General features: G+C 43.5%; 2 protein-coding genes across 4 annotated transcripts in view; one reads left to right on the forward strand and one right to left on the reverse strand.

Moving 5' to 3' along the window:
* Positions 1–226: 226 nt before the first annotated feature.
* Positions 227–30,497, reverse strand: EMSY (EMSY transcriptional repressor, BRCA2 interacting). Of its 3 annotated transcripts, none has more exons than XM_075266260.1 (19): positions 30,202–30,497; positions 28,069–28,168; positions 27,415–27,489; positions 27,145–27,320; positions 26,899–27,051; positions 26,042–26,301; positions 23,535–23,805; positions 22,617–22,868; positions 22,255–22,404; positions 20,921–21,091; positions 19,748–19,884; positions 19,375–19,548; positions 16,749–16,935; positions 15,653–15,817; positions 14,150–14,302; positions 8,489–8,718; positions 6,814–7,344; positions 5,612–6,145; positions 227–4,890 (listed from the first exon to the last, which is right to left on the reverse strand). In XM_075266260.1, the coding sequence occupies exons 1-19, from the start codon at positions 30,269–30,271 to the stop codon at positions 4,699–4,701; spliced, it is 3,981 nt and encodes a 1,326-aa protein (XP_075122361.1). In that variant the 5' UTR covers positions 30,272–30,497; the 3' UTR covers positions 227–4,698. The 3 variants fall into 3 exon arrangements, with proteins under 3 accessions (XP_075122361.1, XP_075122360.1, XP_075122362.1); XM_075266259.1 differs by having other exon boundaries at positions 16,728–16,935; XM_075266261.1 differs by lacking the exon at positions 14,150–14,302 and having other exon boundaries at positions 16,728–16,935.
* Positions 30,498–60,697: 30,200 nt separating this feature from the next.
* The window catches only part of THAP12 (THAP domain containing 12), a 15,737-nt gene continuing 4,345 nt past the window's right edge, over positions 60,698–72,089 (forward strand). Inside the window, exons 1-4 of the mRNA XM_075266265.1 lie at positions 60,698–60,920; positions 62,086–62,206; positions 64,408–64,512; positions 65,922–65,958. Of these exons, the coding sequence (XP_075122366.1) occupies positions 60,832–60,920; positions 62,086–62,206; positions 64,408–64,512; positions 65,922–65,958 (352 nt within the window). The 5' untranslated portion in view covers positions 60,698–60,831. The remainder of the gene's footprint in view (positions 60,921–62,085; positions 62,207–64,407; positions 64,513–65,921; positions 65,959–72,089) is intronic.

Consider the following 72,089-nt stretch of genomic DNA (forward strand, 5'->3'; position numbering starts at 1 on the left):
ACAAAAAAACCTTGAATCATCCCATTATATAATAAAAAGTTCTGTGCAATTCTCATAGAGGAGACTCGATTTCTCCTTTTTTTTTTCAATACCTCTGCTTGAATTAAAGGTGCAGAAACTTTCATTATACAATTACCAAAAAAAAAACAAAAAACAAAAGACAGACCCCCAAACAGACATAGAAAACACAACCAGCACTTTGGGTGACGGATCTTTAATAATCTGTCAGTCCGGTCTATAATCTGCGTCCACCATGGTTCTGCGGGTTCGGGATGTGATGGCGAATTCCGTCTCGATGAGGAAAACTTCCCAAAATTTTGTTTGCAGCAGATTTTGCAGCCAGGAGTAACCCCCTTTATCCAACAGGGAAGCACCGGAACGCAGGATCGGAGGATGGGGGGGGGCGAGACTGACCTATATACAAAGTCTATACAATACAAAGCTCAGCGAGTGATCAGGAAACAGTTATTTATAATTTCTGTACAAAAACAGCAGCAAAAACTGCAGTCCTTATATATAGTATATACACACGCGCCGCACGCTAAAAACGGAATTAAATAGTCGCACTTCCATCTTAGTTTTTTTTTTTTCGCTCATAAAAAGTCTGACAGTTCAGAGAAATTTCAGCAACCAGGAAACAAAAAAAATAAAAATTTTTTTTCAAAAAGTCCTTGAAATGGCCAACAGTGGGCGTCTATGTACAGGACCGTCCATGCACTCCCTCGCCCCGCCACTAGAGGGCTCCAAGTGCTGGGTTGTCAATGACATTCTGCAGCTGCAGCTGACCCTAGAGGGCAAAAGTTTCCGGCCAATCAGAGGAGCCGTCCACTACGTATTCCAGAAGGTTCCGCTCACAAACTCAGATCATCTCCATACACAGATAGCTAAGCGATTCCAATATGGCTGCCACAACTTGCCACCCAGCTTTTTTAGGAACCTGAAAGGCAAATGCACCCTTCTTTCTTAATGCCACTGCATAACAGCACAGTTTTGCCTTCCAAGGAGCCTTGGAAAGCTTGGTGGCGATGTCCACAGAGATACTTGTTTATAACACTTGGTCACCCAGCTTTACTAGGGAACTAAATGGCAATGGTCAAAACTCCCAGTAAAATAAGAAAGATGGGTGGTGACCACTGGCTTTCCTACTTGTTTTCCTAGTCACCCAGCTTTCCTAACATCTCGCATGACAAATCTGACTTTCAATGAGGAAGGCTAGGTGCCAAGTCATTGGAAAAGTTGGGTGCTTTCTGCTACTGCTACAGTGACCCATAGGTTTTCTTAATCATCCAGCTTTCCTAGTGCTCTGAATGGCAAATCTGCCCTTCCCTTTCAATGTCATCCCATATATAAATAGATTTGTAGTTCAGGAGCTCAGAAAAGTTAGGTGGCTGTCCATTTTTTCCTTTCCCCCATTCTCACCCAGCTTTCTCAAAGCTCTGAAATACAAATCGGCCTTTAACCAGATAACTATGTAGTTCAGGAGACTACAAAAGCTGAGTAGTCGTCTTAGTCACCCAGCTTTCCTTGAGCTCCTGCCATTCAAGGACATACAATAGGTAGTTCAGGAGCCTAGGAAGGTTAGGTGACTATCAATGTCATTTATTTTTTTTTTTAATGGGCACCCAGCTTTCCCAGTGTCTGCATTACCAATCTGCTTTGTGTCCCAAAATCATTCTATAGCAAGAGAGTCGAAAGTTCCGGTTCTAGAAAAGTTGGGTAACTAGCATTGACTTTCCTCTAGGAAAGCTGGGTTAACCAGCTTTCCAGAACAAAACAATAAAAGGGGTTTTAGGGTCGCACTAATACGGTCACAGGAGATCTCCAGCGATCAGCGATGATCAGAGGAGGAACCCACCAAGTGTTCAATTCCCTGCAGCGCCCCCACAGGAGAAATGCACCATTACACAGCTCTCATTAAAAACCAATCACACCTTGTACGGCGGCCATCTGACGTTCACGGCACGTAGAAAAATTTTTGTGCAAAAATTTGTGACTTTTTGCTGGTTCGTGCCGCCCCCACAACTTTCACAGACGGAGGTGGGACGCTAAATTTGTTATCATTTACACCAGTTTACGAAGGTAAATGATGCCTGAAATGTAGAAGACTGCGTAGATTTCGGGAGAAGGTGCGGCTGCGTTACGAAGAGGCGCAACAAATCCTCCAGTGGTGCCAAGGAAATGAAGACTTGCATCGTACGTGACGCCCATAGTGGGGGAGATTTACTAAGCGAAATGGGCCAGAATACGCACTCCAATTTTGCCACAAAATGGAGGTACACGCCATGGGGCACATTTACGTGTTTTAAACACTTTCGCGCCTCACTTTATAAGTGGGGGCGGATAAAATGCGACCAAAGGCTTAAAGTAAACCATCCAACATAAAGTTAGACAAAAGTGCCTATAAAGATTCGCCAAGTCCCTCCAACGTGAAGCGCCGCCATAAATATGGCGCATCGACTACGTTTAACCCGTCTAAATATTAGACAGAATTAGTAAATCTGCCCCATTGGGGTCCCCACATAGGAAATTTGGGCCCGGGAATAGATAAACACCACAAAAAGGGAGACATGAAGAAGAGTTGGAGCGAATTCCTGTCAGAAACAGTCGGGACAATTTCCGTACGCAATTTTTGCGAATCTACGGCCGGCTGCAAGAGGCAGAAGTCATTGTCATCAGGATTTTCAGGCAATAAACACACTTATGGAAAGTCTGGGAGTGAATAAGACATTGGCATGAAGAAACATGTTTGTTTTTTTTCTGATTTGATAGCAAAGGGTGGGGTACATTATTGCGAAAACATCTCCACCAAAAACAGCGCCACAACGGTCCACAGGTTGTGTGTGGTATTGCAATTCTACCTCAAGAAAGCGGAGGTGCAATACCAGACACGACCTAAGGATAAGTGTGGCACTGTTCGTGGAAGAGAGTCACCATGCCAGTAGCGTGAGGAGAGTCGATGAGGCGATAGTCTCCATTTTGATACCTGGCAAATCTGGCCACGCAAAATCCAAGCGTCATAACATAGGTGAGGTAGGCAACATGGCGCATATCATGCTCAAGTCACAAAAATGGGCATGACAGGTCCAAAAGGGATTAAGTAAAAGAGGCGGCCATGAGAAAATTTTCATGTGAGTCCTGGAAGCAAATGTCTAAAAAATTGGTTTTTGGGATGGCAGGTTACCACAGGACATAACCATGGTCATGTGACATAAAATACTGACGTTTTCTGGTATTTTTTTTTTAATCTAAAAACCACTTACTAGGCCTCATCTAAGAAACTGAGGCCTGCTTGCCCACAGCAACCAATCAGAGCCCAGCTTTCATTTCAAAATCTGCAGTGGAAGGATGAAAGCTGAGCTCTGATTGGTTCACTAGAGGAAAATGCTTCCCTATTGGTTGTTAAGGGCTGCTGTCTCTGAAGTAGTAGTTCAGGACTAGGCCCAAGTCTTTGCGTTTATATAAGAGGACGGCCATTTTAGTTTCGCATGTAAACAAATAGAAGGAACATTTCCATAGACCAATTTCTATGAAGTGGTGGCCTGTAGTCCATTGGTTTGTAGAACTGTGACTACAATTCCCAGCAAAAGGGAGTTGTAGTCACGTGACAAATTTAGACCCTTCGATTAAAATCCAATGACCTACTACGATATTATATAGGGAAAAATACCCGTAATCCGGCGTCCAATAATCCAGAAAAATCAGTTACAGACCGCGTTGTGTGACTTTGGCGGAGAAAACCTGACAATTTTAGCCCTTACGGCCGCCATGTTGCCCTGCCTCATGCACTAACACAAGCGAGCGGGGACGTTTCGTGGCTTGATGATGCCGCGACTACGATATTTTTTGCGCTTGGAGGTGCCGTCGCAGCTACATTAAAGTCAACCTCAACCACCCCCCATTAGTACGGGTGGCACAGTGCAACATGGCAAAATTCGGACATAGGAGAGGAATCACCGCCAAAATAGCGGCGTAGGCCCGGCCTAATGGTCAGATGTTCATAAAACTGCCACAAAACACTGAATTTGTCCAAAAAATTCACTAAAAATGGCAGAATAATATCGCAAATTACCGGAAATGGAAAAATCGTAGCATAAACCGCCAATTAAAAACGTACACTGCATATTTTTACCGCAGCGTATGAATGAGAAGGAAACATTGTGGATGGAAAATCTGCAGCATGGCCGCCTCGTGTGAACGTACCCTTATAATTCTAGATTATCAGATGCCGGATTAAAAGGGATTTTAAAAGATTTATATATTTTACACAGTAAATAGTCGCCATCAAAAGCGTATCGTTGGTCCCTGGTTATTCACTCCCAGCCTCCATATCTGTTGGGTTCAACCCCTGCCTGGACAGTGGGCAGCCATTTTGTTTTACAGGTTTCAATATATAAATAAAAAAATAAAAGAAAACTTCCAATCCTCTGAATGTGCAGATCCTGGAGCTAATCCATGATTACTCGGGCATCATCTTAGTGAATGATCCCCCCACTGGCATGAGGAAAAAAAAAAAAAATGTTAAAAACACACAAAACAAAAATACTGTGCTCATAGATTGTCCCGTCCCGGGTTATTATAGGAGTCGGGATCACGTCGTGATGAATGTGGCGTCTTCCAGCTTTTTAACGGTATTAACCGAAGCTCTCCGTCTGTAGAATCCGCCACTGAGGGCAGATGTCATCATACTTTCCATGGCTGCTATGAGTGCTCAATATTTAATGAGGGTTTACACTGTGTCCTGTCATCCGTGGTGATATCGCCATCATGTATGATCACCGTGTCTTCATCTCCAAGGCGCTGGCTGGTGAAGTTATTCATCTCCAGGAGGCCGCTGGGTTCTACCACCACATTAGAGCTGGAGTGACAGGGGATGGGATACTGAGGGATGGTCTGGAAGGGAACGCAACACAGCATTATAGTAGTTATATTCTTGTACATAGGAGGTAGTATTATAGTAGTTATATTCTTGTACATAGGAGTAGTATTATAGTAGTTATATTCTTGTACATAGGAGTAGTATTATAGTAGTTATATTCTTGTACATAGGAGTAGTATTAGAGTAGTTATATTCTTGTACATAGGAGTAGTATTATAGTAGTTATATTCTTATACATAGGAGTAGTATTATAGTAATTATATTCTTGTACATAGGAGCAGTATTATAGTAGTTATATTCTTGTACATAGGAGTAGTATTATAGTAGTTATATTCTTGTACATAGGAGCAGTATTATAGTAGTTATATTCTTGTACATAGGAGTAGTATTATAGTAGTTATATTCTTGTACATAGGAGGTAGTATTATAGTAGTTATATTCTTGTACATAGGAGTAGTATTATAGTAGTTATATTCTTGTACATAGGAGTAGTATTATAGTAGTTATATTCTTGTACATAGGAGCAGTATTATAGTAGTTATATTCTTGTACATAGGAGGTAGTATTATAGTAGTTATATTCTTGTACATAGGAGCAGTATTATAGCAGTTATATTCTTGTACATAGAAGGCAGTATAATAGTATACTTTTCAACAGAGACAATATAGCATTTAGTGGCAATGTAGTACAGATATTTTGCTCAGATTGTATACCACATATGTAGCAGAGATTTACCTGTATAATAATTTCAGAAGGCATTTCTTCCGTTCTCTTTGGAACTTGTGGAACATTCTGGATCTGAATAATTTGACTGGCAACTGGAACATCTACTTTCCGGGTAAGCGGAGGTGGCGGTGGTAATGGTACTGGTAGTGCTGCTGAAGAGGTTGCTGTAATGATGGGGGCTGGGAAGCATTTAGGAGGTGGTGGTACTGTTGTAGTCACTGCACTTTGTGAGGATAACCTCTGCACCTGTGGAGGTATGGCCGCCTCTGTTAACACTGGCATAGGTTTAATAATAGGTGCAACTTTACATGGGGGATCCACGATCATGGGTTCTACATTTGTATCTATATCGGCTTCCATCATGGACATCTTCAGTATATCTGCAACAGAAGCTTTGTCCGCCATTGACACACTGGGGAGAATACTTGCCATAGCAGGGGTGAGCTTCGGTAGACACTCGCTTATGGTTGCTTTTGAAACAGTGGGCGGCTGATGTCCCTCAAATGTGATTTTCGTAACAGCAGACCCCTGTGTTACAAGTGGCTGCGGAACCAGGAGAAAAGGAAGAGAATCAGGTGTGAGACCACAAAAAATAGAGACAAACAGGCTGACCCTACATAAAAACTAATAACGTTATAGCCAACGGAGTAGTGAGCGCAGCTCTGGAGTATAATACAGGATAAGTAATGTAATGTATGTACACAGTGACTGCACCAGCAGAATAGTGAGCGCAGCTCTGGAGTATAATACAGGATAAGTAATGTAATGTATGTACACAGTGACTGTACCAGCAGAATAGTGAGCGCAGCTCTGGAGTATAATACAGGATAAGTAATGTAATGTATGTACACAGTGACTGTACCAGCAGAATAGTGAGCGCAGCTCTGGAGTATAATACAGGATAAGTAATGTAATGTATGTACACAGTGACTGCACCAGCAGAATAGTGAGCGCAGCTCTGGAGTATAATACAGGATAAGTAATGTAATGTATGTACACAGTGACTGTACCAGCAGAATAGTGAGCGCAGCTCTGGAGTATAATACAGGATAAGTAATGTAATGTATGTACACAGTGACTGCACCAGCAGAATAGTGAGCGCAGCTCTGGAGTATAATACAGGATCAGTACAGGATAAGTAATGTATGTAGACAGTGACCACCAGGGAGCCACGAAACAGCTAAATCGATTTGCCCACTACTTCGGCTTACCTGGCTGATCGTCTGCTTCTCCGAGATTGGGATCTGCATTGGGGTCTGTGAGAGCTGCGACTGCATGTAGATCTTCTGCTGACCTGGGACCTGTTGTAGTTTCGGCAGCTGCTGGGTAGTTTTCACGGCTAACACCTGTACTACAGTCTGTTGTGGCTGTGATACCAGTGAGGGGATGTGCCTCTCCTTGACCAGCATGTGGCGCTGTGTGTGCTGTTGCATGTGCTCCTGCTGCAGGGGGGTGATTTTCTGCTGTCTGATCGATAGCTGGGCCGTTTGCTGAATTTTATGCTGAATCTGCTCTGGCTGGAGCTGGATGATCTGCTTCTGCTTGGTCTGCAGGGACTGGACTGTCTTTACTTGCAAGTGCGCCCCCTCCTGGTGCAAGTGGATTTGTTTCTGTTGCCTTTGCGCCAAGGCAGACCTGTAGAAGAGACCAGTCTGAGGGTCTAACGTGTCCATTTCTTCCACTTCACCCTCTTCCGTCACCGTCTCTTCTGTTCTTTTGAACGCAGTGTGACTGCTCAATGCCTGCAGGGGTAAAGTCAAAGTCACAAGGGATTAAGGGTAAAACAAATTCGAAATACTTAGTATATACACCAATATTGAGCTCTTTGCTACTTGTAAATTGACAATCACTCTGAAATTTCTGCTGAATCTGTCTTGGTCTCCCAAAGTATAGTGTCAGCTCACTGAGGTATCAAATTACAGCTCTCCATAGACGTCTATGGGGAGAGGATGAGAAGGAGGGACCAAGCGAGATAGGAGGAGAGCTCACAGCAAACTTACTATTAGCTGCAGCAGGTTCTCTCTCACCCCAAGTGCTTTATTTAAATCGGTAGAAGTCAGATATCTACAGCGTCCTATACGATCCTGCTGCTACTTCTAACTAAGGAGCAGTTCCTCCTAAACTGACAATCACTCTAAAATCTCTGCTGAATCAGTCTGTGTCTCCCAAGATGAAATGTCAGCTCACTGAGGTATTAAAATTACAGTCTCTCCATAGAAGTCTATAGAGTGGTGATAAGAAGGTACCAAGTGAGAAAAAAGGATTGACAGGCAAAACAGAAAACTTACTATTAACTGCAGCAGGTTCTCTCTCACCCCAAGTGCTTCCCTCCCCCATCAGAACTAATTATTCTCCATATAGTGTCCTATATGATCCTGCTGCTACTTCTGAGTAAGGAGAAGATCCTCCTTGACTATTCTTGCTCCTAAACTGACAATCACTCTAAAATCTCTGCTGAATCAGTCTGTCTCTCCCAAGATGAAAAGTCAGCTCACTGAGGTATCAGATTACAGTCTCTCCATAGAAGTCTACTGAGTGGTGAAAAGAAGGTACCAAGTGAGAAAAAAGGATTGACACAGACAAAACAGAAAACTTACTATTAGCTGCAGCAGGTTCTCTCTCACCCCAAGTGGTTTTTTTCCCCCCTATCAGTACTAATTATTCTTCATATAGTGTCCTTTATGATCCTGCTGCTGCTTCTGAGTAAGGAGCAGATTCTCCTTTAGCAGACGCGAACAATTAGGAAGCGAGAGGTAAACCCTATGGGTAGGACCGTTGGTTATGTATGCTACTCCCAAACGACGCATCTCCTGCACTTGTTCTAGTAGCCAAACCGATTTACAGCCCAGGCCACAATAATGGTAGGTGAAGCCCTGAGCACCATACCTGATGCATTATGTGAGTGATGGCTCCACTAGAGGAAGTGGGCAGCGACTTCACCACCACGGATGTCTGCGCTGCGCTCTGAGACTGGGAGACGTGCTGGAGCAGAGTGCGGGAGGACTGCGACGTCTGGAGCTGGTGGTGCTGTGACGGGTGGCTGACCTGGAGGAGAGACGTCAGAGGAACATCTCCAGAACTTACGGTGGTGGTGGAAGCCACGGGTCTGGTTTTACCTAAAAGGATGAGAAAACAAAAACAATGGTATAAAAGTTCTATACATCTCTCATTTCCATCTTTCCCTGCTCAGTCAGTACAGAGGAACCTCTCATTTACAAACCAATGTGGAAGACAAGTCTAAGTCTAAGGTTCCCCATTCAAGGGGGGGTCCTCCCCTGATTTTGCTCCAATCTGGGCCGCAGGGCAGTATTCCAATAGGACAACCACCCCAAACACCTTCAAGATGACCACTGCCCTGCTGAAGAAACTGGGGCCAAGTAAGTCTCCAGATCTAAACCCTATTGAGCACTTGTGAGGCGTCCTCAAACAGAAGGTGGAGTAGCGCAAGGTCTCCTAAACTCCACCAGCTGCGGGATGTCATCATGGAGGAGCAGAAGATGATACCAGGGGCAACCTGTGACGCTCTAGTGATCTCCAGGCCCAAGAGGGTTAAGGCAGTGCTGGAAAATAATGGTGGACACACGAAATAAGGACACCTGGGGCACAAGCTGTCCATTCTCACGCAGGGGTGTACTGACTTTTGTTGTCGCCAGGGGTTTAGACATTAATGGCTGAGTGTTGGGTGGTATTACACGGTTATACAAGCTGGACACAACACTGAACACTGTAACATTTGTAGATAAAAGCGCACCACAAACAAAAGGTTATCTGTCCTGCACCTTCTAGAGATCAACGGGTGCAGATCACATCATAAAATCATCAGAACTACAAGGAACAAAATCTGCTTTAGGCTGAGGCCCCACATTGCGGTAACGCAGATTTTTCTGTTGCAGATTTTGTTGCTACAAAAGGAATGGGGAATAACGGGGGCTGAATATTCTGTTCCGCAATTAGAATTGCTAAAATGTAACCCTCCCCTGTCCCCGCTCTCACATTACCCCACATGATATGATGTCATCTCAGGATAACTCTATATGTACAAGCTCCATCCACATGTTACAGGACAGGACTGGTGACGGCTCATACAGCTTTATGTTTGTGTAATGACAGTCACCTCTATTACAACATTGTCTGACCTCTGTATAAGCAATGCCGCCCCTGCTACCTCTTGTGTCACCCCCTCTACCTCATAGATTGTAAGCTCTTGTGAGCAGGGCCCTCAGTATATAGGAATCTCTTATTTCTCCCTTCTGATCAATCGGCTCCTGGCTTTGGCTCAAAAAACTGCAGCAAAAAAAAAGCTGCATTTCCGCAACAAGGTCCGAAGTTGAGGAAACATAGAAAAAAAAAAAAAAAAAAAAAAACCACACGCTACATTTTACTGGTTAATCCACACATTATGGAAAAAAAAAAAAAAAACCATTCATTTTTGCTGCAGAATTGTAGGAATTTTCCCTATATGGTTAGGGGGGGGGGGGGGGGGGAAATCCATAAAATAATTCTGCAGAATAAAAATTAGTTTTTTTTTTGCTGCATTTTGCCATGTTGGGCCTTAGCCCCACCATTACTGCGATACTGAAATCTTGATTTTTCAGATTGCATGGTACGTTGTAGATAAATAAAAAATAAATAAAAAAAATACAACTAAGGGCTCATTCACATCAGCGTTCATCTGTCCTTACTACAGGTTTCCGTTTTCTACATAAAACAGATGCAGGAGACGGAAGCCTGCAGGAGACTCTCACCCATTCATTTGAATGGGTGAGAGAGATGTCCGGCCGTGCGCGGCGGTGAGCGTTTTGCGCTCTCCGCCGCGAAACCGGGTTTTATAATCCGGACAGAGTCGGACATGCAGTACTCTGTGTCCGGATTAAAAAAAATCCGGTTTCGCGGCGGAGAGCCTAAAACGCTCACCGCCGCTCACGGCCGGACCCGGTCTGTGCTTTCCGTCTTCTGCCATGCAGAAGACGGAAAACATAGAACGGAGACATGAACGCAGGTGTGAACCTAGCGTTAGGCTAAGACCCCACTTTTGGGCATTGCGGAAACGGTGCGGGGAAAAAACACTGCATTTTACATTACCAGCATAATGAATGCAATTTTGTCCAATCCTAGCCCCACAGTGCGGAAAAAAAAAAGCTGCACTTTTGAAAACGCAGCATGTCAATTATAGTGGCGGAAACGCTGAGTTTTTCCGTCCATAGATTTCTATGGCGAGTGTGAAAACCGCAGCATGAGCAATGTGTTGCAGAAGCTCTGCAGAAACGCTGCGGAAAAGCATGAAAATCCGCAGACAAAAACTCACTGTTTTGCTTGGTTGAGGCTAAGAACCCACAGGCCGGAACCGCCACGCTAAAGCGTAGCGGGAACAACCACAGCGTGAATGTATTGCGGTTCTTCCCAGAGTTTTCCTCCGTGGACTTTGTTACAATTATATCTATGGAGAAGCCGCCGGCGTTTCCTTAGATATCAGACATGCTGCGATTTTCAAAACTGCGACTGTTTTGGAAATCACAGCGTGTCCGTGCTGCATTTTTTTCCGCAAAGTGGGCATGGGTTTCGCATGAATCCCAATCACTTTGCAAGCGCTGTGAAACACTGCGATTTTTCAGCGGAGTTTCCGGCCCATGGGGCTCCGGCCTAAATAGCGGAGGACCAGAAGTCCTTAGGATTTTAAACATAGCCTTTCAATCACCTTTATTGCACATGAGAAACTCGAGCAAAAACGCAATGGAAAACTCAACAGAAAAACTCATATGAATTTCCGCAGCACAAAACTGAAAAACGCGATGAAAAACTGAAGTACACGCGCGTTTTTTCCGTGACAGAAAACGCAGCGTTTTCTCTGTGGTCTTTTGCTGCGTTTCTGCCCAGTGGGGCCTTAGCCTTAAAAGGTATTTTCTGGGATAAAATACATTTTGTACACTAATCTAAAAACCTTTCCCCCCCACCTACTTTCTAAAAATGTATATTACCCGTATACCTGGGGCGGTTATGTGACCGGCCAACGCACATTTTCCGATTATCTGGTGATGTTCTGTTTCCCCGTTTTCGGAAACTGAACGCCACCAATTCCCCCCTCCAGCCCATCATACTTACCTGTCTTCCTGTACGGGCGGCTCCTCCTCTTCCTCCTCCTTTGACTCTGCCGGCACATAGGCCTTACGCTGTAGCCGGACGCTCCATCTCTACTGCGCAGATGTTGGAGGCAAGCGCCAACCAGGGCACACGCCGGCAGAGTCAAGGAACGGAGGGGTTTGCAGTTCCGGTTTGCAAGTTTTGGTCCAAACAAAACATATGAGAGTGGTTTGCCCAACACAAACTATAAAGGGGGCGTGGCCTAAATAATTGCAATTAATCATAACTGGGATAAATTTTTGATTTAGGTCATAATTGCCCAGCACTAGTAAGTGTTTTGCTTTTCTGCAGCGCCATCACTGGTGAATCTAGGAATTATATAATTTCATGTCCAGTGTATTATGGACGGGACAGGTCAGGTCCTCCAGAGCGAGAGACACTCTAAACTATCCCCCCCATTAACTCACTATATTAAATGGACTATCCCTTTAAGAAGAAAATCTGGGAAAAACACAGAAACCTCCATCTATTCCAAGAAGTTATGTAAATAGAAACACATTTACTTGTGATTCATTTAATTGCATTATTCCTCAGTTATGGTGCCGCACATGGGGGAGAAGCGACCACAGGAATGGGCTCGGTGTGAGGTCACTGCACTGCAGCCATAGGATTACTGGAACTGGGAAAGGTATATGGGAAGGGCCGAAACACCACAAATATACAGGGTATATACCGGGAACATTGTTATTACATTATACACAGATTTACCCCATGGATTCCTGGAATGAGAAAGTATATGAAGGATATGTCCAGCTCTACGTAGGTCTGGTGTTAGCCTGCTGGTGCAGTCTCTTATCCTGTACTATTACACTAAGGAATAGCAGAGCTGAGCGTGTTAGTAGTACTAAGGAATAGCCGAGCTGAGCTAGTCGTGTTAGTACAGGAGGAGTAGCTGGAGGGATGGTTGGGTGTAGTGCAGAGCTCTTTCATCTGTCCGGAGTAGCCGGGAATGGTGGGATCCCCTGTAGCAAAGCATGTTCTCCCATAGACTATAATGGGGTTCAATATTCAATCGAATAGTCGAATATTGAGCGGCTATTCCAAACGAATATCAAATCTGGAACATTTTACTGTTCGCTCATCTCTAGTCACTTTCTAATCTGACATTTCCTGTTCCTTATATTGGCTGATGCGTAATCTATGGGATAACCCTCAGTCATGTGACTGGCACAGACGAATGGGTGGCATGGAGACATGGAGGGCATCAGTGGCAGCAACTAGGTTTACTGATGGCACCGATGCAGTATACGGTATATACTATTACATCTACATGGCAATGGTATAGAGCGTAGGATGATCTGGGAACGCTGGGGTTGTAGTGTTCTATGTATACAGTATATACAGTAGTGTTATGCTTGGCACATGATGGGGGTTGTAGTGTTCTATGTATACGGTATATACAGTAGTGTTATGGTCGGCACATGATGGGGGTTGTAGTGTTCTATGTATACGGTATATACAGTAGTGTCATGGTCGGCACATGATGGGGGTTGTAGTGTTCTATGTATACGGTATATACAGTAGTGTTATGCTTGGCACATGATGGGGGTTGTAGTGTTCTATGTATACGGTATATACAGTAGTGTTATGGTCGGCACATGATGGCGGTTGTAGTTTTCTATGTATACGGTATATACAGTAGTGTTATGTTCGTCACATGATGGGGGTTGTAGTGTTCTATGTATACGGTATATACAGTAGTGTTATGGTCGGCACATGATGGGGGTTGTAGTGTTCTATGTATACGGTATATACAGTAGTGTCATGGTCGGCACATGATGGGGGTTGTAGTGTTCTATGTATACGGTATATACAGTAGTGTTATGGTCGGCACATGATGGGGGTTGTAGTGTTCTATGTATACGGTATATACAGTAGTGTTATGGTCGGCACATGATGGGGGTTGTAGTGTTCTATGTATACGGTATATACAGTAGTGTTATGGTCGGCACATGATGGGGGTTGTAGTGTTCTATGTATACGGTATATACAGTAGTGTTATGGTCGGCACATGATGGGGGTTGTAGTGTTCTATGTATACGGTATATACAGTAGTGTTATGGTCGGCACATGATGGGGGTTGTAGTGTTCTATGTATACGGTATATACAGTAGTGTTATGCTTGGCACATGATGGGGGTTGTAGTGTTCTATGTATACGGTATATACAGTAGTGTTATGCTTGGCACATGATGGGGTTGTACTGTTCTATGTATACGGTATATACAGTAGTGTCATGGTCGGCACATGATGGCGGTTGTAGTTTTCTATGCCGCTACAGACACACACAGCACAACCACTCCCCAGCCACAGTTTTCCGTCCTTCTACTTGACAATCACAGCAGTGGTCACGGGACTAGTCGCCTTACTACAGGATCTTAAAAGGATGGACTTTTATAGCGCCCCCTACCTGTAGATATGTATTCTGCCACCAATTCTGACTCCACCACAGCAATGGATGAACTTTCAGCCTGATGTTTATCAGGGGCCATCTGGATGGGAACAGCCATCTGACTGAGGTCAATAGTCGGCTGGCGGGGCTTACAATCCGCTTTCTCCTTCACTGAGGAATAAAAGGGCAGTGATAAGTAGAAGGTATTATTAGGACTGACCCTGGTACCATCCGAGGGGTCACTGCGGAGAGGACGTATTGTAATTTTGGGGGGACGCTGCGGCACGGTAGACTGGTGGTGGGCTCTACTGTCTTATATAGGACGACGGAGGAATCTACAGGTGCGAGACCACTGCCCGATTGTCAATTACAAGACACTGATAGACGTATGGAAGTGACATGCAGATCTATGGGTGGGGGTACAAGGCATGAGATGGATCTGGTAATGATCATATCGCACATTAGACTCTAGTCACATCCAGAGCTGCATTCACCTGTTTCGGGCCCGTTGGAAAAACTATAAGCTCCACCTTCTCTGAAGCAAGTTTCTGATGCATTCACCTCCATGGTGGTAGGACCCCCACTGGTTATGACAACAGGGGTCCCCATTTGCCCGTAAGGAATGGAGTAGTAGACCAGACTTTCCCATTGGCGATTCATTCACTTTTATAGTCGTTGGACCCCCGCTGGTCATGAGGCCAGGGGTCCCATGTGTCTGGTTGCAGGTCAGTCTTGCATGTTGCTGATGCATTCACTTCCATGGTGGTTGCGCACCTATCCTAGGAAGGGGCGTCCCAGAGTTCCCTTTTAAGAACGCAGTAGCAGGTCGAGCATATTGCAAATTCATTCACTTTCAAGATGGTTGGACCCCCCCCACCCCCACTGAAATGCCCGACGATCTTGAGAACAGGACTCCCATGTGCCCTGTAGGAACGGAGTAGCAGGTCTGGGATACATGTTCATGATTCATTCACTTCCATGGAGGTTAGAACCCCCACCCATCATAAGAGCGGGGGTCCCATGTGCCCCCTATGAATGAAGTTGCAAGGCTGGCATGGACGAGCAGGATTCATTCACTTATATGAAGGTCGCACCCACGCTGCTCAGACACTTATACAGGGGTGGCGCTATAGTGGGTACAGCAGTGCCAGTCCATACCGAGACCTGGACTCTAAGGGGGCCATATACATACCACTATTCTAAATGACACAAGGTAAGTAGGGGATCATTACAAATTTTGCATTGGAGTGCAGGGGCATCGGGTTACACCTTTGCCCACCGACCATGACAATGGGGGACCCTTGTGCCCTGTTGAATATAGTAACAGCTCGCACATGTGACTATCGCTCCATTCACTTCTACGTGTCAGAATTAGAAATCGCCACAATTTTAACGCAGCTCTGGATGTGACTGAGTATACAACATATTGTATGAAGTTATGGTGGAGGTAGAACTTCCACTTGAGGCCTAGTAGAGGTTTATATGTTGTATGCCACGTGTATACCACCTCGCTGTACTCACCACTTGTTTGCTGCAGCTCCATCAGGGCCTTGATGGTGGACGTTGCAGACTGGGACTCTCCTGCAAGGTCTTGGTAGATTATGGTGGGAGTGGTGTCCATGGCTATTTCGTGTTCTGACCAGTCTTGACCCCGAGACGCAATAACGTGGACCACCGGCTGCGAATCTGAAGGAACCAAGAATATTTAGTATCTGTCCACCAATAGAAGTCTAATGCTCTTCCATACCCAGGACTGCAGACCTGACAAGGTGACGGGGGGAGAAGATACCGGTATGTGCAGAGACGCTGCAAAAAAACAACTCCTGTTCTGGCAGATCCAGCCCTTCCATGTATTACACAGTCATCTGAACGACCAGCATGTAATACTACATTTCGCCTATAGTGGCCGCTATAGGAAAAAGGCACAGTCCGCCAGAGCCATTGGCAACGATCGCTGCTGATCGCCAAAAGTTAATGAAGCTGGCCTAGCAGTCTGGGGCTGATCTGTGCGGGGTCTGGGTGTTGGACCCCCACAGATCACATACAGATGGGCTAGCCTGTGGATGAAAAATTGATTTGAGGGGTCCAGAAGATCCCCTTGATACAGCAACCTGAGATGGCAGCACAGTGTGGAGTCTCATCTTCCCCTTCTGTCAGCTGCCATCTTAAGAAGTTGGGGATAATATGCAGATCAGTAGGGGTCCGACCACCAAGACAAGCCCCATCCCCGCTCACGAAAATAGGGGCGCGATGGTTGAGACAGACACGCAACCCTTTGTTATCTCCAGTGCTCCTAGTGCTGTACTTCGGCCATGTTAGTTGCTCCCACTGAATGGAGCTCTGTCACCCATCCCACCCACCGCTCTATTCAGAACGACCCCCACTAATCTTAAAGTTTGCAAGTTAACCCCTAACTTCTGAGAAAGGAGTACTCATCCCTTTAAGAGGAATGCTTAAAGCCTAGGTGTACATTAGTGCCTGACAACCGGCCTGGTCATGCAGAGTCCTAAGCGACCAGGTTGTCTCACATAACTCAAAACCTGAGGGCAGAGAAGCCGCACGAATGTCTTAAGAGGTGTTTGTTACTTGGCTTAACTCGACATGTAGACATCGGCACCTTGGGAGCTCTGGGAGGACTCTGTGGACGAAGAGCTGCTCTCCGTGTCCTCTTTCACTTCTTGGATGGTGGCACTTGTGGTCTCCACCACCCGAGACGCCTGCTGAAGGGTTTCAGTTACCAGCTGCCGGGTCTGTTCACTCATGACAGTCGCCTGGAACGTGACCGGCTTGGGCTTTATAAGAACCTGAGGAAGGAGAACACAAGAATGACCCAAAGTCTAAACCAGATGTCAAGTGAAAGACAGAATCAAAGCATGGAACCCTCAGTCTGCACCACTGACACTGGAATCTCTGCATCATACTCCAGAGCTACATTTATAATTCTGCAGATGGGAGAATTGTCTAGAGTAGGATACAGGATAAGTAATGTAATGTATGTACACAGTGACTGCACCAGCAGAATAGTGAGCGCAGCTCTGGAGTATAATACAGGATAAGTAATGTAATGTATGTACACAGTGACTGTACCAGCAGAATAGTGAGCGCAGCTCTGGAGTATAATACTGGATAAGTAATGTAATGTATGTACACAGTGACTGTACCAGCAGAATAGTGAGCGCAGCTCTGGGGTATAATACAGGATAAGTAATGTAATGTATGTACACAGTGACTGTACCAGCAGAATAGTGAGCGCAGCTCTGGAGTATAATACAGGATAAGTAATGTAATGTATGTACACAGTGACTGCACCAGCAGAATAGTGAGCGTAGCTCCGGAGTATAATACTGGATAAGTAATGTAATGTATGTACACAGTGACTGTACCAGCAGAATAGTGAGCGCAGCTCTGGAGTATAATACAGGATAAGTAATGTAATGTATGTACACAGTGACTGTACCAGCAGAATAGTGAGCGTAGCTCCGGAGTATAATACTGGATAAGTAATGTAATGTATGTACACAGTGACTGTACCAGCAGAATAGTGAGAGCACCACTGGAGTATAATATAGGATAAGTAATGTAATGTATGTACACAGTGACTGCACCAGCAGAATAGTGAGCGTAGCTCCGGAGTATAATAATGGATAAGTAATGTAATGTATGTACACAGTGACTACACCAGCAGAATAGTGAGCGTAGCTCCGGAGTATAATACTGGATAAGTAATGTAATGTATGTACACAGTGACTGTACCAGCAGAATAGTGAGCGCAGCTCTGGAGTATAATACAGGATAAGTAATGTAATGTATGTACACAGTGACTGTACCAGCAGAATAGTGAGCACAGCTCTGGAGTATAATACAGGATAAGTAATGTAATGTATGTACACAGTGACTGTACCAGCAGAATAGTGAGCGCAGCTCTGGGGTATAATACAGGATAAGTAATGTATGTACACAGTGACTGTACCAGCAGAATAGTGAGCACAGCTCTGGAGTATAATACAGGATAAGTAATGTAATGTATGTACACAGTGACTGTACCAGCAGAATAGTGAGCGCAGCTCTGAGGTATAATACAGGATAAGTAATGTAATGTATGTACACAGTGACTGTACCAGCAGAATAGTGAGCGCAGCTCTGGAGTATAATACAGGATAAGTAATGTAATGTATGTACACAGTGACTGTACCAGCAGAATAGTGAGCGCAGCTCTGAGGTATAATACAGGATAAGTAATGTAATGTATGTACACAGTGACTGTACCAGCAGAATAGTGAGCGCAGCTCTGGGGTATAATACAGGATAAGTAATGTAATGTATGTACACAGTGACTGCACCAGCAGAATAGTGAGCACAGCTCTGGAGTATAATACAGGATAAGTAATGTAATGTATGTACACAGTGACTGTACCAGCAGAATAGTGAGTGCAGCTCTGAGGTATAATACAGGATAAGTAATGTAATGTATGTACACAGTGACTGTACCAGCAGAATAGTGAGCGCAGCTCTGGAGTATAATACAGGATAAGTAATGTAATGTATGTACACAGTGACTGTACCAGCAGAATAGTGAGTACAGCTCTGAGGTATAATACAGGATAAGTAATGTAATGTATGTACACAGTGACTGTACCAGCAGAATAGTGAGTACAGCTCTGGGGTATAATACAGGATAAGTAATGTAATGTATGTACACAGTGACTGCACCAGCAGAATAGTGAGTACAGCTCTGAGGTATAATACAGGATAAGTAATGTAATGTATGTACACAGTGACTGTACCAGCAGAATAGTGAGCGCAGCTCTGGGGTATAATACAGGATAAGTAATGTAATGTATGTACACAGTGACTGCACCAGCAGAATAGTGAGCACAGCTCTGGAGTATAATACAGGATAAGTAATGTAATGTATGTACACAGTGACTGTACCAGCAGAATAGTGAGTGCAGCTCTGAGGTATAATACAGGATAAGTAATGTAATGTATGTACACAGTGACTGTACCAGCAGAATAGTGAGCGCAGCTCTGGAGTATAATACAGGATAAGTAATGTAATGTATGTACACAGTGACTGTACCAGCAGAATAGTGAGTACAGCTCTGAGGTATAATACAGGATAAGTAATGTAATGTATGTACACAGTGACTGTACCAGCAGAATAGTGAGTACAGCTCTGAGGTATAATACAGGATGTAACAAACAAAACAAAACAAAACAGAACAGGACATCCAGATACGTACTTGGGTTTTTCCTTGCTGTCCATAGACTATTTTGGTGGGGATGATCTTCGTTGCTGGCTGCACTGCTGAACCTATACCCTTGGGCTGTGTGACGATCATCTTGGTAATAGGCCGGGTGGCGGTGATGATGGCAGGTTTTGTGCCCGCTGGCATAGCCTGCAAGGCTTTATCCCCCTACAACGATATAACAATATCCTATTATAGATCAGATAACCACAAGTACACAGCGGATGATTTGTAACAATGTATCAGTCCAGCTAATCCTCTGACAAATTCACAAGCTTTGCTCTGCTTTCTGCAATATCTTTGGATTTAGTGAAAGGAAACCCACCGCACCACTCGGAGGCCAAGCCCGTGAGCTCCATCCACTTACCCCGGCATTCAGCAGCGTGGTCACAACATTCTTCCCCGGTATCCCCTGGATAGTTGTACCTTTGCCCGTCGTCTTCTGCACCACAATGACATTGGGTTTAGACGTCATAGGGATGGTGGTGATCTTTGTGGTTGTACCTGTGAAAAAGAAGAGAGACAAGTTATTGGGGCACTAAACCCACAAAGGGTCACACAATAGTGAACTTGGGGAATAAGGGGGATTTCTACGCTACCCTCCCCCTTCACCTCTGGATTCCCTGACTGTATATTGTATTACAGGAATGTGTCACCCTATAAGGATTAGATCCAGTGCAGGGCACATCACTGACACCCTATAAAGAGCCGCAGAGGTTTTACAGGACCCCTATAATATGTCCTACAAAACCGTCTGGAGCCAACGGGTCCTCCGACACCTTGTAAGACAGACGATCGGCGGCCAGCCACAAAGGCTCCGTCATAAAAAGAGAGAAGAGATTTTATCATCTGCAAATTATACAGAGTGTCAAAGAAGAACAAAAGTCTCCTCAAGCACAAACCCTGGAGCCGCCATCTTGTCCAAAATGTCTTCAGCCATCTCTAAATGAATCCATCTGGGAAAGCTGGGTAGTGATCATCAGACCCATTGTTATAGCTTCCGCAGGAGTCACCCAGCTTTCCCATAAACCAGAATGACAGGTTATATGGAACCAAAAATTAGCAGATCTGAAGCTCAGGAGACTAGATAATGGAAAAGGCAAAATCTGGGGATCAATAGTTTTGCAATTTCCAATACACTTGTTATATTCTGCGGGTTTGCAAGGTTTCTACTGGCTCTGAGCGGACACAAGGCAAGATTTGTTACAGCTGAGGGTTTGTTACTAAGGTATCCAGTCTGGACAATGGTCTATGACATAACCTGCCCGTCAGACAGACACGACAGATACAGAATACATAGATACATGAGCTGCTGATGTGTGTACGGCACAAAGGATAGTCCTGATACAACTGTAACAAAAACTCAGCTCTGAGGATTATTAGGTGTGTTAATTTATTACAAAGTGGCAGAACTTAATTAGAGAGATGTACGAAGATAAAACCTAAAAATAATAAATATAATCGCTAGCAGGAAAAAAAAAAGTAAAAATGAGGAATCCCCCCATTAAAATGAATGGGAGACACACACACACACACTCACCAGATACGATGTTGCTACTGATAATCTTGCCTCCCAGTGTGGCCAGTGACTTTGGCACTACAGTAATAATACTTCCACTGGTTGTCTTTACATATGTGGCACCTGGAGTAGCCGCCATGCGAGCTCCGAGAGCTGAGCTGACCGCCGGGCGTGTGTAAGTTGCCTGTGTCCCTGTAGGTAGAAGGGGAAAAATTAAAAATCAACCGAATTATACTCCAGAGCTGCGCTCACTATTCTGCTGGTACAGTCACTGTGTACATACATTACATTACTTATCCTGTATTATACTCCAGAGCTGCGCTCACTATTCTGCTGGTGCAGTCACTGTGTACATACATTACATTACTTATCCTGTATTATACTCCAGAGCTGCGCTCACTATTCTGCTGGTGCAGTCACTGTGTACATACATTACATTACTTATCCTGTATTATACTCCAGAGCTGCGCTCACTATTCTGCTGGTACAGTCACTGTGTACATACATTACATTACTTATCCTGTATTATACTCCAGAGCTGCGCTCACTATTCTGCTGGTGCAGTCACTGTGTACATACATTACATTACTTATCCTGTATTATACTCCAGAGCTGCGCTCACTATTCTGCTGGTGCAGTCACTGTGTACATACATTACATTACTTATCCTGTATTATACTCCAGAGCTGCACTCACTATTCTGCTGGTACAGTCACTGTGTACATACATTACATTACTTATCCTGTATTATACTCCAGAGCTGCGCTCACTATTCTGCTGGTACAGTCACTGTGTACATACATTACATTACTTATCCTGTATTATACTCCAGAGCTGCGCTCACTATTCTGCTGGTGCAGTCACTGTGTACATACATTACATTACTTATCCTGTATTATACTCCAGAGCTGCGCTCACTATTCTGCTGGTACAGTCACTGTGTACATACATTACATTACTTATCCTGTATTATACTCCAGAGCTGCACTCACTATTCTAATAGTGCAGTCACTGTGTACATACATTACATTACTTATCCTGTATTATACTCCAGAGCTGCACTCACTATTCTACTGGTACAGTCACTGTGTACATACATTACTTATCCTGTATTATACTCCAGAGCTGCGCTCACTATTCTGCTGGTGCAGTCACTGTGTACATACATTACATTACTTATCCTGTATTATACTCCAGAGCTGCGCTCACTATTCTGCTGGTACAGTCACTGTGTACATACATTACATTACTTATCCTGTATTATACTCCAGAGCTGCGCTCACTATTCTGCTGGTGCAGTCACTGTGTACAGACATTCCTAATGCCAGTGACCAGGTGGTTATGGTGACACTTACCGCTAGGAGTGGTGACTAGTTTAGTGGTCATTATGGCCCCGTTACTGCTGACCACCATGATTGGGGCGTTGCTGCTGTTCGGCAGAGACGCAGACACAGGCTTCGGGAGGATCTTGCTGGGCTGGACTTGTTGTGTGATTATTTTCACACCTGAAATACAACGAAAAAGCAAAATCAGCAATGCCTGTGTAGTGTGACTTCAGAGCTGCATACACCTTCTCTTCCACAAGCAGTGTTACTGTATCACTAAGAACCTGCAGCTGCATCCCCCTCCGCTCCCACTATTGATGCATTTCCTGCTGCCTGAGGAGGCCGGTGATGGTTCCCAGCAGACATGGCACCAGTGATGATTCAGTACTCACCGGACTCCTGCTTGATCTGTATGGTGGGTTTAATCCCCGGGGGCATCTGTTGTTGCGAGGAGGAAGCAGGGTGAGACAAAGCCGGTGGTTGTGCCATAGGGGGCGCCTGCTGCGATATCTGATGGATTTGGTGCTTTGGCGACTGTTGGTATTGCTTGGGAAACTGCGCAAGGATTTGGCCAGGAGACGCCACCAGGCTCTTGGGGGAGGGCAGTCTGTTACCAGAGGCCTTCACGGTTGACGTTGAGACACCTAATCCAGAGAGAGGAGGGTTAGACAGCGAGAAGTCAAAACGAAAGAGACGGCTCGTCTTATGTAATGAAGCGTGACCACTAGACAGAGGAGAAGATCTGCTACAGTCTGACCGCTAAGGGGCCCACAATCCTGAGTATGGGAAAAGGGACCCCTATTATGAATGTGGCCGAACTCCTGCTGGACACAGGTGACCCCATCACATTTGGAGACAGTTCTAGTAGAGCATTCGGCCATTTCCGGCTCCCCCAGGGTGCCCTTCTTAGGATCAATGGGGTCTCGTCAGTCCAATATAGATAGATGTTTCACTCCCCCCCCCCCCCCAGTGTAAAGGAAGAGGCACATGAGCCTTTCCTCATATTATTGCCCCACCCCCACCCTAAACACCCTCAACCCCCCATCACCATATAGAGTTGGAAGAGGGAGGAGCTACACAGGAGATTTCCTTAATGTTATCCCCCCCACCCCTGACCAATCACATCCTCTTACTGTCATCTTTCCCCCACTACAGCCCGAATACTGCACCCGTCAACCCTCAACCACATCCCAAAATTTTGCAGCACAGAAAGACGGCTCGACTTAGGTCCTCCACACAACCCCTTTAAGAGCAGACATCCCTAGCCGAGCGCAGAGTCACAGGCCTGTGACCCCAGGACTGTCTCTTACTTTGTGCCACCGTGGACATGACCAGGGACGGGGTTGAGGACACCACTGTGGTGACGGCGATGCTTCCTGCAGACACCGGGGTGGAGGTGCCACTGGTGGTCCCGGCAGCGACAGCAGAGGAATGGGCAGTGGTGGCCACCACCGGCGGCTTCTGGGTGGTAGAAGTGATGACCGAGGTGGGGACCAGCTTGGTGACCGCTGCGTAGTTGTGAGACTTGGATAAAATGTTTGGGACAAATGTGGAGCTCGGAGAGGTTGTAACAATGATGACCTGTCAGGGGAGGAACAGAAGACAGTCAGCATGGAGGCCGCAACCATTTATATGACTTACAGGGGATGTCCAGGACATGGATAGTGATGTCCCATCACATGGTAGGACCCTGGGTGTCAGATGCCGACCAACCAATCCTCCAATCCCTGTACAAGCACCAGACCTAATACTGGCACAGCTGAGGTTCATCCAGACTAGACAATCCTCTGCCACCTAAACACATCAGCAGTGCAATGCTCTCTCCTGTCCTGATGCTTTGTTACAATGTATCAGTCTGAAGCAGATAGATTTGGATCCAGACTGGAGAGAACTGTAATAAGCTTTTAGCGCAATACTTTCCATTGACCACTAGAGGGCGCCTCGTCTCTGTATTGTGTCCGCGCAGCTCTTGGTACATAGCAGATGCTGGAATGGAGGGGTTAAAAGAAGTGGAGATTCAATAGGTGGCGCTGTAGGCAGTACAATCGATGTGCAAATCAAACCTGGTGGGATAGGAATGTATGTGGGAGAGCTGGATCGAGTTACAGACTACAATACAACTGAGTCGTGAAGGGGAGCGCCACCTACTGGATGACATCACATGTTCTTAAAGGGATTCTACCATTAAAACCTATTTTTGTGGATAAGACGTCGGAGTAGTCTTTACAAAGGCTATTCGTCTCTTACCCTTAGATGTGATCTCCGCCGCGCCGTTCCTTACAAATACCGTTTTTTTACCGGTATGCAAATTAGTTCTCACAGCAATGGGGGCGGGCCCAAGCGCTGAAAATGCGATGGGGGCGTCCCCACTGCAGCTCGAGAACACGATCCTGCGACATCTCTATCTTTGGCTGGATCCTCCCCTTCTCTGTCGTCTTCCTCCTGCGTCACCTGCGCAGTTGATTCTGCCAGCGAGACACCAGCAGAGCCAAGTGCGAATGCCAGCCATTTTTGGGAGGCCGCTCCTGCATTGAACTACAAGAGTTAGAGCGGCCTCCCAAAAATGGCCGCCAGCCGGCATGCGCACTCGGCTCTATTAGTATCTCACTGGCAGAGCCAACTGCGCAGGCGTCGGAGGTGACGTAGGAGGAAGACGACAGAGAAGGGGAGGATCCACCTGAAGATAGAGGCGTCGCAGGATCGTGTTCTCGAGCAGCAGCAGGGACGCCCCCATCGCTGCCAGAGAACTAATTTACATACCGGTATTTCTAAGGAACGGCGCGGCGGAGATCACATCTAAAGGTAAGAGACGAATAACCTTTCTAAAGACTATTCCGACATCTTATCCACAAAAAAAAAAAAAAAAAAAAAAAAAAAAAAAAAGAGGTTTTAGGGCTAGTTCACACAGGGACATGGACGCTGATTTTGACAGCAGATTTTGCGGCCAAATCAGCGTCCATACAATGTCCACACTATGTTAACTGCTCCCGCCGCGACCATCGCGGTCGCGGCTTTCACCTCCGCTGTCGGCTCAAATGAATGAGCCGACATGGAGGGCGCTGCGGCTGGGCGGAAGCCGCGGCTCATCGCGAGCGGCTTCCGCCCGAAAGATAGGTCATGTCGCTTCTTTTTCTGCTAGCGAGCTAGCAGAAAAAAAAAAGCGAGCAGTTCACATAGGGATACATTGTATGGACGCTGATTTGGCCGCGAAATCCGCTGTCAAAATCAGCGTCCATGTCTCCGTGTGAACTAGCCCTTAATGGTAGAATCCTTTTAACTACATAGGAGACAGGATAGGAGCCGATTTGTACAACCTAAGACTCTATTCAAACCATGTTTTTATATCATTTTATCACATCCCTTTAATTGATGGAAAAAAGCAGATGCAAACGGAAGGTCACCCATTGTCATAGACATCAATGTAAACCAAAAAAAAACCTGCTAAATGGATGTAAAACTGATGTGAATGGAGCCTTACTCTCTGATGAGCTGTGTATTGGCACAGTACTCAGGTGATGCTCCCTCTAGTGGTCAATGGTGGGAAATATTACAAATATATTATATTAAAATGTGAATTTAAAAAAAATCCTAAAATTAATAAACATGCATGAATAATAATAATATAATAATATATATATATAGAATATTTTTCTGACCTGTATATGTATACAGCTTTCTATTACTCACTGCTGCCCTCTACTGGCTCAGTGTTAGAACACATCTCACATAGACTACCATAGAAGGGGCCTATACGGCTTCATCAGACACCGCACCGTCCGTACAGGTGACCCCACAATAGGTGAGCGCTGGCACTGACCTTTTGGGTGGACGTGTTGGTGGTCTGGGTGGTGGGTTTGGTGAATGTGATCTTCACCGGTGACATGTGCGGTGGTAAGGAGTTGGCGATGCTCTGCATGATGTTGCTCATTTTGGGGCTGCCGGTGACTGGCACGGCGATGGTCTTTGAGACCGGTGTTGTGGGTTTGGGAACATCTTTAAGGACCACAGGAGAGGAGCTGCTGGAGTTGGTTCGCCGTCTCTTACGAGGCTTCTCGTCGTCGTCTGAACAGTTCACGCCTGAGGAGAAAGTCAGTAAACGAGGTTAAAGGGGTTATACGGGATCGAGAATGGATAGGAAAGGCTATCAATATTACATCTGTGGGGGCGCAACACCCAGGACCCCCACAGATCACCAATATCGAGCCGCTGTATAAACTGTATCGGCGCTGTCTCAAGTTCTTAGGATAGGCCATCCATTCTAGAAATGGAACACCCCTTTAAAAAAATACTTAAAGGGATTTTCCAGCCCCAAACTGATGATAGGTCATGAGTCTGTGATCAGTCATGGTCTGACACCTGGACCCTGCACAGATCAGCTGTTGCAGAAGCTGAGAGCGGACAGGCAGCATGTGCAGTCTGATCCTACTCATGCAATAGAAAGGGCCCTGCATGCCCACAAGACCACCAGCATGCTGTGGAGGGAGCTACTGAGCTGCTAGTACTTGTATACCACACCACTGTGCACTAGAAGCTTACAACACCCAGAGGCTACTGCAACAGCTGATCTGTGCGGGGTCTGGGTGTCAGAAATCCACTGGTCAGTATGAAAACTCGATTTGGGGCCTGAAAACCCCTTTAATCATTAGATAGACTATAATGGAGGGGGTCACTTACTTTTCACATACACGGTGCTGCCACTGGGCAGGACGACCACATTAGACGCAGGACTGGCAGGCCGGGGTGACTTGACGGCAGCGACACTCCCACTGGGGACTGGCGTGGATGTCGGGGTGGACGTGGTACTGGTGTAAGAGTAGCACACAACCACTAAAGAGAAGAACGTAAAGACGCTGTCAGTGATTACTGCCATATATAATACTGAATACTACCGCCGTCACGTGCAGGATCCCCACTACTCACCCTCCTTGTTCCCAGTCTCCGCCGGGTCAGGCAGCGAGGCGTTGTGCTGTCCTGCAGAGTTCGCTATAGCATTGGCGGCCGCTGTGAACGCCGTCTGTGGGACCAGACGAGGCATCAGCGGGATCAACCTCCGCCCTTCGATGGACCACTCAGAAGAGCTGTTAGGACCGGACATACTGGGAAAAGAACGAGCAGAATTAGGAGCGCAGCTCTGGAGTAGAATTCAGGCTTATCGAAGTGGTGGAGCTTTTTAGGGTTATGTATACTGACTTGTGAGCGATGGTGGTGAGGCGCTCATCGTTCACTGCTCTGCGCACCTCCGCGCGATGCCGCTCCGTGGAAATGCTGCAGACAGATAAGATGGCGGTGAGATAAGAGACGTCAACAGGGACAGGCTGGTGACAGATCCTCAGAGTTCAGCTTTTTGGAGTGAGGTTAAAAGATTGGATCGACGTGAATGCTTTCTGTCACAAACAGCGCCATACATGTGCACAGGTACAAACCGGTACTGCAGCCCTGTTCTGTTTAGTCAATGGAGTTGAGCTGCAATACCACATGTCACCTCTGGACAGGTGTGGCACTGTTTTTGATAGAAAACCACCATGTGTATTCGATCCTGGACGGCAGTCGCCCCTCAATGACCAATAATGTAATGTTAAAAGGGTTTTCCAGGACTTTAACCTATGGAAACACTTCCTGGCAACCCCGTATAACAAGCAGACTGAGTCTGACCAACATGGTCACCTCTACATTGATATCCAGGGCCGAACATGACCCATTTCCAGGACTGGTTCAGGGTCCAACACCTTCATCTGAACAGATCAGAACCAATTTGACCTATGGTGCCATTCTGACATGACAGGTGCTGCCGACCCCACATTTACCATGAAGGATTGGAGTGACAGAAGACAGTCAGCGACTCACCTTAGGACTTTAGAGAGTTCTCCAAGAAGGTCTTTCTTCTCCTTACTGAGGTCGCCCTGGGCGCGGAGGGCGCTGATAACGCCCGCATAAGCCTCCAGCTCTAAAGGGAACAAAGATGGAAACCATCAGGAGCGGATAAACCAGACACTGCTACAGCTCATAGCCAGTAGGGGGCAGTACATGGGCAACGCAAAGCATCCGGGGAATATCCTACAACATAACCGTAACCCCTGCAACACCTCTATGCCCCGGACGTCTCAACCTTCCCATACACATGTACACTCGGATTAGCCGGGTATGCATGTGTTGTTATGAGAGAGAAGGGAATAAACTGCTGCCAGACCCCTCTGTCCTTCCAGAATGCCCCGAGCCCCCCATGACCCCCTCTGAAAGCCGCTTATCTCCCTTAAAGGGCTTTCAAATTTTATCTGCTGTTGTCCGACCCTTAGGATCGACACCCAGGACCCCCGCCGATCAGAGGCGGCATCACAGGACAGTGACATCACGTTCATTGGTCACATGATTTATTCATCCAATCAAATAAATGGGGCCGAGTTGCAATACCAAGCACGACCACCATACAATGTGCGGCGGCGCCGCCTAAACATAATGCGTGGGCAAGAGATTTGTACAAGAGCTATACTCCAGAGCAGCGCTCGCTATTCTACTGCTTGTGACTGGAAACAGTCAGTAAGCGTGTTCTTCTAGTTCCTATAACAGTGACTGTATGTTACGCGGTGTAAGGAAGACCCCAGCCCAAGAGGAATCACCTTGGAATGCTGGGAGATGTCATGGCAGAATAGTGAATGCAGCTCTGGAGTGTAAACCCTGACCGAAAATAAGGAGCAACAAATATCTGTCACATGAACAGAGGAAGCAGAATGGATATATAGTATATAGTGCAGAGACTCCCTGACACAGGGCTGACAGCGCCACCTACCGGGTATTCACATTACTACAACAGCTGGGGTGACTGAAGAGTAATAACCCATGTGGTCAGGAGACGACAAAACTGTGCCGAGGTATCAGGGTAATGCTGCGAGCACACCACTAGGGGTCAGGCAGGGGTCCCCTGACATTGGTGTAGGGGCTATAAGGTACATCCAGCAAACTAACCTCTTAAAGGGACATTACACCCTATTTAAAGGGACTCATTAGCTTATAATAATAGTGGGGTGAGTTTATTGACATATAGTGATGACCGATCCTTAGGCTAGGTAACCAATAACTGATCAGCGAGGGTCCGACACCCTCACAGATCAGCTGTCCAAAGCTGTAGTGTCGCTTCGGTAAGAGCCGTTTTAGTCACATGGTCTGTTTGCAGCTCAGTCTCATTGAAGTGAATGGGGCTGAGCTATAATACTAAGTCCAGCCACTATACAATATATGGCGCTGTGCGGGGTATTCAGTGAAGAGGCCGCAGCGCTTCAAGAAGCTGATCTGCGGGAGTCCTGTGTATCGGACCCCATAGTCATCAAGTTAAATGCCTCAGAAAACCGCTTTAACCCCTTATTAACTGCTGCCAGTCTCTTCCCTATTCAACTGGATCGAAACCCGCGACAGTGCCAACATTTATACCGGGAGGAAAAGAGTTAATTAACCTCTGCAGACCCAGTATGGAACAAAAAAAGCTTTATTGACACCGCTGTAGATGAACAGAGACAGCAACCATGACTGTTGTATGGGGAATACTTAGCACTGCTACATCATATATGGATCATCATGACCAGGGCCAATGTCACGGCATCCAATCAGAGCTCAGCCTGGAGCAGGCCTCATCAGCGCCCCTGTAGGACACACTGGTAAGCACATCCAGACACAGAGCAGGTATCTGCCCCTATTCCCAAACACAGGCCAGTCACGTGATTGTCACTCCCTGGCTGATAACAGAGAGCACCAGCCTGTAACCCTTTGCACACTGATACATTTGTATCCATCGCTCTGAGGCTGCGCACCAGCGCCCTCTGCCGGAGCAGCGCCCGCACCGCCCACTAAATGTTTACAATCAAGACAGGCTGGGCGCTGACGTCACTAAAAAGGGGGCGTGCCCTGCCGAATCCACACACAAAAGCCAGCGGCGCATGCGCACTGGTAAAATTAGCGGAATAACGGAGTAACCGAGGAGAAATTTACCCAGTTTCCGGAGGATTCTTTTACATTCATCTCGGCTGAAGTCCAGGAGAGTCGGCCACACCACTGGCATCCTGCCCCCTGCAATCACACAGCCCTGGCAGGGAGAACACTAGAAGGCATCACTCCCTGCAGCCCCCTCTCACGCCCTCAGGGGGCCCCTGGCACGTACGGAAGGGCCCCAGCTAGTCCTGTCACTGGGGAGATTCCTCCTGCAATACGATGAGGTCTGACGGAGCGCCCAGCCAGCACAGATCCGGTGGGTTTGACTGCAGCTCCCGCTGTCAAGATGGCGCGCCGGTAGTATTGCGCATGCGCGGAGAACGCCGGGAGATGTAGTCCTGGCAGCTGATTGGATGATTTCTCAGATGAGGCGAGCGTATCACAGAGGGAGGAGGAGACTGCGCGGGATAAGCCGGTGACGGGAGCCGGAAAGGGACAAACAACTTAAGTACTGCAGCGACCCCTAGGTGTTACTGCAGCGGTGGAGGATTGAACGTAGACGTGACAGACCAAGTCTGGCGCCTCCCCAAGTCATGGACAGAACTGTACGGAGGCTGTGGTCACACCACTATAGACGTATATGCCACGTATGGGATCCGTTTTGGATATAAACTTATGTATTAATATATACATGGAAGTTAATGACCGATGTCATAGTATGGGCACGCGACATAATCTCTGAGCTGCAGTAACCTGTCACAGCCACGACATAGTGGGTGGCGCTGTGCTTCCAGCTGGTGCACTGTATAGTCGATGGGTCAGCGTGCTGATTGTCATTAATAAGGGACGGTCATCAAAGGTAAACCCATTTGGGCTGAGACCACATTCAAGTGAATGGGCTGACCTGTAATACCAAGCATGGCCACTATACAATGTACGGCGCTGTTTGTTATTCAGTGAAGAGGCCGCGGCGCTCACCCAAATGCTGCTGTCTCTTCGAATAGTTGACTTGTGGGGGTCCCAGATGTCCGTACAGATGAGTTGTCATTGTCCCGGCATCCCAAATATGTACATTATACGTTACAGACACTTAGAGGGGTATGACAGGACTTAAATATTAGTGAACTAACCTTTGGCCTCAATATTAGATCGGCGGGGGTCCCAGCGGGCTGCTCATAGTGGCATGTTGATCAGGCCCATGACACGTTTGGAGATCAGTCCCGGTTATGTAAATGGACTAAGCTGCAATACCAAGTGCAACCATTATACAACATATGGCGCTGTACTTGGTTGGTGGTGACAGCACAGGACGGTTTATCGGTGGGTGTCAGGAGTCAGACCCCACTGATCTCATATCCATGTCCTATCCGAATATACATCTGGAATACCCCTATAATATTCGGCTTAACCCCCCAGATGCCATGATCAATAGCGATCCCGGCATCTGTGTGGTTAGGGGGCAGAGGGTCTGAGGGACTACGTAAAAACAAAACACAAAAACAATAGAATTGTAGGGTTTTTCACACGGACCCCCCAAAAACTTCAATAAACGCTCATCAAATCGTGTGTGTGTATATATGTATCCAAGAATGATACGAAATGAAAGTACAACTCGTCACGCAAAAAATGAGCCCTCGCTTAGCGATGTCGACAGAAAAATAACGAAAAAGTCAAGAATTTTGGAAGTCAGAAATTTATCCTGCTTCTTTAAAGGGTCAGTGACCTCATTTTAGGAAAGGCCATCACTATCAGATTGGTTGGTTATGAATCTCAAGATGCTTAACCAAAAACAGCGCCATATTTCTGGTAGTGGCTGTGCTTGGTATTGCAGCTGCCTGCAGTCTAGGTGAAGGGAGCTAAGTTGCAATACCGGGCACAGCCACTAACAAATGTACGGCGCTGTGCTGGTAGACAATAGAGGGGGCTCAGCAGTGAGGGTGCAGAGAGGCAGCCCCCCACTATATAGTGTAGATGCATTGGTCCCTATAGATTTCTATTGGAGCTGTATTATAGCTGTATACAAATCTGAGACGCCCGTGAACACGATAATATAGACTGTAGGATACGGTAATAATATGGGTGAATGTGTCACCCTCCCTGCTGATGACATCATGGCCGTTCCTATATAAGCTGCTGGCATGTGACTGCCATGATGTGTGACCGTCCCTGGAGGGGTTAATACACTGACTACCGCGCGCACCTGCTGACCATTATCTGCCCGTATAGCATATCAAAGGGAAATGAGAAAATGAAGCATTGTCAGCGGCGGCCCCTGCTGTCAGAACACCTGCACGACACCCAGCGTACACGGCCATGGGGCACCGCCACCAGATGTATTACATATAACTCATCATGTGGCAGGCTGGGGGGGGGGGGGGGACAAGATCGGTAAGTGGCCATATTGGCTTGCAATCCAGCTTTCCTGGAAACTGATACCGTTTGAGGCGAGACGGCCGCGGGCTTGGTGTTGGCTCCAGATGTTTCGCCTACTTGACCTGTATCTGACTACGACTGACTACGATGCGTCTCCTGCTTTACTTTACCGTAAGAAGCTTCCACACGTCTAACCGCAGATCACCCCAACCCCAAGGCGCACATTGCCGGGAATAATCCTGACTGTAGCGCAGGAGCGGCGTGGGAAGGGGCGGCGTACGGAAATAATGGGGTCAGAGAGGTAGAATGTAATATCCTGCAGGAACGCTGTCTGGGGACTCCAGAGTGGGCGCAGGAACCTAAACAAAAAATGTTCTGGTCTGTGGGATCGGGGCAAGAAACAAAAACAAGATGTCTATGACCGCACTCTCCTGTACGACCGTGTCTGACTTATCTAAGGCCATGTTCACACTGGGAGAGAGTTCAAAAGACACAAATTGGAGTTTTTGCTCAAATATTTGCCACTTTTTTCTTTCACACCACCCCGGCCACATTTGGGTGGAACCCGCTAGATTTATGGTCATTTACTGACATAACTGAGGCCTGGAATCTACGTCAGCTACAAGGCCAGGAGCGCCGGAGCCGGCACCGCACTTAGAGAATCTCCCCAGGGTTACTGAATACTGTAGATGGCGACCTCTGGAAACAGATCTAGGGAGAAACGGGCCGGGGGCAGAGACGGCGTGCCCAAATAGTCCGACCAGGTGACCTCACTACAAGGTAAAAGAATCTGGACAACATATTGCTGCATTCTGTACCCCGCCATATTGTACACAGGACTGCTGTACCCTCCATATTGTACACAGGACTGCTGTACCCTCCATATTGTACACAGGACTGCTGTACCCTCCATATTGTACACAGGACTGCTGTACCCTCCATATTGTACACAGGACTGCTGTACCCCGCCATATTGTACACAGGACTGCTGTACCCTCCATATTGTACACAGGACTGCTGTACCCTCCATATTGTACACAGGACTGCTGTACCCCTCCATATTGTACACAGGACTGCTATACCCTCCATATTGTACACAGGACTGCTATACCCTCCATATTGTACACAGGACTGCTGTACCCTCCATATTGTACACAGGACTGCTGTACCCCTCCATATTGTACACAGGACTGCTATACCCTCCATATTGTACACAGGACTGCTGTACCCCGCCATATTGTACACAGGACTGCTGTACCCTCCATATTGTACACAGGACTGCTGTACCCTCCATATTGTACACAGGACTGCTGTACCCCTCCATATTGTACTCAGGACTGCTGTACCCTCCATATTGTACACAGGACTGCTGTACCCCTCCATATTGTACACAGGACTGCTGTACCCTCCATATTGTACACAGGACTACTGTACCCCTCCATATTGTACACAGGACTGCTGTACCCTCCATATTGTACACAGGACTGCTGTACCCCTCCATATTGTACACAGGACTGCTGTACCCTCCATATTGTACACAGGACTGCTATACCCTCCATATTGTACACAGGACTGCTATACCCTCCATATTGTACACAGGACTGCTATACCCTCCATATTGTACACAGGACTGCTATACCCTCCATATTGTACACAGGATTGCTGTACCCTCCATATTGTACACAGGACTACTGTACCCCTCCATATTGTACACAGGACTGCTGTACCCTCCATATTGTACACAGGACTGCTGTACCCCTCCATATTGTACACAGGACTGCTGTACCCTCCATATTGTACACAGGACTGCTATACCCTCCATATTGTACACAGGACTGCTATACCCTCCATATTGTACACAGGACTGCTATACCCTCCATATTGTACACAGGACTGCTGTACCCTCCATATTGTACACAGGACTACTGTACCCCTCCATATTGTACACAGGACTGCTGTACCCCTCCATATTGTACACAGGACTGCTGTACCCTCCATATTGTACACAGGACTGCTGTACCCCTCCATATTGTACACAGGACTGCTGTACCCTCCATATTGTACACAGGACTGCTGTACCCCTCCATATTGTACACAGGACTGCTATACCCTCCATATTGTACACAGGACTACTGTACCCCTCCATATTGTACACAGGACTGCTGTACCCCTCCATATTGTACACAGGACTGCTGTACCCTCCATATTGTACACAGGACTGCTGTACCCTCCATATTGTACACAGGACTGCTGTACCCCTCCATATTGTACACAGGACTACTGTACTCCTCCATATTGTACACATGACTGCTATACCCTCCATATTGTACACAGGACTGCTATACCCTCCATATTGTACACAGGACTGCTGTACCCTCCATATTGTACACAGGACTGCTATACCCTCCATATTGTACACAGGACTGCTGTACCCTCCATATTGTACACAGGACTGCTGTACCCCTCCATATTGTACACAGGACTGCTATACCCTCCATATTGTACACAGGACTACTGTACCCCTCCATATTGTACACAGGACTGCTGTACCCCTCCATATTGTACACAGGACTGCTGTACCCTCCATATTGTACACAGGACTGCTGTACCCTCCATATTGTACACAGGACTGCTGTACCCCTCCATATTGTACACAGGACTACTGTACTCCTCCATATTGTACACATGACTGCTGTACCCCTCCATATTGTACACAGGACTGCTGTACCCTCCATATTGTACACAGGACTGCTATACCCTCCATATTGTACACAGGACTGCTATACCCTCCATATTGTACACAGGACTGCTATACCCTCCATATTGTACACAGGACTGCTGTACCCTCCATATTGTACACAGGACTACTGTACCCCTCCATATTGTACACAGGACTGCTGTACCCTCCATATTGTACACAGGACTACTGTACCCCTCCATATTGTACACAGGACTGCTGTACCCTCCATATTGTACACAGGACTGCTGTACCCCTCCATATTGTACACAGGACTGCTGTACCCTCCATATTGTACACAGGACTGCTGTACCCCTCCATATTGTACACAGGACTGCTATACCCTCCATATTGTACACAGGACTACTGTACCCCTCCATATTGTACACAGGACTGCTGTACCCCTCCATATTGTACACAGGACTACTGTACTCCTCCATATTGTACACATGACTGCTGTACCCCTCCATATTGTACACAGGACTGCTGTACCCTCCATATTGTACACAGGACTGCTATACCCTCCATATTGTACACAGGACTGCTATACCCTCCATATTGTACACAGGACTGCTATACCCTCCATATTGTACACAGGACTGCTGTACCCTCCATATTGTACACAGGACTACTGTACCCCTCCATATTGTACACAGGACTGCTGTACCCCTCCATATTGTACACAGGACTGCTGTACCCTCCATATTGTACACAGGACTGCTGTACCCCTCCATATTGTACACAGGACTGCTGTACCCTCCATATTGTACACAGGACTGCTGTACCCCTCCATATTGTACACAGGACTGCTATACCCTCCATATTGTACACAGGACTACTGTACCCCTCCATATTGTACACAGGACTGCTGTACCCCTCCATATTGTACACAGGACTGCTGTACCCTCCATATTGTACACAGGACTGCTGTACCCTCCATATTGTACACAGGACTGCTGTACCCCTCCATATTGTACACAGGACTACTGTACTCCTCCATATTGTACACATGACTGCTATACCCTCCATATTGTACACAGGACTGCTATACCCTCCATATTGTACACAGGACTGCTGTACCCTCCATATTGTACACAGGACTGCTATACCCTCCATATTGTACACAGGACTGCTGTACCCTCCATATTGTACACAGGACTGCTGTACCCCTCCATATTGTACACAGGACTGCTATACCCTCCATATTGTACACAGGACTACTGTACCCCTCCATATTGTACACAGGACTGCTGTACCCCTCCATATTGTACACAGGACTGCTGTACCCTCCATATTGTACACAGGACTGCTGTACCCCTCCATATCGTTTTTTCCCGCAGCGCTTTTCTCAGTACGTCCATAGAGATTCCCTCTGTTGACTTTCTGCTTCTATTATACCTATAAGGAAACCGCCGGCGTTCTTGCTGTGATCTCCAAAACCACAATGTTGCTTCCTATCACATCCTCTGATCACCAGAACCCTCAGGTCTATACAAAGCATACCAGCACAGTGGTTCAGTAGTTAGTACTGGAGTCCTGAGTTCGAGTCCTGACAAAGACAACATCTGCAATGAGTTTATATTCTCCCCTCCTCTCTTCTATTATGTTCTCCCCATGTTTGCGCTTTTTCCTCCCACACTCCAAAAGACATACTGATAGGGAGCGGAGATTGTGAGCCCTATATGGGGCAGTGACTGACAATGTCTGTAAAGTGCTGCGGAATATGATGGCGCTATATAAGTAAGCATAATAAATATATAATAGCAGGTAAGTGACAACGCCTTTAGTAAGTAATGTTATTTCTGTCATCAATAGGGGAATTCAGTAGGAACTGTATATTCCCGTGTGCAGTGAGCGCCACCTAGTGGTGTCTAAACCATCGGGCCACCACCAGTGAAAACGTTATCCTTTCTCTCTATGATACGATATGATATGAAGCCATATAATGAATGTGTTGTTGGCGTTGATAATCCACCTGCTCCAGCGTTTTGGCAGCTCTCAAGCTGGCCTGCCACTGAACTTGTTCCTCGCACTGTGCCCGTGATTATTCCATCATCTTAGCAGCTCACTGGGACACCATATAATGAGCGTGTTGTTGGCATTGATGATCCCCCTCAGCTCCACTTGAGGAGAGCTCTGTGACTTCTGGCTCCTTCATAGCTCACAATGTTTTAGAATTATGCGACAAATTAGATTTTCTTTTTCCCGGCATGTTTAAAAGTAGTAAACTGCCAATTTGGATTAAAGGTGTTTTCCCATCCAGTGTGTCAGCACTGCCTGGAGCAGATCAGATAATATGCAAAAGCATGTACACAATGGACTGATGGTTAGCTGAGTCACAGAGAGATATCAAACCTGGCTTTATCAGAACCTGAGATAAGCTGCTGCCAAGAGCAGTGTAATATAGTATGTGAACATAAATTCATAACAGTCGTGAAGCCATGTCATTTGTTTTAATCGAGGTTACAAACTATCTATGTGCCGAATTTCATCCAAATCCGTTCAGCCATTTTTGCGTGATTGAGGAACAAACATCCAAACACACAAACTTTCACATTTATAATATTAGTAGGATCCTATGGAGTCTATGGCCACCAGTCTACCAGAGAACCTCCAGTGCGTCCAGTAATGGTCCAGTAGTAGACACCCAAATTTGAAGGATTCTATGGTCTATATCAGGGGTAGGGAACGTACGGCTCTCCAGTTGTTGCAAAACTACAACTCCCAGCATGCATACTGGCTCTGCTGTTCTGGGAACTCCCATGGAAGTGAATGGAGCATGCTGGGAGTTGTAGTTTCACAGCAGCTGGAGAGCCAAAGGTTCCCTACCCCTGGTCTATATCTTCGGGTTTGTTGGAACCATTTTATCTGAGGGGTCCAAGGACTGGTCAGATGTTGTGGATCTAGAACTCATGACGGACAGGTCTTGTGAACAATATTACCCACAAGTCCCTGCAATCCTGACATCTGTCCTACGCCTCATCTCAGGACACCGTAATGGAGATTTCCCAGGATTTACTAAACTCCCATGACCCCCCTCCTGGGTGAAGCGATCATCTGCAGAACCTTCATAGACTGTAAAGAAGTGGCTGGAACATTTGGCATTCGCTGTCAAAATAAAACATTCTCAATCTTTTTCCCTCCCGTATCGTGTTTTCTCAATAAAACCGAAAAAGAAAAAAAAAATTGAAATCTGGATCTCCCAGACGGAAATCTGTCTGCTAATCATTTACCATCTCTCAAGGTGAGATCCAATAAGAATCTGCTTCCTGGGCAATAAAAATTGTAACATTCGGAGAATGTCACCAAAATGGAATGTCGTAAATCCAGAGCAACACTTTTCCGCTTGTCTGCAGGTATCGAGACATCCAGCTGTTTCTGACATTCGCGGGTCCTCAGCCAACACAGTGCGGCTTTCCATATGCTGGCTGGGGGTTTAGGGGGGGTATTTTAGAGGAATGAGGGGGGGGCATTGAGACAAGAGATAGGAGACGGCACTGCGATGGTTACTAAATGTTAGGAGTCGAGGTGCGGGAAAGGTTGTCAACAAGGAAGTTGCGGTTAGGCGGTATTAGGAGGGCAATACTAAGGCTACCAGGCGGGGGGGACAAGGACTTGGGTGGTCTTTGGACTTCCTTATGGGGGCTGCCACACCCCAGTCTTGTATGGATTGTCACCTTGCCGTCCTATTGACCATTAATATGGACAATGTTATATCTGTGGCCATTTTTAATTCAAAGTTGTCCAAGACTAGGGTTGAGCGATCGGGATCGAGCAAATTTCACGATCGTGATCGGCTGGAAAATGATCGGAAATCGGATTTTAATCTTGAAATCTCAAGATTGGTTCAACCCTATCTAAGACTTGAAAGTGTTAGAGTTAAGTCCTCCATCTTTGTATTTTGGCAGCCATCTTGTAATCTTTCACATATAAACTGTATAAGTATGTATTTTTCTGCTTAAGTCAAGGAGGCCCTTTGTTAGACTTTAAGGAATGTGATAATGAACGTTAATGCATAGGTTGCTAATCCTTATCTCTCAAGGGCCTCATTTTGAGAAGATGCAGCTGACTTTGTATATCTCTTACCTCCTTTACATGATGTATGGACACATAACCAACAAAAGTATTAATCTTACGGTATCTGGGCACTCTGTCATATTTTATGGTTTATGAAGGTCACTTAGAGTTTGTATAGACAGAATCTATGTAGCTAATTGTTAACTAAGTTGCAACATGTCATCTTATCTCTTTTGCCATGATATATACATATAGATCGTCTGGGATGTTAGCTCACACATAAGTATTTTGAATCCTTCTTTGTTTCATGGGAAAGTCCATCCCAGTTCTGAAAATTATAATGAGATGCAGATTATATCAGGCCTCAGCCAATAGTCATGTGCCAGGCTTATCTTGTATCTCTATGATCAATCATTTTATACTAATTAGAATAGCCAAGCCAGCTCTTTGTCTGTAATGTATTTAAACTACCTTTTTCTTATAATAAAATCAGAACTCTTTTGATACACTACCATCTTGTGTCTTTAATCAGTTCTCCAGGCTTAAAGAAAATGGCTGCAGGCCATCTGGGCCTGTTAATTAATTATCTAATTTGGAACTCTGCAACATACTCTTATGAGGACACTTTAATGTCCCCAACAAAAGTAAAGACCTGTCCATAGGGTAGGGCATCAATACCAGATTTGGGGGGGGGAGGGGGGTCCGACACTTGCCACCCCCACCATTTCTAAATCCACACTTGTTACCTACATCGATTGCCTTCCCATTTTTTCGTTTTCGACTCCCCACCTTCCAAACCCCATCACTTTTTTATTTTTCTGTTCACCAAGCCATAGGAGGGCTTAGTTTTTGCAAGACAAATTGCATTTTGTAATGGACTCATTCAACATGCTGGAAAAAAAATTCAGAATGAAGGAAAATCTTAGAAAAATTGCATTTGTGCCACATTATTGGTATTCGATTTATGGTGTGACCTGCCACCTGTATACGGCGGGTCATTACGATTACAATGATGGCAAATTTCTATAGTTTTTGCTATGTTTTAACACCTTAAAAAAAAATCCCAAAATTTTGAATACATTTTTTAAGAGTTGCCATGTTCTCATTCCCATAACATACCTGTATTTCCATATATGAGTTTGTATAAGATGTTTTTTGCTGGGCCAGGTATACTTTTTATTTATACCATTTTGGGATATATATATATACTATGTTTGGGTAGCTTTTTCTCAAATTTTTTTGGCAAAAAAACATTGCATCAGCCATGTTGATTTTTTTTTTTTTTCTGCTACGGTGTTTTTCACCTTGTAGGAAAAATATTTTTTATAAATTTGTAGTTTAGAGGCGAATTTCTGCCAAAACCCTGACCAAAAAACTCTGTGTGCACTTAGCCTTAGGCTGCTGATTCGCCTCAGTAGTGACATGTGGTGAAGACTTCTGCTTGGACAGGACACCGGAGCAGCAAGACCGGACCAGTGGGGGAGACAGGAGCATCGGGGACAGGTGAGTATGGGTTTTTTCTTTATTTCACCTTCCCCGGCCTCATATTAAAAAAAAAAAAAAAAAAGTTATCCTGGACAACCCCTTTAACATCCTGCGTTTTTCTTAAATGTCAATTTCAGTATGTCGTCCGCCATCACGGATCTGATGTGATTCCCTACACTGGTCTGTGCCGCTAAAGATTGGGCACGCTTCTTGACTATAGAATGGACATAAGGCTACAAACATTTCGGTCATGTCTGGGCTCATAGCGGTGAATGGGACGTACTTGTATCCGCAATTGCAGACAAAAATTACAGTCATGTGCATGAGGTCTAAAATGATGAAAAAAAAATGGAAACCAGTGTCACGGCTGCGTTTATGCACAGCAGCTTTGATTTTTATTTGTCAAAAACACATGAAAAGTTTTTAAGGGATCGTCCAGGAATTAGTTTTTTTTCAGGAGACTGTGGAAATGAAAAAAACAAAAACAAAAACATACTCACCTGTCCTCTGTACTCCGGTGTTCCAGGCCGCTGTCCGGTCCAGTGGCGCCCTAGAGCTTGGTCTGGCGAAACTCCTTACCGCAGCAGACTGCTGAGGGCAATCAGTAGCTTCGGCGGGTCACACGTAGGCCCTTCACTGATGGGAAGACATCGCCAAAGCAGAAGAACCGTTTTTTTATTTTATTCACCGCCCCCAGCTGATTTAAACGTAAAAGGGATGTCCGTTTTTGCCTGAACAACCCCTTTAAGGAAGTATTGTTGAAAAGCAGAGGCCAGGGAGGTAAATTTCAGGGGTCTCAATGTCTGTCTTTTTCGAGTATGCCCACGACTAGAGAAATATGACGGCTTCTTCTTCAAACCGCGCCACACCTGTGTCTGGTATATCCAGTACGTCACTGAGGTAAACGGGCCAAGATGCAGTACCACACACAACCTGTGGACAGGTATGGTGCTGTTTTTGGAAGAAAGCAGCCACGTTTTGTAAGTCTTGGAAACCCCTTTAAGACCATGAGAACGGCCATGTTTGTCATTTCCTCCATTGTCTCCTCTCTTCCTGTTCCAAGTCGGTCGTTGCATTCACGTAGTCCTCATTTACGACAGCTATCCTTGTTACCAATCGCAACCATCACCAGGCTGCCTTAAAGGGGTTGTGTGGACAGCATTGGCAACCCATAGCAGTGAATGGAGCAGCGGTCACACTAGTGACCATTCACAAGGAGGCTTTCTGGGGACTTTTGGTCCCCGTCCTCCTCAGGGGGACCCACCATCAGGCCCCAATGATCTGACAACTATCTCCTGTCCTGTGGATAGGGAATAAGTGTCCATAACACAACCCCTTTAGGTTTTTTATGGTTGCTAATGCGACAAGGCTAATGCCTCTGTTAGGCCTCATTCACACAGCTGCATTTTGGTACCCGTATTATGCCCGCAAGAGCCCAAACCCTCGCAAATCTAGGAACTCTGACTGTAATAATGTCCCCAAAATCCACAGGCCTCAACCGTAAGATTATATATCTCATGTCATAAAACAGCGCCACACCTGTCCATGGGTTGTGAGAGGTATTGCAACTCAACTCTATTTACTTCAATGTCCCTGAGCTGTAATACCAGGCCCAACCCATGAGAAGGTGTGGCGCTGTGTCTATGTCTTTCTAATCCTGAATGACCCCTTTAAGATGGATGACAACCATTCTCCACCTGTCTCATTAGGCCTTATGATTGTCGCAATATCAGTGACATGAGAAGACAACTGTATGATCTACGTATGTCGATTCTTTACATACATGTAGCGGAAAGCAGGCCTATGAGACATTGGCCCAGACCCAGGGCGACTGTGTGAGTGTTTATTATAGCGAAGCTCTCATGGCTGCAGACCTAAGCCGCTGGCACATTGTACGCCGCGCCCCGCGTCACAAGATTTACGATTCTGCAGATTGAGAAAAAGTGGGATCAGTGTGGTGAAAAGGTGAGACCCTGGAAAGATCATTATACGGCACAATGTTATCCCACCGCCATCTGGATGGAAATTATAAACCAGGGAGAGCGGTGATAGACACAACTCACACTACACACCAGCCGCACGCCAACTGCCCTGCTATATATACTGTATACAAGTTATACTATTACACTCACAGCCTATAACAGGGATACAGCTGTACACCCATACCACTGTATATAGGTGATATGGCGGCATAAACTGCCTTAAAGGGATTCTATCATTAGAATCCCTTTTTTCATTACTACCAAGTCAAAATAGCCTTAAGAGAGGCTATTCTTCTTCTACCTTTAGAATTCTTCTCCACGCTGCCGATCCGGTGATATTCCCGTTTTTTCCGTATCCAAATGTGTCTCCGGACAGCACTGGGGGTGGTCCTCCTGCGCTGAAACAGCATAGAAGGAGTGTGCACCTTCTTCTACAGTGGTGCACATACGTCTTCCTGTGAGATTAAATTCACTCGTGTAGCGGTTGCAGAAAAATAGCCAACAAGACATACCCAGTCTGTTCTGCACATGTCTTGTTGGCCATTTTTCTCTGGCCGCTACATGAGCGTACTGCACATGCGCAATACGCTCGTGTAGTTCTACAGAGTACAGAACAAACTGAGCATGCTCAGTAGCTCTGTACCGGCATCACTTATGCCCCCCTGTGCTGTCTGGAGACTCATTTGCATACGGAGAAAATCAGGAATATCCCCACAATGGCGGCACGGAGAAGAATTCTAAAGGTAGGGAAGGAATAGCCTAAGGTACTACTGAAAAAAGGGATTCTAATGATAGAATCCCTTTAATGTATTCTTGTACATAGGAGCAGTATTATAGTAGTTATATTCTTGTACATAGGAGCAGTATTATAGTAGTTATATTCTTGTACATAGGAGCAGTATTATAGTAGTTATATTCTTGTACATAGGAGCAGTATTATAGTAGTTATATTTTTGTACATAGGAGTAGAATTATAGTAGTTATATTCTTGTACATAGGAGGTAGTATTATAGTAGTTATATTCTTGTACATAGGAGTAGTATTATAGTAGTTATATTCTTGTATATAGGAGCAGTATTATAGTAGTTCTATTCTTGTACATAGGAGTAGTATTATAGTAGTTATATTCTTGTACATAGGAGTAGTATTATAGTAGTTCTATTCTTGTACATAGGAGCAGTATTATAGTAGTTATATTCTTGTACATAGGAGCAGTATTATAGTAGTTATATTCTTGTACATAGGAGCAGTATTATAGTAGTTATATTCTTGTACATAGGAGCAGTATTATAGTAGTTATATTTTTGTACATAGGAGTAGAATTATAGTAGTTATATTCTTGTACATAGGAGGTAGTATTATAGTAGTTATATTCTTGTACATAGGAGTAGTATTATAGTAGTTATATTCTTGTATATAGGAGCAGTATTATAGTAGTTATATTCTTGTACATAGGATCAGTATTATAGTAGTTATATTCTTGTACATAGGAGCAGTATTATACTAGTTATATTCTTGTACATATGAGTAGTATTATAGTAGTTATATTCTTGTACATAGGAGCAGTATTATAGTAGTTATATTCTTGTACATAGGAGTAGTATTATAGTAGTTATATTCTTATACATAGGAGCAGTATTATAGTAGTTTTATATTCTTGTACATAGGAGCAGTATTATAGTAGTTATATTCTTATACATAGGAGCAGTATTATAGTAGTTATATTCTTGTACATAGGAGTAGTATTATAGTAGTTATATTCTTGTACATAGGAGCAGTATTATAGTAGTTATATTCTTGTACATAGGAGCAGTATTATAGTAGTTATATTCTTATACAAAGGAGTACTATTATAGTAGTTATATTCTTGTACATAGGAGGTAGTATTATAGTAGTTATATTCTTGTACATAGGAGGTAGTATTATAGTAGTTATATTCTTGTACATAGGAGCAGTATTATAGTAGTTATATTCTTGTACATAGGAGCAGTATTATAGTAGTTATATTCTTATACATAGGAGTAGTATTATAGTAGTTATATTCTTGTACATAGGAGTAGTATTATAGTAGTTATATTCTTGTATATAGGAGCAGTATTATAGTAGTTATATTCTTGTACATAGGAGGTAGTATTATAGTAGTTATATTCTTGTACATAGGAGCAGTATTATAGTAGTTATATTCTTATACATAGGAGTAGTATTATAGTAGTTATATTCTTGTACATAGGAGTAGTATTATAGTAGTTATATTCTTGTACATAGGAGGTAGTATTATAGTAGTTATATTCTTGTACATAGGAGCAGTATTATAGTAATTATATTCTTGTACATAGGAGCAGTATTATAGTAGTTATATTCTTGTACATAGGAGGTAGTATTATAGTAGTTATATTTTTGTACATAGGATCAGTATTATAGTAGTTATATTCTTGTACATAGGAGGTAGTATTATAGTAGTTATATTCTTATACATAGGAGCAGTATTATAGTAGTTATATTCTTGTACATAGGAGGTAGTATTATAGTAGTTATATTCTTGTATATTGGAGCAGTATTATAGTAGTTATATTCTTGTACATAGGAGTTAGTATTATAGTAGTTATATTCTTGTACATAGGAGGTAGTATTATAGTAGTTATATTCTTGTATATTGGAGCAGTATTATAGCAGTTATATTCTTGTACATAGGAGGTAGTATTATAGTAGTTATATTCTTGTACATAGTAGTATTATAGTAGTTATATTCTTGTATATAGGAGCAGTATTATAGTAGTTATATTCTTGTACATAGGATCAGTATTATAGTAGTTATATTCTTGTACATAGTAGTAGTATTATAGTAGTTATATTCTTGTACATAGTAGTAGTATTATAGTAGTTATATTCTTGTACATAGGAGCAGTATTATAGTAGTTATATTCTTGTACATAGGAGTAGTATTATAGTAGTTATATTCTTGTACATAGGAGCAGTATTATAGTAGTTATATTCTTGTACATAGGAGTAGTATTATAGTAGTTATATTCTTGTACATAGGAGCAGTATTATAGTAGTTATATTCTTGTACATAGTAGTAGTATTATAGTAGTTATATTCTTGTACATAGGAGCAGTATTATAGTAGTTATATTCTTGTACATAGGAGCAGTATTATAGTAGTTATATTCTTGTACATAGGAGTAGTATTATAGTAGTTATATTCTTGTACATAGGAGCAGTATTATAGTAGTTATATTCTTGTACATAGGAGGCAGTATTATAGTAGTTATATTCTTGTACATAGGAGCAGTATTATAGTAGTTATATTCTTGTACATAGGAGGTAGTATTATAGTAGTTATATTCTTGTACATAGGAGGCAGTATTATAGTAGTTATATTCTTGTACATAGTAGTAGTATTATAGTAGTTATATTCTTGTACATAGGAGCAGTATTATAGTAGTTATATTCTTGTACATAGGAGTAGTATTATAGTAGTTATATTCTTGTACATAGGAGCAGTATTATAGTAGTTATATTCTTGTACATAGGAGGCAGTATTATAGTAGTTATATTCTTGTACATAGGAGCAGTATTATAGTAGTTATATTCTTGTACATAGGAGGCAGTATTATAGTAGTTATATTCTTGTACATAGGAGCAGTATTATAGTAGTTATATTCTTGTACATAGGAATAGTATTATAGTAGTTATATTCTTGTACATAGGAGCAGTATTATAGTAGTTATATTCTTGTACATAGGAGGTAGTATTATAGTAGTTATATTCTTGTACATAGGAGCAGTATTATAGTAGTTATATTCTTGTACATAGGAAGTAATATTATAGTAGTTATATTCTTGTACATAGGAGTAGTATTATAGTAGTTATATTCTTGTACATAGGAGTAGTATTATAGTAGTTATATTCTTGTACATAGGAGTAGTATTATAGTAGTTATATTCTTGTACATAGGAGTAGTATTATAGTAGTTATATTCTTGTACATAGGAGTAGTATTATAGTAGTTATATTCTTGTACATAGGAGTAGCATTATAGTAGTAATATTCTTGTACATAGCAGTATTATAGTATATTCTTGTACATAGGAGTAGTATTATAGTAGTTATATTCTTATACATAGGAGTAGTATTATAGTAGTTATATTCTTGTACATAGGAGTAGTATTATACAGTCCTATGAAAAAGTTTGGGCACCCTTATTAATCTTAATCATTTTTAGTTCTAAATATTTTGGTGTTTGCAGCAACCATTTCAGTTTGATATATCTAATAACTGATGGACACAGTAATATTTCAGGATTGAAATGAGGTTTATTGTACTAACAGAAAATGTGCAATAGGCATTAAACCAAAATTTGACCGGTGCAAAAGTATGGGCACCTCAACAGAAAAGTGACATTAATATTTAGTAGATCCTCCTTTTGCAAAGATAACAGCCTCTAGTCGCTTCCTGTAGCTTTTAATCAGTTCCTGGATCCTGGATGAAGGTATTTTGGACCATTCCTCTTAAAACAATTCAAGTTCAGTTAAGTTTGATGGTCGCCGAGCATGGACAGCCCGCTTCAAATCATCCCACAGATGTTCAATGATATTCAGGTCTGGGGACTGGGATGGCCATCCCAGAACATTGTAATTGTTCCTCTGCATGAATGCCTGAGTCGATTTGGAGCGGTGTTTTGGATCATTGTCTGCTGAAATATCCAATCCATCAATCCAACTTCATCATTGATTCTTGAACATTATTCTCAAGAATCTGCTGATACTGAGTGGAATCCATGCGACTCTCAACTTTAACAAGATTCCCGGTGCTGGCATTGGCCACACAGCCCCAAAGCATGATGGAACCTCCACCAAATTTTACAGTGGGTAGCATGTGTTTTTCTTGGAATGCTGATTTTTTTTGGACGCCATGCATAACGCCTTTTTGTATGACCAAACAACTCAATCTTTCATCAGTCCACAGGACCTTCTTCCAAAATTAAGCTGGCTTGTCCAAATGTGCTTTTTCATACCTCAGGCAACTCTATTTGTGGCGTACGTGCAGAAACGGCTTCTTTCTCATCACTCTCCCATACAGCTTCTCCTTGTGCAAAGTTCGCTGTATAGTTGACCGATACACAGTGACACCATCTGCAGCAAGATGATGCTGCAGCTCTTTGGAGGTGGTCTGTGGATTGTCCTTGACTCTTCTCACCATTCTTCTTCTCTGCCTTTCTGATATTTTTCTTGGCCTGCCACTTCTGGGCTTAACAAGAACTGTCCCTGTGGTCTTCCATTTCCTTACTATGTTCCTCACAGTGGAAACTGACAGGTTAAATCTCTGAGAAAACTTTTTGTATCCTTCCCCTGAACAACTATGTTGAACAATCTTTGTTTTCAGATCATTTGAGAGCGGGCTGTCCATGCTCAGCGACCATCAAACTTAACTGAACTTGAATTGTTTTGTAAAGAGGAATGGTCCAAAATACCTTCATCCAGGAACTGATTAAAAGCTACAGGAAGTGACAAGAGGCTGTTATCTTTGCAAAAGGAGGATCTACTAAATATTAATGTCACTTTTCTGTTGAGGTGCCCATACCTTTGCACCTGTCAAATTTTGGTTTAATGCATATTGCACATTTTCTGTTAGTACAATAAACCTCATTTCAATCCTGAAATATTACTGTGTCCATCAGTTATTAGATATATCAAACTGAAATGGCTGTTGCAATCACCAAAATATTTAGAACTAAAAATGATTAAGATTAATAGGGGTGCCCAAACTTTTTCATAGGACCGTAGTAGTTATATTCTTGTACATAGGAGCAGTATTATAGTAGTTATATTCTTGTACATAGGAGTAGTATTATAGTAGTTATATTCTTGTACATAGAAGCAGTATTATAGTAGTTATATTCTTGTACATAGGAGCAGTATTATAGTAGTTATATTCTTGTACGTAGGAGGTAGTATTATAGTAGTTATATTCTTGTACATAGGAGCAGTATTATAGTAGTTATATTCTTGTACATAGGAGGTAGTATTATAGTAGTTATATTCTTGTACATAGGAGCAGTATTATAGTAGTTATATTCTTGTACATAGGAGGTAGTATTATAGTAGTTATATTCTTGTATATAGGAGCAGTATTATAGTAGTTATATTCTTGTACATAGGAGCAGTATTATAGTAGTTATATTCTTATACATAGGAGTAGTATTATAGTAGTTATATTCTTGTACATAGGAGTAGTATTATAGTAGTTATATTCTTGTACATAGGAGCAGTATTATAGTAGTTATATTCTTATACATAGGAGTAGTATTATAGTAGTTATATTCTTGTACATAGGAGTAGTATTATAGTAGTTATATTCTTGTACATAGGAGCAGTAATATAGTAGTCATATTCTTATACATAGGAGCAGTATTATAGTAGTTATATTCTTGTACATAGGAGCAGTATTATAGTTATATTCTTGTATATAGGAGCAGTATTATAGTAGTTATATTCTTATACAAAGGAGTACTATTATAGTAGTTATATTCTTGTACATAGGAGGTAGTATTATAGTAGTTATATTCTTGTATATTGGAGCAGTATTATAGTAGTTATATTCTTATACAAAGGAGTACTATTATAGTAGTTATATTCTTGTACATAGGAGGTAGTATTATAGTAGTTATATTCTTGTACATAGGAGTAGTATTATAGTAGTTATATTCTTGTACATAGGAGCAGTATTATAATAGTTATATTCTTGTACATAGGAGCAGTATTATAGTTATATTCTTGTATATAGGAGCAGTATTATAGTAGTTATATTCTTGTACATAGGATCAGTATTATAGTAGTTATATTCTTGTACATAGTAGTAGTATTATAGTAGTTATATTCTTGTACATAGTAGTAGTATTATAGTAGTTATATTCTTGTACATAGGAGCAGAATTATAGTAGTTATATTCTTGTACATAGGAGGTAGTATTATAGTAGTTATATTCTTGTATATAGGAGCAGTATTATAGTAGTTATATTCTTGTACATAGGAGGTAGTATTATAGTAGTTATATTCTTGTACATAGGATCAGTATTATACAGTTATATTCTTGTACATAGTAGTAGTATTATAGTAGTTATATTCTTGTACATAGGAGTAGTATTATAGTAGTTATATTCTTGTACATAGGAGCAGTATTATAGTAGTTATATTCTTGTACATAGGAACAGTATTATAGTAGTTATATTCTTGTACATAGTAGTAGTATTATAGTAGTTATATTCTTGTACATAGTAGTAGTATTATAGTAGTTATATTCTTGTACATAGGAGTAGTATTATAGTAGTTATATTCTTGTACATAGGAGCAGTATTATAGTAGTTATATTCTTGTACATAGGAGCAGTATTATAGTAGTTATATTCTTGTACATAGGAGGTAGTATTATAGTAGTTATATTCTTATACATAGGAGCAGTATTATAGTAGCTATATTCTTGTACATAGGAGGTAGTATTATAGTAGTTATATTCTTGTACATAGGAGGTAGTATTATAGTAGTTATATTCTTGTACATAGGAGGTAGTATTATAGTAGTTATATTCTTGTATATTGGAGCAGTATTATAGTAGTTATATTCTTGTACATAGGAAGTAGTATTATAGTAGTTATATTCTTGTACATAGTAGTATTATAGTAGTTATATTCTTGTATATAGGAGCAGTATTATAGTAGTTATATTCTTGTACATAGGATCAGTATTATAGTAGTTATATTCTTGTACATAGTAGTAGTATTATAGTAGTTATATTCTTGTACATAGTAGTAGTATTATAGTAGTTATATTCTTGTACATAGGAGCAGTATTATAGTAGTTATATTCTTGTACATAGGAGTAGTATTATAGTAGTTATATTCTTGTACATAGGAGCAGTATTATAGTAGTTATATTCTTGTACATAGGAGGTAGTATTATAGTAGTTATATTCTTGTACATAGGATCAGTATTATAGTAGTTATATTCTTGTACATAGGAGCAGTATTATAGTAGTTATATTCTTGTACATAGGAGCAGTATTATAGTAGTTATATTCTTGTACATAGGAGTAGTATTATAGTAGTTATATTCTTGTACATAGGAGTAGTATTATAGTAGTTATATTCTTGTACATAGGAGTAGTATTATAGTAGTTATATTCTTGTACATAGGAGGTAGTATTATAGTAGTAATATTCTTGTACATAGCAGTATTATAGTATATTCTTGTACATAGGAGTAGTATTATAGTAGTTATATTCTTGTACATAGGAGCAGTATTATAGTAGTTATATTCTTGTACATAAAAGTATTATAGTAGTTATATTCTTGTACATAGGTGTAGTATTATAGTAGTTATATTCTTGTACATAGGAGCAGTATTATAGTAGTTATATTCTTGTACATAGGAGCAGTATTATAGTAGTTATATTCTTGTACATAGGAGCAGTATTATAGTAGTTATATTCTTGTACATAGGAGTAGTATTATAGTAGTTATATTCTTGTACATAGGAGCAGTATTATAGTAGTTATATTCTTGTACATAGGAGCAGTATTATAGTAGTTATATTCTTGTACATAGGAGTAGCATTATGTAGTTATATTCTTGTACATAGGAGTAGTATTATAGTAGTTATATTCTTGTACATAGGAGCAGTATTATAGTAGTTATATTCTTGTACATAGGAGCAGTATTATAGTAGTTATATTCTTGTACATAGGAGCAGTATTATAGTAGTTATATTCTTGTACATAGGATCAGTATTATAGTAGTTATATTCTTGTACATAGGAGCAGTATTATAGTTATATTCTTGTATATAGGAGCAGTATTATAGTAGTTATATTCTTGTACATAGGAGGTAGTATTATAGTAGTTATATTCTTGTACATAGGATCAGTATTATAGTAGTTATATTCTTGTACATAGTAGTAGTATTATAGTAGTTATATTCTTGTACATAGTAGTAGTATTATAGTAGTTATATTCTTGTACATAGGAGCAGAATTATAGTAGTTATATTCTTGTACATAGGAGGTAGTATTATAGTAGTTATATTCTTGTATATAGGAGCAGTATTATAGTAGTTATATTCTTGTACATAGGAGGTAGTATTATAGTAGTTATATTCTTGTACATAGGATCAGTATTATACTAGTTATATTCTTGTACATAGTAGTAGTATTATAGTAGTTATATTCTTGTACATAGGAGTAGTATTATAGTAGTTATATTCTTGTACATAGGAGCAGTATTATAGTAGTTATATTCTTGTACATAGGAACAGTATTATAGTAGTTATATTCTTGTACATAGTAGTAGTATTATAGTAGTTATATTCTTGTACATAGTAGTAGTATTATAGTAGTTATATTCTTGTACATAGGAGTAGTATTATAGTAGTTATATTCTTGTACATAGGAGCAGTATTATAGTAGTTATATTCTTGTACATAGGAGCAGTATTATAGTAGTTATATTCTTGTACATAGGAGGTAGTATTATAGTAGTTATATTCTTATACATAGGAGCAGTATTATAGTAGCTATATTCTTGTACATAGGAGGTAGTATTATAGTAGTTATATTCTTGTACATAGGAGGTAGTATTATAGTAGTTATATTCTTGTATATTGGAGCAGTATTATAGTAGTTATATTCTTGTACATAGTAGTATTATAGTAGTTATATTCTTGTATATATGAGCAGTATTATAGTAGTTATATTCTTGTACATAGGATCAGTATTATAGTAGTTATATTCTTGTACATAGTAGTAGTATTATAGTAGTTATATTCTTGTACATAGTAGTAGTATTATAGTAGTTATTGTCTTGTACATAGGAGCAGTATTATAGTAGTTATATTCTTGTACATAGGAGTAGTATTATAGTAGTTATAGTCTTGTACATAGGAGCAGTATTATAGTAGTTATATTCTTGTACATAGGAGGTAGTATTATAGTAGTTATATTCTTGTACATAGGATCAGTATTATAGTAGTTATATTCTTGTACATAGGAGCAGTATTATAGTAGTTATATTCTTGTACATAGGAGCAGTATTATAGTAGTTATATTCTTGTACATAGGAGTAGTATTATAGTAGTTATATTCTTGTACATAGGAGTAGTATTATAGTAGTTATATTCTTGTACATAGGAGTAGTATTATAGTAGTTATATTCTTGTACATAGGAGGTAGTATTATAGTAGTAATATTCTTGTACATAGCAGTATTATAGTATATTCTTGTACATAGGAGTAGTATTATAGTAGTTATATTCTTGTACATAGGAGTAGTATTATAGTAGTTATATTCTTGTACATAGGAGTAGTATTATAGTAGTTATATTCTTGTACATAGGAGGTAGTATTATAGTAGTAATATTCTTGTACATAGCAGTATTATAGTATATTCTTGTACATAGGTGTAGTATTATAGTAGTTATATTCTTGTACATAGGAGCAGTATTATAGTAGTTATATTCTTGTACATAGGAGCAGTATTATAGTAGTTATATTCTTGTACATAGGAGCAGTATTATAGTAGTTATATTCTTGTACATAGGAGTAGTATTATAGTAGTTATATTCTTGTACATAGGAGCAGTATTATAGTAGTTATATTCTTGTACATAGGAGCAGTATTATAGTAGTTATATTCTTGTACATAGGAGTAGCATTATGTAGTTATATTCTTGTACATAGGAGTAGTATTATAGTAGTTATATTCTTGTACATAGGAGCAGTATTATAGTAGTTATATTCTTGTACATAGGAGCAGTATTATAGTAGTTATATTCTTGTACATAGGAGCAGTATTATAGTAGTTATATTCTTGTACATAGGAGTAGTATTATAGTAGTTATATTCTTGTACATAGGAGTAGTATTATAGTAGTTATATTCTTGTACATAGGAGCAGTATTATAGTAGTTATATTCTTGTACATAGGGGGTAGTATTATAGTAGTTATATTCTTGTACATAGGAGGTAGTATTATAGTAGTTATATTCTTGTACATAGGAGTAGTATTATAGTAGTTATATTCTTGTACATAGGAGGTAGTATTATAGTAGTTATATTCTTGTACATAGGAGGTAGTATTATAGTAGTTATATTCTTGTACATAGGAGGTAGTATTATTGTAGTTATATTCTTGTACATAGGAGGTAGTATTATAGTAGTTATATTCTTGTACATAGGAGTAGTATTATAGTAGTTATATTCTTGTACATAGGAGTAGTATTATAGTAGTTATATTCTTGTAAATAGGAGCAGTATTATAGTAGTTATATTCTTGTACATAGGAGTAGTATTATAGTAGTTATATTCTTGTACATAGGAGTAGTATTATAGTAGTTATATTCCTGTACATAGGGGTAGTATTATAGTAGTTATATTCTTGTACATAGGAGGTAGTATTATAGTAGTTATATTCTTGTACATAGGGGCAGTATTATAGTAGTTATATTCTTGTATATAGGTGCAGCATTACATTTTAGTAAGATCCTCATACTCATACTAAGTTCACATTTGCATCGGGCAGTTAATAGACTGACGGACCGCACTGACTATAAGGCTGAGTGCACATAGGGTTTTTTTTTGTCTGGAAACTGAGGCGGAGGCTGCGACTGGATAATGGTGCAGTGCGCACTCCACTACATATTAGGCCCAATGAATGGGCCTAGTCGGGAGTGTCTTCAGGCAGATTCGTCTCGCGAATTGTGAGCACGTTCGTTCTTTTTTCTGAGAGCCGGTACGATGTTTTGGCTCCTGGAAAAAAGACCTGACCGTCTCCCATTGATTGGAATAGGAGCCGTCTTTTTGGTCAGGATTTTGAGTCGTATACAGCCTCAAAATCCTGACCAAAGTACCCTGTGTGCACTCAGCCCAACTGAAACCAGCGAACGAAAACATCCTCCGTACAGGACTTTTCCAAATGCTGATTTTCAGTGGAGTATTTGGAGCAAATGTGAATATAGCCTAAGAAGTAAACATACAAAATATAAAAGGTATAAATGGCAAATAAAAGACACATGGCTGACGTGCTCATAATAAAAGGAGTTTTTATTGACAATGTCATCCATTTTTGGAGTTATAAAGTAGCAAATAAAGCTGAAACTCCAATATTTTAGCTTTCTCGCTGATGTTCTCTCTACCCTTGCACTCTCCCTCTAGATATGGTGTTACTTCTCCTGCCAGTGAAGGGTGGGGGAATCCGGGTAAGGGAATCCATTCTTCCCCCTAGTAGTGGGACCTCGACCTACCAGCCATTTATGGGGTATCCTGTGTTGTAAATACTGAAGGAGAGGAATCCTTAAAGTAACAGCACCCAGAACTGTCTATGCAGAAAACTTCCTTGTAGTAGATTATGTCAAGTTAAAAAACACAATGCTCCTTATTAGAGATGAGCGAATGGCGTTCGATTGAATTAATATTCGATTGAATATCAGGCCGTTCGAGGTGTTCAATTACAATCGAATACCACGAGACAAACGCACTAAAAATTCGTATCCCCTCCCACCTTCCCTGGTGCATTTTTTGCACCAATAACTGTGCAGGGGAGGTGGGACAGGAACTACGACAACAGAGGCATCGAAAAAAAATTGAAAAATCCTATTGGCTGCTGAAATCAGGTGACCTCCAATTTATATGAATAGTGGATTTAATATCCGGGTCATATGAGATTGTGAGACAGGGACAGATGTACAGGCAGGGTTAGCTAGGGATTACATTTATTTAGGTGGGTATGTCACTCACATAGCTCTTTGGGGCACCATCTTGTCGGGATCCCTGTGAGCTTGCGATATGCGGGAGCTGACTTTTTCCCATAGGAATGCATTGACCAGCGTTGAATGCCATACAGAGTACAGCATTCTGCTGGAGGAGGCGGAGTCTAAGATCGGTCCACAGCAGTCTCCATTCTGGTCCGATCTTAGATGTAGCAGAGCTAAGTGTGCGCATCTCTGGTGTAGCAGAGCTGTGCACTCAACACTGCTACAGCTGAGATCGGACCAGAATGGAGACTGCTGTGGACCGATCTTAGACTCCGCCTCCTCCGACAGAACCAGCGTTGATTGGCTGAATGCTGTACTCTATATGGCATTCACCGCTGGTCAATGCATTCCTATGGGAAAAAGTCAGCTCCCGCATATCGCAAGCTGACAGGGATCCCGACAAGACAGTGGCATAATACAGGTACTTGGGCATGTTAGATGCCCCCAGACATGCTTCCCCTGCTGTCCCAGTTGCATTCCAGGGTGTTGGCATCATTTCCTGGGGTGTTTTCCTATGCAAATGTGTCTCCGAACAGCACAGGGGGTGGTCCTCCTGCACTGAAACAGCATAGAAGGCGTCCCCTGTGGTGACGGAAGACTCTCCAGCGGCGCTCTTCTTCTTCTATAGTGGCGCACACACGTCTTCCTGCATCTTCTTCCAGCGAGACTAAGTTCACTCGTGTAGCAGCTGCAGAAAAATAGCCATACAGTGTACAGTATTCGGCCAATCAATGCTGGATACAAAGCTCAGTATACAGTATCAGACAGGATAGGATTAGATACACCGCTCACTATACAGTATCACACAGGATAGGATTAGATACACAGCTCAGTATACAATATCACACAGGATAGGATTAGATACACAGCTCAGTATACAGTATCACACAGGATAGGATTAGATACACAGCTCAGTATACAGTATCACACAGGATAGGATTAGATACACAGCTCAGTATACAGTATCACACAGGATAGGATTAGATACAGCTCAGTATACAGTATCACACAGGATAGGATTAGATACAGCTCAGTATACAGTATCACACAGGATAGGATTAGATACACAGCTCAGTATACAGTATCACACAGGATAGGATTAGATACACAGCTCAGTATACAGTATCACACAGGATAGGATTAGATACACAGCTCAGTATACAGTATCACACAGGATAGGATTAGATACACAGCTCAGTATACAGTATCACACAGGATAGGATTAGATACACCGCTCACTATACAGTATCACACAGGATAGGATTAGATACACAGCTCAGTATACAATATCACACAGGATAGGATTAGATACACAGCTACAGTATACAGTATCACACAGGATAGGATTAGATACACAGCTCAGTATACAGTATCACACAGGATAGGATTAGATACACAGCCCAGTATACAGTATCACACAGGATAGGATTAGATACAGCTCAGTATACAGTATCACAGGATAGGATTAGATACACAGCTTACTATACAGTATCACACAGGATAGGATTAGATACACCGCTCAGTATACAGTATCACAAAGGATAGGATTAGATACACAGCTCAGTATACAGTATCACACAGGATAGGATTAGATACACAGCTCAGTATACAGTATCACACAGGGTAGGATTAGATACACAGCTCAGTATACAGTATCACACGGGATAGGATTAGATACACAGCTCAGTATACAGTATCACACGGGATAGGATTAGATACACAGCTCAGTATACAGTATCACACGGGATAGGATTAGATACACAGCTCAGTATACAGTATCACACGGGATAGGATTAGATACAGCTCAGTATACAGTATCACACAGGATAGGATTAGATACACAGCTCAGTATACAGTATCACACAGGATAGGATTAGATACAGCTCAGTATACAGTATCACACAGGATAGGATTAGATACAGCTCAGTATACAGTATCACAGGATAGGATTAGATACACAGCTCAGTATACAGTATCACACAGGATAGGATTAGATACACCGCTCAGTATACAGTATCACAAAGGATAGGATTAGATACACAGCTCAGTATACAGTATCACACAGGATAGGATTAGATACACAGCTCAGTATACAGTATCACACAGGGTAGGATTAGATACACAGCTCAGTATACAGTATCACACAGGATAGGATTAGATACACAGCTCAGTATACAGTATCACACATGATAGGATTAGATACACGGCTCAGTATACAGTATCACACAGGATAGGATTAGATACACAGCTCAGTATACAGTATCACACAGGATAGGATTAGATACAGCTCAGTATACAGTATCACACAGGATAGGATTAGATACAGCTCAGTATACAGTATCACACAGGATAGGATTAGATACACAGCTCAGTATACAGTATCACACAGGATAGGATTAGATACACAGCTCAGTATACAGTATCACACAGGATAGGATTAGATACACAGCTCAGTATACAGTATCACACGGGATAGGATTAGATACACAGCTCAGTATACAGTATCACACGGGATAGGATTAGATACACAGCTCAGTATACAGTATCACACAGGATAGGATTAGATACACAGCTCAGTATACAGTATCACACAGGATAGGATTAGATACACAGCTGAGTATACAGTATCACACGGGATAGGATTAGATACACAGCTCAGTATACAGTATCACACGGGATAGGATTAGATACACAGCTCAGTATACAGTATCACACAGGATAGGATTAGATACACAGCTCAGTATACAGTATCACACAGGATAGGATTAGATACACAGCTCAGTATACAGTATCACACAGGATAGGATTAGATACACAGCTCAGTATACAGTATCACACAGGATAGGATTAGATACACAGCTCAGTATACAGTATCACACAGGATAGGATTAGATACACAGCTCAGTATACAGTATCACACAGGATAGGATTAGATACACAGCTCAGTATACAGTATCACACAGGATAGGATTAGATACACAGCTCAGTATACAGTATCACACAGGATAGGATTAGATACACAGCTCAGTATACAGTATCACACAGGATAGGATTAGATACACAGCTCAGTATACAGTATCACACAGGATAGGATTAGATACACCGCTCACTATACAGTATCACACAGGATAGGATTAGATACACAGCTCAGTATACAATATCACACAGGATAGGATTAGATACACAGCTACAGTATACAGTATCACACAGGATAGGATTAGATACACAGCTCAGTATACAGTATCACACAGGATAGGATTAGATACACAGCCCAGTATACAGTATCACACAGGATAGGATTAGATACAGCTCAGTATACAGTATCACAGGATAGGATTAGATACACAGCTTACTATACAGTATCACACAGGATAGGATTAGATACACCGCTCAGTATACAGTATCACAAAGGATAGGATTAGATACACAGCTCAGTATACAGTATCACACAGGATAGGATTAGATACACAGCTCAGTATACAGTATCACACAGGGTAGGATTAGATACACAGCTCAGTATACAGTATCACACGGGATAGGATTAGATACACAGCTCAGTATACAGTATCACACGGGATAGGATTAGATACACAGCTCAGTATACAGTATCACACGGGATAGGATTAGATACACAGCTCAGTATACAGTATCACACGGGATAGGATTAGATACAGCTCAGTATACAGTATCACACAGGATAGGATTAGATACACAGCTCAGTATACAGTATCACACAGGATAGGATTAGATACAGCTCAGTATACAGTATCACACAGGATAGGATTAGATACAGCTCAGTATACAGTATCACAGGATAGGATTAGATACACAGCTTACTATACAGTATCACACAGGATAGGATTAGATACACCGCTCAGTATACAGTATCACAAAGGATAGGATTAGATACACAGCTCAGTATACAGTATCACACAGGATAGGATTAGATACACAGCTCAGTATACAGTATCACACAGGGTAGGATTAGATACACAGCTCAGTATACAGTATCACACAGGATAGGATTAGATACACAGCTCAGTATACAGTATCACACATGATAGGATTAGATACACGGCTCAGTATACAGTATCACACAGGATAGGATTAGATACACAGCTCAGTATACAGTATCACACAGGATAGGATTAGATACAGCTCAGTATACAGTATCACACAGGATAGGATTAGATACAGCTCAGTATACAGTATCACACAGGATAGGATTAGATACACAGCTCAGTATACAGTATCACACAGGATAGGATTAGATACACAGCTCAGTATACAGTATCACACAGGATAGGATTAGATACACAGCTCAGTATACAGTATCACACGGGATAGGATTAGATACACAGCTCAGTATACAGTATCACACGGGATAGGATTAGATACACAGCTCAGTATACAGTATCACACAGGATAGGATTAGATACACAGCTCAGTATACAGTATCACACAGGATAGGATTAGATACACAGCTGAGTATACAGTATCACACGGGATAGGATTAGATACACAGCTCAGTATACAGTATCACACGGGATAGGATTAGATACACAGCTCAGTATACAGTATCACACAGGATAGGATTAGATACACAGCTCAGTATACAGTATCACACAGGATAGGATTAGATACACAGCTCAGTATACAGTATCACACAGGATAGGATTAGATACACAGCTCAGTATACAGTATCACACAGGATAGGATTAGATACAGCTCAGTATACAGTATCACACAGGATAGGATTAGATACAGCTCAGTATACAGTATCACACAGGATAGGATTAGATACACAGCTCAGTATACAGTATCACACAGGATAGGATTAGATACACAGCTCAGTATACAGTATCACACAGGATAGGATTAGATACACAGCTCAGTATACAGTATCACACAGGATAGGATTAGATACATCAGAGGACAAGGCTTGGATACAGCGGCTCCTCAGTCTCATACACTAGGCTTAGATACACCGGAGACCGCAGTTCTTATAGATAATGTATATAATCCACTGACGGTCCTCCAGCAGACGCCGCTCTATCCCTCACTACACACATCTCTATGGTCTCAGCCTTCATCCTGCCATAGAACCATAGAGCGGCGAGTGTGGTTAGAGCGGCCGCGCGGTGCCTGCTGGGATACGTGTGTGACTCCTCCAGGCCGCGCACAGCAGTGTGGAGCCGCGGCGGCCTCTCTGTCTCCCGGTAGTCAGCGCGCCCCCTGGTGAGGGGAGGATTCGGGGTCATCCCGGTATTTCCCCTCCCCCACTACAAACCGTTATATACCGAAAATGCCGAATTTCTGCGCCGCCCCGAACTGCACCCGAAAGAGCACACAGTCCGACCTGGCGTTCTTCAGGTTCCCCCGGGACCCGAACCGGTGAGAGCATCAACTGCCCCCTTCCTGTGGGTGTAGGGCCCCCCATAGTGTATTGGGGTGTGTGTGGGGTCTCCATAGTATTTGGGGTGCCTCAGCTGCTCCTATGTTGTTTACCGTTACCCCCAGCTTCATGTATATGACCCCCCTGTCATGTGTATTTTGACTACTACCCCCAGCCTGCGATGGCGCCCATGATGGCGGTAATTATGTTTCTCAGATTGGCAATCACTGATTGGCTGTAGTGGTCACATGACGCTGCTTGTAAACAAAGACCAGGGGGACCATCAGGACGTCTGCGGGGGATTAGAGGGGGCTATAAGGTGGTGGAGGAGAAAGGGATGGACATGTCCGATCATCGTCCTGTACACATGTTGACGGAACATCTTATCCACATTGGATAGGCGACACGTCAGCGCGGCGTCAGGGTAAGCGGGGGTATCGGGTTGTACAGAAGCTTGTCAGGTGGGGCGTCAGACTGCACAGGGACATGTCAGCACGGGCATCAGGTTACGCAGGGACATGTCAGCGGGGCATCAGGGTGCACAGGGGCAAGTCAGTGGGGGCATCGGGCTGTGCAGGGGTACATCAGTGGGGGGTGGTGCCAGGATGCACAGGGGCAAGTTAGCGGGGCATCAGGGTGCATAGGGACACATCGGCGGGGGCATCAGGCTGCACAGGGGCAAGTTAGCGGGGGCATCGGGCTGTGCAGGGGTACATCAGTGGGGGGGGGGGCATCAGGGTGCACAGGGGCAAGTCAGCGGGGGTGTCTGGCTGCACAGGGGCAAGTCATTGGGGCATCGGTGCACAGGGACACATCTGGGGGGGTGCCAGGGTGCATAGGGGCAAGTCAGCGGGGGTGTTCGGCTGCACAGGGGTACATCCGCGTCGGGGGTGGAGTTGGGTGCACAGGGGTACATCCGCGTCGGGGGTGGAGTTGGGTGCACAGGGGTACATCCGCGTCGGGGGTGGAGTTGGGTGCACAGGGGTACATCAGCGGGGTGTTGGGGAGCACAGGGACCAGTCGGGGTCCCAGCAGAACACCATCTTACACATATGCAGAATAGCAGGTCCATCAACACCAGCAATGAGTAATAAGTGGAGAGAGTACAAGCCGTCATAAAGATCTAACTCTGTAATATTTCTCCCCCCTCCTCCATCTTTGCAGGTGCCAGAAGTGGGTTGAGAATTGTCGACGATACGACCTAGAAGACAAGACCCCCGACCAGCTGAACAAGCACTACAGGTTATGTGCCCAGCACTTCGAGGACTCCATGATCTGTAGGAGTGTGAGTACCGGGGATGCCTCTACATCCTATTCATGAACATTGGTGGCCCCAACTTGTTGCAAAACTACAATTCCCAGAGTAATGTGGCAACCTGCAGGGCATGCTGGGAGTTGTAGTATAACAGCAGCTGGTAAACCACTTGGCTTTAGATGGTGCCTGTAGATTTCTAGGCCCCTCCCCTGATTTTTCGCTAGTGGTTTAAAGGTTTTTTTGGGGGGTTCTTTGTTAGCGCTGATACATCCTAAGGTTCGTTCAGTGGGGGCCCTGATACCTGACACCCCACCAATCAGCTGTTTGCATGGCACTAGGGTCAGCACTGCTTCTGTTGCTTAGGCCAGTGATGTCACATTCATTGGTCACATGGCCATGCTGCAGGTCAGTCCCATTTCTTAAATGGGACAGAGCTGCAGTACCGGGCACGGCCACTATATAAAGAGTCTGATCGCGTCCGATCTGATATGGAAGACATTGTCTTTAACTGGATCCATGGAATAGGCCTTCAATATCAGATTGGTGAGCACCTGCACCCTCACCGATCAGCTACATAGAGATGGCTCCATTGACTGTGCTATGATGTTGCAGCTCAGCCCCATCCTGATGGAGCAGAGCTGCACTTTAAAGCAATGTGAAGGGATAGAGCATGAGGGACTTTTTCCTCCGCCACTTTCGCTTTCTTTTGGTGGACCCCAATATAACCAGTGAGGTCCGTTGCAATCTGCGTGTCACCGCTATTTTGGCGGTCCGCTTCTCCGTCGTTCACTTATCGTGAGGCCGGGATCTGATTCCTCCCCATCTGCTCGTCTCCTCCTGACATTTCTGTATCTCGTCTTCACGCTGACTTCTCCTTAGGCCATTTAGATTCCAGCTTTGAAGACGTTCTGTTTGAAGAGCCGGGCAGGTTGCAGAAGAGCGCGCCATCTGTCCTCCTGCTTCTAATCCTACGTCTTTGTTGCAGTCGGTAATTGGCGAGATGCTCTGCAGACATTTCTCATTACCATCATTGAGGCCAAATGGGATCGGTCGGAGCAGATGATTGATTGACACGTCGGGGGGTCGGCAGTGATACGGACCAGATGCCTTCACTCTTCTCAGTCCGTGGGGTGGCCAATAGCCATGGTCTCCAGCTGTGATGGCACTACAACTCCCAGAATGGGCTCCTGTTGGGAGTTGTAGTATTATCACTGGTTGCTTTTACGTTGTCCAAGTTGCAGGATGGTTGTGATGTGAATCTGGGGTCAGATGCCGGCTATTGTGCTGCAATGACGTGCGGTCCTTAGGACGTACGTGCAGACCGATCGCACACGCGTAGCTTCATCCAACCTGACGCGTCATTTTTGGCAGACAAGGAATAGATCAGTTGTTTGTGCTCATGAGATTTCTCAGACCGTAGGAATATTAAAGGGGCTCTCCAGGACTAGGATATTGATTGCCTCGGCCTCTTCCCTACTTACCAAGCACAGCGCCATCATGGTATAGTGGCCGTGCTTAGTATTACAGCTTATTTAAATGGAGCATGGCCATGTGACCAATAGACGTAACGTCTCTGGCCTGAGAAGAAGTAGAGTCACATCCCGGATATCCCTTTAATGGAAAATATTAACATTTAAAGGGATTCTACCACTCAAACAACTTTTTTTTTTTTACCACGTCCAACCTTGCTCAGTTGCCTTCGGCCCGCTGTTCCGTAGAAATATCGTTTTTTACCGGTATGCAAATGAGTTCTCTCACAGCACTGGGGGCGGGCCCCAGCGCTCAAACGGCAATGGGGGCGTCTCCACTGCTGCCAGAGAATTCTCTCCAGCGACGCCTCCATCTTCAGCTGCATCCTCCCCTTCTCTCATCGACTTCCGTCTGGGTCAACTCCGACGCAATTGGCTCTGCCAGTGAGACACAAGTAGAGCCGAGTGTGCGTGCCGGCCGGCGGCCATTTTTGGGAGGCCGCTCTTGCACGTGTGCACAGTACGCTCCTGTTTTGAACTACACGAGCAGCCTTCCAAAAATGGCCGCCGGCCGGCTCTGCTTGTGTCTCACTGGCTGACTGCGCAGGCGTCGGAGTTGACCCAGACGGAAGACGACGAGAGAAGGGGGAGGATGAAGGGAGATTCACTGTATGAGTGGATCTATTTGGACATTTGTATGTGTAAAATGCATATAATGAGTATATATTATATATATAGTAATCGATGTGTGTGTATTTTCAGAGTCCGTACAGGACGGTACTTCGGGAAAATGCCATCCCAACCATATTTGACCTCACCAGTCATCTGGGTAACCCCGGCAGACGTAGGAAGAGGATAAAGGAGCTGGTAAGGGCTTTATTGCACAACGTATATGCTTGTTACTTCTCCTACACACTCTCTGTATATCCCACACCAAGGACCCCCGCCGATCAGCCGACAAACACTAGCGACGAGGTGTATTAGTCTCGGTCCCATTACAATGAATGGGGTTGAGCTACAGTCCTCAGGACGGGACAGCGTATTCACCCAAACACTGCGATCTCTTTAACCAACTGATCTATGTTTTTGGATGACAGACCCCCTCCAGTCACATATGGATGACCTATTCGTAGGATAGAGGATGAGTATCTGATCGGTGGGGATCTGACCGCTAGGACTCACCAATCCTGGACGTTTTACCCCTGTTGTGTACTCAACTAACAGGGATTAGTCCATCGTGACAGACTGAATGCACAACAGGGCTGATAGACTCCCAATATTCTGCATGAGCAGTCAGACCCACTGATCACATAGTTATCGATAGAGGATGTTCTTCATGGCATAACCACTTTAAAGGGATCCTACCATTAAAACACATAGTTTGTCCGTAACATGCAGGAATAGCCTTAAGAAAGGCTATTCTTCTCCTACCTTTAGATGTCTTCTCCGCGCCGCCGTTAGGTAGAAATCACGGTTTTCCCCGGTATGCAGATGAGTTCTCGCAGCACTGGGGGCGGGCCCCAGCACTCAAACAGCATCGGGGGTGCCCCCAATGCTGCAAGAGAACTCTCCAGCACCGCCTACATCTTCTTCAGGAAAGGCCACTCTTCACGTCTTCTTCCAGCGCTGGCAGTCAAACTTGTAGACCTCGGGCCGAGCCGACTGCGCATGCCCACAGGCCACAAGAAAATGGCCACTTACTTACTGTGTAAGCGACCGTTTCTCTTGTGGCCACGGGCTCTGCCCAAGGCCTAGAAGTTTAACCGCCAGCGCTGGAAGTAAACGTGTAGAGAGCCCGTTCCTGAAGAAGATGGAGGCGGCGCTGGAGAGTTCTCTCGCAGCATTGGGGACACCCCTAGTGCTGTGTGAGCGCTGAGGACCGCCCCCAGTGCTGCGAGAGAACTCATTTGCATACAGACATAAACCGTGATTTCTACTGAACGTTAGCGCAGAGAAGACATCTAAAGGTAGGAGATGAATAGCCTTTCTTAAGGCTATTCCGACGTGTCAACTAGAAAAAAAATTGATTTTAATGGTAGGATCCCTTTAAATATGTTTTCCCATAAAATCAAAAGCATTCAATTCTTCTTCCAGTGCTGTTTTAACCTCCTGACCGGTGTCTCTTCTCTAACACTTGTACCCCCATTATAGTAACTGATAAAGACGCCGTCATCTCCTGACCACCGCTGTCCTCTCCCGTCTCATATAGCAACACGTTCTGCGCTCCTACACTCTTCTCTTCTTCTCCCCGTTGATCTTATCCTTTTTCTTCCTAGAGTGAAGAAGAGATACGGACATTAAAGGAACGGAAAAGTAAGTCCCCTCACTATTAGTATTCTGGATTGTGTTGCTCAGTATTAGCCTATAATCGAGTGCATCAGGACTGGTCATGGGTAGAAATATACTCAGTATACAGAATCACAACACTGCGTAATACGGAAATATAACGGGTCGGGGTACAGGTATATGGGCAGAGCTGACAGGACCCATACTACTCTGTATGACACTGTACTATGGCTCTACTCTCCCTATATGACCATACACAGGTCTAGTAGGGTCCCATAGAAATATGACCGCCATATGGCTGCTGGGAGGTTTAATGCAGCTGGAGTAACAATAATTTACACATTAAAGGGATTTTACAGTCAAACTGGATGGATCCATGGATGGGGTAAAGCACAGAAGTGATACTACTTGTCCTCGATCATCCATTGCAGCATCAGGTCCACTGTCCCATCTCGCGCTCAGAAGTGAGACGGCTCAGGTCACGTCCGCAGCAGTCCCATGCAAGGTACCAGTGACATCACTGCTACTATGTCACCTGTATCCCGGCATGGACTGATCCATCAATCTCTGTGTCCACTGATCAGCTGATGGTACAGGCCGCAGCAGGAAACGGCACAGCACCATCCTTCAACTAGTGGCGGTGTTGGGTTACTGCGGCAGTCTGGCACGGCCACTACACAGTGGATGGGATGGTGGCGCTCAATATTTCTGGAGAACCCCTTTAAGGGGCCTTATTCCGTCGTGCCGTAAGAAAGCGGCGCTCAGAGGATCGTACAACCTTTGACAGGAATCAAAGTTATGGCGAAAAACAAGGCAAAAACAAATAATTTCACTTTTTTCTGTTTAGTTTCTGTATATAAGGGGTTAATCATAGGATCGGTGAGGATCTGATCCCCCAGGACCCCTGATGAACATCTGACCGAAAGAACCGCTGCACAGCGCCTCTTCTAGGTAGTGGCTGTGCCCGGTATTGCAGCTCACTCAAGTGACTGATCTGCAGTACCAGGTACAACCACTACTGGGTTTTGTGGCGCTGTGCCTGGTAAACATCGCAGGGCGTGCAGACTTCTTTAGTCAGTCCTGCGACGGTATTTTTTTTTTTTTTTTCTTATAACATTACCTATAGGAGGAAATGATACGGTAAAAGTAACGCGACTAAAACGCATCGGAGGACATGACTAAGATGCGGGTTTTTTTGACGCGCTCGCACCTATTTCCTGTTTATACAGGAACAGAAATGGTATTTGGATTACACCACAGTTTCCTCATGGCTTCAAAGTCATTCCTTGATATTGATCTGCTGATAGCGCTCGTACGTCTGCACCCCGAGCTGTACGACCCCCAGCACTCCTCCTACAACGACACTGTCAGGAGAGGCAAGACCTGGAACCAGATCTCCTCCGAAATATTCATGGACTGGAGCGAGCTGAACCCGCAGCAAAGATCGATGAAAGGTGGGTACTGGAGAGTCGCTAAGGTTTAAACTCTTTGTGAGTACTAACCGTGAGCCTTCTACTCTAGTCACATCCAAAGCTGCATTGAAAAATTCCGTTGGTGTCTTTTTTTGGTGTTTTTGTCTCACTTGACCACTAGGGGCTCAATCATCTGTTCTGTAGTATACACTGCAATGCCTATGTCACAATCATCCGACACATGGTGCAGCAGCTCAGTCCCATTCAAGTGGATGGGTCTGAGCTGCAGTACCAAGTACAGCCACTGTACCATATAGGGCACTGTGCTAGGTATCAGTGAAGAGGCCACAGTAGTTACATGAACACTGTGCCCCGATCAATGGGGGTCCCGGGTGTCGGACCGTTACCGATCACATATTGATGACCTATCCTAGGACCAATCACTGCTTGCAGATTCCCTCTGTCCCTTTGCTTTTTTTGCAAATTGGATTTTGCATAATTTTTTTGCAAATTGGATTTTGCACTTTTTTTTTTGCAAATTGGATTCTGCACAATTTTTTTTTTTTGCATATTGGATTTTGCACATTTTTTTTTTTTTTTGCAAATTGGATTTTTACACAATTTTTTGTAAATTGGATTTTTACACAATTTTTTGCAAATTGGATTTTGCACAATTTTTTTTTGCACATTGGATTTTGCACAATTTTTTTGCACATTGGATTTTGCACATTTTTTTTGCACATTGGATTTTGCACAATTTTTTTTTGCACATTGGATTTTGCACAATTTTTTTTTGCAAATTGGATTTTGCACAATTTTTTTTTGCACATTGGATTTTGCACAATTTTTTTGCACATTGGATTTTGCACATTTTTTTGCACATTGGATTTTGCACAATTTTTTTTTGCACATTGGATTTTGCACAATTTTTTTGCAAATTGGATTTTGCACAATTTTTTGCAAATTGGATTTTGCACAATTTTTTGCAAATTGGATTTTGCACAATTTTATTTGCAAATTAGATTTTGCATAATTTTTTTGCAAATTGGATTTTGCGCATTTTTTTTGCAAATTGTATTTTTACACAATTTTTTGCACATTGGGTTTTGCACAATTTTTTTGCACATTGGATTTTGCACAATTTTTTTTGCAAATTGGATCTTGCATAATTTTTTTGCAAATTGGATTTTGCACAATTTTTTTTTTTTTTGCAAATTGGATTTTACACAATTTTTTTTATTCACTTCTTCATTTTTACGCTGCCCATGCCACTTTCCTGAAAAGGGGGCGTGGTAAGGGCTTGCAGGGGGCGGGGTCATCAGTAGATTTATTGTCCTGCAGCCTGAAAACTAGAAGTTTGGCTGCAGCTCTGGATGTGACTGGAGTACAGGGAATAATCACAGGATTTATATATAATAAATAAAATATGTAATTAGCAGTCCAAAAAAAATTCTAAATTTCTAATAATTTTCTGTTTTTTGTGTCTTTCAGTCCGGGAGGTGCAGACACAATGGCAGCTACTGAAGGACAATTTCCGGCAGGAGCTCAATAAACAGACGAAGCGAGATTTCACGCCGCTCGGTGCGGAGAAGCCGGCCTTCTCCCACTTTAAGGAGTTACTGTTCCTTCAGTCGGTCATGGCGGAGGACGAGTAAGTGTCATTCTAGGATCTTATTATGTGACAACTGGGAGGGGCGTCCGATATAATCCCCAATCTTTCTTCTAGGAACACCACCCGGGGCCCCAGTGTGGTGAAGAAGACAGATGAGGGGACGGAAGAAGACGACTTACAGGTTATCTATGTCAAGGAGGAACCGCCTTCATCTCCAGACGTCACAGAGACGGAGCCCGAAGACCCCAGACCCACGGATTATCTGACCGACCCCCAACAGGAGGGGGACGGTACAGAGAGACTAACAGAAGAGCAGGAAGAAGAAGATCCTCACACAGACTTTGCCCACAGTCTTGTACCGTACTTGGCGCAGGTGCCGGACAGCCACCAGGCCAGCCTCAGGATGGCGCTCACGAACCTGATCTTCTGTTATATCGAAAACACTCAAGGACACGTCCCCACGGTCAGCCCGCAGCTGATGCGCTATATCTCCGAACAGGACGACTCCGTATCCTGAATGGACCTCGTAGTCAGTGGGTTCCTACCTATAAGAACCCGACAACCTGGGAGTTGTAGTTCCACAATTGCTGGAGAGTGACAGGTTGGACCCCACCGACCTACACAGCAAATAAAGCCAAGCCCTGGTTTAGTAGACTTTTCTGTGGTCCAGTTTCTCACCGGTTTCAAGATCTCTGCTCGCTGTCAGTGAATAGAGGATGAAACCCTGTACGGACCTTGTACTGCTCACATCTGAGGGTTCGTTACTGTTGTATCCAGTCTGATACCATCTTTGGAATCCAAGACTGTGCTGATACATTGCGACGCTCGCTCAGGACCTCGGTGAGAGATTTGTGTTGCTGAAGAGGAATTTTTCCTTCGCCGATTTCAGATTTAAAGCACAAGATCCCATTCTAGTCAATGGGGTCCATCGGAATCTGGTCCGGAGAGACAACGCCAGTGTGAGCCTTGTTACAAACCCTCAGCTGTGTGATAGCAAACAGAGATCGTAAAACTGGTGAACAATTGTACCACAAAGTGTATTAGATGCCCCATTAAAGGGGCGTCCTATTTCTAGGATATGCAGGTAGTGGTTCTCAGACTTTGTGTCCATACATACACACATACAGTCTGGCCACGTCTGTGAGACTCCTCGGCCGTCTTATCAGACTGCTGGATTATCAGACGTCCGATTTTTAGTAGTTTCACTGTGACAGTCGTGCGGTCACCGGAGTCCTTCCTGTTACCTGCAGCCTTGTATACTCTGCTCCTTACACTTACTGGATCTCCTCAAGGACGACAATGGAGCCGGTTTCCATTCGTCATCAATTAAGTTTTATTAGTTTTTATGTTTTTGTTGGTTCGTTCAAGTGTATTCCGTGTCAATGAGCGAGTTATGGGAGGGGTTCGAGGGTCTCTCTCATTGGTGCATATGTCTGGTCTGTGTAGGTCCAACCAGCAGGGACCCTCTGTATCTCCTGTAGGGTGTACATTGGAGTGCGGGCACTTCCATTGTATTGATATGGGGGGGGGGGGTCACAGTGCTCGGAGCTATAGATATCAGATTTTTTGACATGTATAAAGTCCTGGAGAGCCCTCAGTGGTCAGTACGGCGGTGTCGGGCATTGAGTGTGTCTCATATACTGTGAAGGCGCTAACATAAAGAAGTGTGTTATAGGAAGTCTCTGACCAGTCACGTAACACCTTTGTAATGATCACTTCTTAGAAATTAAACAAGAATGACATATATATGTCCCAGAGTTGTGGCCGCGTCCTTATTGTGTGTCCAATCTGTCCGGTGCAGGATTTTCTTACTGGTTGCCGCAAATTTTAGGCCTAGTATAAGACGTGTTCGATAATCGGGACTGCCTATGGATCATGGATCTTGCTCTTTGACATGTAAAGGGTGAAATGTGCAACAAATCCACAGCTCGGTGCGCACATTTGGCCTCAGTCTCCAGCTGTACTATGTTAAAAGGATCCCATCATTAAAACTCACTTTTTTTTGTACCTAACACGTAGGAATAGCCTTAAGAAAGGCTATTCTTCTCCTAAATTTAGTTGTCTTCTCCAGGCCGCCGTTCCATAGAAATCACAGTTTTCATCGGTATGCAAATGAGTTTTCGCGCAGCACTGGGGGCGGTCCTCAGCGCTCAAACAGCACTGGGGGTGTCCCCAATGCTGCAAGAGAATTCTCCAGCGCCGCCTCCATCTTCTTCTGGAACGGCCTCTCTGCGTGTCGTCTTCAGGAGCTGGGTTCAAACTTCTAGGCCTCTAACAGCCGACTGCTGGCCAGCGGGCATGCACAGTCTGCTTTGCCCGAGGCCTAGAAGTTTGAAGCCTGCACCGGAAGAAGACGCAGAGAAAGGCCGTTCCAGAAGAAGATGGAGTCGGCGCTGGAGAGTTCTCTCGTAGCATTGGGGACGCCCCCAGTGCTGCGAGAGAGCTCATTTGCATACTGACAAAAGCCGGGATTTATACCGAACAGCAGTGCGGAGAAGACATCTAAAGGTAGGAGAAGAATAGCCTTTCTTAAGGCTATTCCTATGTGTTAGTCAGAAAAAATTGCATTTTAATGATAGAATCCCTTTAAGACTCCATGTGACGCGCAAAGGAAACCTGTCGGGTCAATTTAGGACATCAAACCACCTACAGACCGAGGTTTAGTGCCTGAAATCGCCCTGTTATAAAGCCATCTGTGCCAGTGGGTATATGCTATACTTACCCAGAGATGAGTCTGAGAGGCTTCGGACTCCTCTCTGGTGCTCCCTGCGCCTGTGCAGTTCTTCAGTGAAGCATGGGACTTATACCCCGGCCTCACTGCGCATGTACCGAGGTCTGACGCATGCTCACTGAAGCCGAGGTGTACTCCTCTAGCTGCAGAAGAACCAATATTAGTCTTAAGGATCAGTCATCAGTGTTCTTAAACCCAAAAACCCCTTAAAGTACAATATCTGATTGATGGGAGTCTTACACCAGAGACCCCCACAGATCATCTACTCGGGTCAGTGTCACTTCTGCTTCACAGGTCAGGGACGTCGTAACCATCCGTCATGTGGCCTGTTTTCAGCTCAGTGCATTTATTTGAGTAAACCATAAATATAACAATGAATACCAAGGAACCCGATAAACTGACT

The sequence above is a fragment of the Leptodactylus fuscus genome, chromosome 2 (genome assembly GCF_031893055.1).
Source record: "Leptodactylus fuscus isolate aLepFus1 chromosome 2, aLepFus1.hap2, whole genome shotgun sequence".
Classification (NCBI taxonomy): Eukaryota; Metazoa; Chordata; class Amphibia; order Anura; family Leptodactylidae; genus Leptodactylus; species Leptodactylus fuscus.

What these genes read in the sequence shown, in the direction of transcription:
- EMSY (XM_075266259.1), bottom strand. Translation starts at nt 30,271, where the DNA reads ATGCCAGTGGTGTGGCCGACTCTCCTGGACTTCAGCCGAGATGAATGT. An exon ending in GACAGCAAGGAAAAACCCAA is followed by an intron (nt 16,936 to 19,374) that starts GTACGTATCTGG and finishes CTCCTTCCTCAG; the next exon opens with GTTCTTATAAAGCCCAAGCC. An exon ending in GGAGCTGCAGCAAACAAGTG is followed by an intron (nt 14,303 to 15,652) that starts GTGAGTACAGCG and finishes TTTATTCCTCAG; the next exon opens with TGAAGGAGAAAGCGGATTGT.